This window comes from Aotus nancymaae, unplaced genomic scaffold (genome assembly GCF_030222135.1).
Source record: "Aotus nancymaae isolate 86718 unplaced genomic scaffold, 86718_ANA_hifiasm-v0.15.2.pri h1tg000067l, whole genome shotgun sequence".
NCBI classification, from domain to species: domain Eukaryota; kingdom Metazoa; phylum Chordata; class Mammalia; order Primates; family Aotidae; genus Aotus; species Aotus nancymaae.
In genome coordinates, this window is record NW_026988482.1 from 7,843,991 (window position 1) to 7,915,912 (window position 71,922).

A 71,922-nucleotide genomic window follows, 5' to 3' on the forward strand; every position below is an offset into this window, starting at 1 on the left:
TGAACACGGCATTTCCAAACAAGTTATTACTGCCCACAGACCAGAAGATTCCCGGGCTGAAAAGCGCCACTAGTTTTCAGCACGACTGTTTCAGCTGGTGCAGTGGGTCTCCGCACAAAAACTCACACAAATCTGGGCAGCCGTTTCAACTGGCACCTAGAACACCTGGGAGACAAAGTCACCTGTTAAACTGAAAAGGGACTGAAACAGGGATCCAGGCAATCTGGCTCGGTGAGTCCCACCCCCACAAAAACCAGCAATCTGAAATGCTCTGGATTGAGAATTTCACAGCAAGCGCAGCTGAACCTGGGATGATCCAGCTCTGTTGGGGTAAGGGCATCCACCATTACCGAGGCAGTCTGCCACTACCAAGGCAGTCTGCCATTGCAGAGGCAGTCCACCATTACTGAGGCAGACCTCCATTACCGAGGCAGTTCTAACTATACCTCTATAAACAAAACCGCAAGGAAGTTCACACAGCAGCTGGGCAGAGCCCATGACAGCTCAGCAACGCCTCTGCTGGCAGACTGTGACTAGGCTACCTCCTTGCTGGGCAGGGCAGCTCTGAAAAAAGGCAGCAGCACATCAGGAACTTATAAATAAAGCCTCACCTTTCCAGGACAGAGCACCTGGGAAAAAAGGCAGTTATGAGTTCCGCTGCAGCAGACTTAACCATATCTTCCCAGCAGCTCTGAACAGAACAGCTCAGCACTTGAGCTCCTATACGGGACAGACTGACTCCTCAAGCCGCTCCCTGACCCCTGTAGATCCAAAGAGTCATCTCATAAAGGAGAGTTCAAGCTGACTTCTGGTGGGTATCCTTCTAGGACAAAGACAATGGAAGAAGAAACGGGCAGCAACCTTTACTGTTCTGCAGCCAGCACAGGTGACTCCCAGGCAAGTAGGGTCTGGAGTGGACCTCCAGCAGTCCTACAGCAGAGGGGCTTGACTGTTGGAAAACTAAAAAACAGAAAAAAAAACTTCATCATCAACAAAAAGGACATCCACTCAGAGACCCCATCCAAAAGTCACCAACTACAAAGACCACAGGTAGATAAATCCACAAATATGGGAAGAAACCAGCACAATAAGGATGAAAACACCCAAAACCAGAATGTCTCTCCTCCTCCAAGGGATCACAACTCATCACCAGCAAAGGAACAAAGTTGGCTGGAGAATGAGTCTGATGAATTTACAGAAACAGGCTTCAGAAGGTGGGTAATAACAAACTTCTCTGAGCTAAAAGAACATATTCTAACTCAATGCAAAGAAAATAAGAACCTTGAAAAAAGGTTTGTTGAAATGCTAATGAGAATAAACAGCTTAGAGAATAATATAAATGACTAATGGAGCTGAAAAACAACATGAGAACTTCATGAAGCATACACAAGTTTCGATAGCCGAATCAACCAAGCAGAAGAAAGGATATCAGAGATTGAAGATCAACTCAATGAAATACAACAAGAAGGCAAGATTAGAGAAAAAATAGTGAAAAGGAATTAAAAAAGCCTCCAAGAAATATGAGATTATGTGAAAAGACCTAATCTACATTTGATAGGTGTACCTGAATGTGACAGAGAGAATGAATCCAAGCTGGAAAACACTCTTCAGGATATTATCCAGGAGAACTTCCCCAAACTAGCAAGGCAGGCCAATATTCAAGTCCAGGAAATACAGATAATGCCACAAAGATATTCCTCAAGAAGAGCAACCCCAAGGCACATAATCGTCAGATTCACCAGGGTTGAAATGAAGGAAAAAATGCTAAGGGCAGCCAGAGAGAAAGGCCAGGTTACCCACAAAGGGAAGCCCATCAGACTCACAGTGGATCTCTCAGCAGAAAGCCTACAATTCAGAAGAGAGTGGGGGCCAATATTCAACATCCTTAAAGAAAAGAACTTCCAACTCAGAATTTCATATCTGGCCAAACTAAGCTTCATAAGTGAAGGAGAAATAAAATCCTTTATGAACAAGCAATTGCTGAGAGATTTCATCACCACTAGGCCGCCTTACAAGAGCTCCTGAAAGAAGCACCAAACATGGAAAGGAACAACCAGTACCAGCCACTCCAAAAATGTACCAAATGATAAAAATGTTGACACAATGGAGAAACTGCGTCAACTAATGGGCAAAACAACCAGCTAGAATCAAAATGGCAGGATCAGATTCACACATAACAATATTAACCCTAAATATAAATGGGCTAAATGCCCCAATCAAAAGACACAGACTGGCAAATTGAACAAAAAGTCAAAACCCGTTGGTATGCTGTATCCAGGAAACCCATCTCACTTGCAGGGACACACATAGGCTCAAAATAAAGGGATGGAGGAAGATTTACCAAGCAAATGGAGAGCAAAAAAAAAAAAAAAGCCATTGCAATTACATAATGGTAAAAGAATCAATGCAACAAGAAGAGCGAATGATCCTAAATATATACACAACCAATACAGGAGCACCCAGATATATAGAGCAAGTTCTTAAAGACCTAGAAAGAGACATACTCCCACACAATAATAGTGGGAGACTTTAACACTCCACTGTCAATATTAGACTCATCAACAAGATAGAAAATTAACAAGGATATCCAGGACTTGAACTCAGATCTGGACCAAGCAAACCTAATAGACATATAGAGAACCCTCCACCCCAAATCCACAGAATATATATTCTTCTCAGCAGCATATCACATCTACTCTAAAATTGACCACGTAATTGGAAGTAAATCACTCCTCAGCAAATGCAAAAGAAAGGAAATCATAATAAACAGTCTCTCAAACCATAGTGCAATCAAATTAGGACTCAGGATTAAGAAACTAACTCAGAACCACACAACTTCATGGAAACTGAACAACTGGCTCTTGAATGTTGACTGGAAAACAATTAATGAAATGAAGGCAGAAATGGATGTTCTTCGAAACCAATGAGAATGAAGACACAACGTACCAGAATCTAAGGGACACATTTAAAGAAGTGTCTAGAGGAAAATTTATAGCAATAAATGCCCACATGAGAAACAAGGAAAGATCTAAAATCTACACCCTATCATCAAAATTGAAAGAGCTAGAGGAGCAAGATCAAAAAACTCAAAAACTAGCAGAAGACAAGAAATAACTAAGATCAGAGCAGAACTGAAGTAGATAGAGACACAAAAAAACCCTTCAAATTATCAATAAATCCAGGAGCTGGTTTTTTGAAAAGACCAACAATATAGACAGACCACTAGCCAGATTAATAAAAAAGAGAGAAGAATCAAATAGATGCAATAAAAAGGATAAAGAGGATATCACCACTGATTCCACAGAAATACAGACTACCATCAGAGATTACTAGAAACAACTCTAGGCACACAAACCAGTAAACCTGGAAGATTTGCTGGTTAAATTCCTGGACACTTGCACCCTCCCAAGCCTAAACCAGGAAGATTTACTGGATAAATTCCTGGACACTTGCACCCTCCCAGGCCTAAACCAGGAGGAAGTAGAAACCCTGAATAGACCAATAACAAGGGCTTAAGTTGAGGCAGCAATTAATAGCCTACCAACCAAAAAAAGCCCAGGTCCAGATGGGTTAACAGCCAAATTCTACCAGACATACAAAGAGGAGTTGTTACCACTCCTTCTGAAACTATTCCAAACAATCCAAAAAGAGGGAATCATTTCCAAATCATTTTATGAGACAAACATCATCCTGATACCAAAACCCAGCAGAGACTCAACTAAAAAAGAAAACTTCAGGCCAATATCCATGATGAACATCGATGCAAAAGTCTTCAATAAAATACTGGCAAACCGATTGCAACAGCACATCAAAAAGCTTATCCATCACGATCAAGTAGGCTTCATCCCGGGGATGCAAGGGCTGGTTCAACATTTGCAAGTCTATAAATATAATCCACCACATAAACAGAACCAAAGACAAAATCCACATGATCATCTCAATAGATGCAGAGAAGGCCTTCAACAAAATTAAACAGATCTTTATGCTAAAAACTCTCAATAAACTAGGTATGGATGGAATGTATCTCAAAATAATAAAAGCTATTTATGACAAACCCACAGCCAATATCATATTGAATGGGCAAAAACTGGAAGCATTCCCTTTGAAATCTGGCACTAGACAAGGATGCCCTCTCTCACCACTCCTATTCAATATAGTATTGGAAGTTCTAGCCAGAGCAATCAGGGAAGAAAAAGAAATAAAGGGTATTCAATTAGGAAAGGAGGAAGTCAAATTGTCTCTATTTGCAGATGACATGATTGCATATTTACAAGACCCCATCGTCTCAGCCCAAAATCTCCTGAAACTGATAAGGAAATTCAGCAAAGTCTCAGGATGCAAAATCCATGTTCAGAAATCAAAAGCATTCCTATACACCAATAACAGACTAAAAGAGAACCAAAACAAGAGTGAACTCCCATTCACAATTGCTACAAAGAGAATAAAATACCTAGGAATACAACCAACAAGGAATGTAAAGGACCTCTTCAAGGAGAACTACAAACCACTGCTCAAGGAAATAAGAGAGGACAGAAACAGATGGAAAAGCATTCCATGCTCACGGTTAGGAAGAATCAATATTGTGAAAATGGCCATACTGCCAAAAGTAATTTACAGATTCAGCGCTATCCCCGTCAAGCTACCTATGACCCTCTTCACAGAACTGGAAAAAAAAAAAAAACACCTTAAAGTTCATATGGAACCAAAAGAGAGCCCACACAGCCAAGACAATTCTAAGCAAAAAGAACAAAGCTGGAGGCATCACGCTACCTGACTTCAAACTATACTACAAGGCTACAGTAATCAAAACAGCTTGGTACTGGTACCAAAACAGAGATATAGACCAATGGAACATGACAGAGACCTCAGAGGCAACACCATACATCTACAACCATCTGATCTTTGACAAACTTGACAAAAAAAAGCAATGGGGAAAGGATTCCCTGTTTAATAAATGGTGTTGGGAAAACTGGCTAGCCATGTGTAGAAAGCAGAAACTGGACCCCTTTCTGACACCTTACACTAAAATTAACTCCAGATGGATTAAAGACTTAAACATAAGACCTAACACCATAAAAACCCTAGAAGAAAACGTAGGCAAAACCATTCAAGACATAGGAACAGGCAAGGACTTCATGACTAAAACACCAAAAGCATTGGCAACAAAAGTCAAAATAGACAAACAGCATCTAATTAAACTCCAGAGCTCTGTACAGCAAAAGAAACAATCATTAGAGTGAATCGGCAACCAACAGAATGGGAAAAAATTTTTGCAATCTACCCATCTGACAAAGGGCTAATATCTAGAATCTACAAAGAACTAAAACAGATTTACAAGAAAAAAGCAAACAAACCCATTCAAAAGTGGGTGAAAGACATGAACAGACACTTTTTGAAAGAAGACATTTATGAGGCCAACAAACATATGAAAAAATGCTTATCATCACTGGTCGCTAGAGAAATACAAATCAAAACCACATTGAGATATCATCTCATTCCAGTTAGAATGGCGATCATTAAAAATTCTGGAGACAACAGATGCTGCAGAGGATGTGGAGAAATAGGAACACTTTTACACTGTTGGTGGGAGTGTAAATTAGTTCAACCCTTGTGGAAGACAGTGTGGTGATTCCTCAAGGACCTGGAAATAGAAATTCCATTTGACCCAACAATCCCATTACTGGGTATATAACCAAAGGATTATAAATCTTTCTATTATAAAGACACATGCACACGTATGTTCATTGCAGCACAGTTTACAATAGCAAAGATCTGGAACCAACACAAATGCCCATCAATGATAGACTGGACAAGGAAAATGTGGCACATATACACCATGGAATACTATGCAGCCATAAAAAACAATGAATTCGTGTTCGTTGTAGGGACATGGATCAATCTGGAAACCGTCATTCTCAGCAAACTGACACAAGAACAGGAAAACAAACACTGCATGTTCTCACTCATAGGTGGCTGTTGAACGATGAGAACTCATGGACACAGGGAGGGAAGCCTCACACACCGGGGTCTGTTGCGGGGGAATGGGGATGGACAGTTGGGGGTAATGAGGTTGGGGAGGGATAACAGGGGGAGAAATGCCAGATATAGGTGACGGGGAGATGGAGGCAGCAAACCACATTGCCATGTATGTACCTATGCAACAATCCTGAATGTTTTGCACATCTACCCCAGAACCTAAAGTGCAATTTAAAAAAGCCACCACAGCCCACAATTAAAAAAAAAAAAAACTAGACACGTTGTAAAAAAAAAAAACCCCACAAAACGGATAATAGAAGTGCTTTAGTACTCAGAACCAATCCTAATATGGCAACCATGGTGGTAAAGAATTAGTGATCCTCATTATTTCACAGATTCCATACTTGCAAATTCACCCACTCCCTCCAATTTCATTATAATCTCAAAATCACTAATTGTGGTGCTCTTGCAGTCTTTTATGGTTATTAGCAGAGCAGGGAAAAATTTAAGTCATCCAATGAGCATTTTCCCAGCTAAAGTCGAACAAATGCTCCCTCTTCTTGTTTCAGCTCTCATACTGTAAACAAGTGTCCTTTCAGTCTATTCAGTGTCATACTTTCCTCATTGCTTTTGTTCTTTGTTGGCAATTTCACTGTTGAAAACATCCCCAAAATGTAGTGCTGATGGGCTGTCTAGTGTGCCTAAGCATGAGAAGACTGTGACATGCCTTACTGAGACACCTGGTAGATCATCTTTCTTCAGGCAGCAGTTACAGTGCTGCTGACCCTGAGTTCCATGTTAATGAATCAACAACATTATATTCAAGTCTTTAAACAGAAACACACATGAAAAAAAGTTTATGTATTGATCAGTTGACAAAAACGTGACCAGAGGCTTACAGAAACTTAACCTAGTATTTTATCTAGGAGAAATAGTTCAGTATTTGCAATTCAGTGTTGAGGTGTCTTTAAGGAGTATAACTACAGAAAATAATGAGAATTGACTGTATATGCTGTGTATTTTTCACGTTATCTCATTTTAATGCCCACAAATTACATGATATTAGTTTCACAGAAAAGAAAATTGAGGATATACATGCTAAATTATGTGACTTAGAGCTAACGTGGAAGTGGCAGAATTTGAATCCATTTCTGTCTAACTACCTAAAGAGGAAGAGAACTCTCTAGCCCTTCAACTGGAGAGTTGGTTCTTAGGGAAAGGTGGACAATCATCCATATCAGAGCTGAGAGAGGGCACAGGGAAAGCTGAGCTTAGTTAAGAACAGTATATATCAGAGAAAAGAGATGAAAGAACTGAGCATAATCCTCCAGCTGTAGTCTGCAATGGTCAGAGTACATACAGCTAAGACAGTGGGGAGAGAGAACTTACCATTAGCACAGAAGAGAGGCACCAAGACAGTAAGGAGTCTAAGAGCCCACACATCAAGAGAGAAAGAATGAGAGGAATAGGCATTGCTCCATGTAGAAATGCCAGCATGGAAGCAAACTGGAGTCCTCTTTAAATACTTCAAGAGCTGGCCAGGCATGGTGGCTCATGCTTGTAATCCCAGCACTTTGGGAAGCTGAGGCAGGCGAACCACAAGGTCAAGAGATCAAGACCATCCTGGCCAACATGGTGAAACTCCATCTCTACTAAAAATACAAAAATTAGCCGAACATGGTGGTGTGTGCCTGTAGTCCCAGTTACTTGGGAGGCTGAGGCAGGAGAATCGCTTGAACTGGGAGGTGGAGGTTGCAGTGGGCCGAGATCGTGCCATTGCACTCCAGCCTGGTGACAGAGCGAGACTCCATCGCAAGAAAAAAAAAAAAAAATCCTAAAGAGCTATCCTATCCTATGAATGAAAACTAGGATTGCAGGTTCAAAGCTTCAGGGATCAGATTTTGGCTCAATCTAAGAAACAATTTCTGATATTCAGAACTGTCCTACAAGCCAAGATTAGAAACTGGTGGTCCACAGCCACATTCGCATGCAGACATATTTTGTTGGTGTGCAGTGTGTGTGTGTTTCTTAATGTATTTAAATGACCTTCTATTGGGGAATGTGCCCTTTTTCACAGCTTGCACCATTCTCTGTGCTCTTAGCCCCATGTCACTCCTGTTTAACTTGCCTTGTCCTTGAAGTAGGGTTGTCAGATTTAGCAAATAAAAATACAGAATACAGTTAAATTTGAATTTTAGACAAATAACAATTTCTTAGTGTAAGTATGTCCCATGTAATACTTGGGACATACTTATACTATATTTATTTTTCTATCCCAATACTTGGAAGTTTTAGATGGAAGCCTTTGATGTTGCATTTTGAGACAGTGAGCTCCATATATGGGAATATTAAGAGACTTGTCTTAGAGAAATTCTTGAGATGGAAACAGGGCTAAAATGGTTTAAGGATGTCCTTGCTTTATTTTATTGAGATCCCTATTTCAGAGCAATACAACCATAAAAGGTAGCGGGGAGATAACTGAATTACCAGGCGCTGTTCTAGGTGTGAGTGACAGGTAAGACACCCGTTTCTTGTCCTAACAGCCGAATGTTCTATCAAAAGAGCTGGGACTGACAGATAAGGATAGAAAGTGTTTTTGATTTCTAATATCAACTTTTAGTAAAATTCCTTTTAGGCAGAAAGTTGATTGGTGTGCCTGCAGCTGGAGAAAATGATAGCAATCTCTTTCTGGACCAAGGCATGAACCAGGAGGCGTGCAACACTCCAAAATAATAATCCTGCTTTTATCTGTCAAAAGCCATCTCCTACTTCTCTGAAACTGTGGTTAGTCATCCTGACACTTCTTGTTTTCCTATCCTGCTGCCAGAACTGCTTTTCTAGTTGTTTTGAACAGACTGTGGCCAACTCACCAAAGAACACGACAGCAGTTGATATGAGAAGAGACTGATAGTTATCACAGCCTATTTCTTTGGCACAAAAAAAAAAACAAAAAACAAACAAAAAAGAACAGTGGCTCTCTGAGGTCACTTCCAGAAATTGTGCCTCTAAAACTAAGTGTCAGTCATCCTTGGTCATCAGCTAGTCTTTTAGTGTCCTCCTGCTGGCCTCTGGGGAATTAGGATGTTTGTGTTGGATGAGACTCCAGAGAGCAATTGGCTCAACTCCCTTGTTTTGGAGATAAGGACAGGTAGCTTTGTGGTATGGTGACAAGATCCAGAGCTGATGGCTGCAGTCGGCTCACAGGCCAGAGCTCTTTGCAGCTCAGCAAATGGCTTCTCATTCCTTCTCCATTTGTCGTGTTTCCCTCCCTTACTTACACCCACTTTTTTCAGGCTCTCACTTGAAACATACAAAATGACAAAAGGGAGGAAAAGATAAAACATGAAGAAACATATTTGGGGGCGAGTATGCACTATACACTATAGAGTATACACAGAGGGAATTTAGCAATTCTAATCTGTCCTTTTGGGGAAAGCTCCTAGATGACAGGGGCTTTGCCATCTCATTTGCAGACGGGTGCATTCTGCATATCCCCAGGTTCATTTGAATGCTCACTAGATACTCCTAGTCATACTGTTTCCTTTATCGTTGTCCTCTCAAAGATTAAATAAAATCTCAGGGGTTACTCAGAGTTAAGTAAAACTTGATAAAACTCCATTTCAACTATTATAATGTAGGGATATTTTTAATATGTCCTTTCTTTACACAAAAAATCTAAACTTAGGGTTGAGAAGTAACTAATACAGCAGTCTTTGGATCTTATCCCAAGGACTTCACGTGGCTTATGGCTCCACTATTTTCAAATAACGCTGCTTTCACTGGTTGTTCTTGATGGATACTCTGTCTGCTCAACTGGACCTTCAGAGGACCCTGTCCTTTCTACCTTTAAAATTTTTCAGGGGCTTCTACATACACTAGATGCACAGATCTCCAGCCAATGTGTTGAATGCATGTATTAGAAATAAAAACAATGACTTTGGGAGCAGAAGTAACCTGGAATGAGTCCTGGCTCCTCCATTCACTAACTGGTGAATTCAGCAAATCTTAAATTTCTCTCAGTTTCCTTATTTATAAAATACAGACGAACTACCTCTCACAGGGTTGTGAAGAGAAAATGAAATAATGTAGGCACACAATAAATGGTAGCAATTATTGCTGTGCCTGTCGAACTAATGCAAAACATAAGCAAAGGAACCACCACATGGCAGTATGATTTTCTAACCTTTTAATGCAATCTCATTTTGTTTGGCACAAAGATCTAGATTGGTAATCTGACAGATGTGTTGCTTTGTGTAACTGCCCAATGTGGCGAGCACTATAGTGCTGGTCCCTAGAAGCATTTAAGGAGAGGCGTTATAGTCAGCAGTGGGATGCATGCCAACTGTTTTATTGATGATGCCTATTTGGACCACAAGGCCAGCCAGCATTTGGGCCCCAGGAAGAATATGGCCCCATTCATGTCATTACTCCACAACGCGGCGGAAAGACTGGAGAGCTGGGGAAGCTGCTCCCCAATCGATGGGCTTCCGGTACTCCTTCTTGTCCAGGAGGTACTGCCTGCCACGGTAGTTGGGTAGCTCATAGAAAATCCAGACACCATCCAACACCTTACAGGAGTGGATCTCTCGCATGTGAAATTGCTCCATGATGGAAGGGCAATCCTCAGTGGTTTCATACATCTGACCATTAAAATCCCCTTTCTCAAAGATCTGAATCTTATACTGGCCTCCACTAGGCTGAAAAGACACAGGAGAAAATGAACAGAAACCATGATGGAAATCACCAGTAGGTCAAGAACTTAGAGAACAGTATTGCTCAGAATGTATCACCTTGAAAGCTAGATGATCTGAACTGCCATCCCACTGTGTACTGACTGAAATAGCTAACTTTCCATGAGAAAAAATTAATTCTTCAAAACACTCAAGAGGCAGAGAGAGGCCGGGCGTGGTGGCTTTGGCCTGTAATCCCAGCACTTTGGGAGGCCAAGGCGGGTGGATCACTAGTTGGGAGTTCGAGACCAGCCTGCATGGTGAAACCCCATCTCTACTAAAAATACAAAAATTAGCCAGGCATAGTGGCAGGCGCCTATAATCCCAGCTATTTGGGAAGTTGAGTCAGGGGTATTGCTTGAACCTGGGAGGCAGAGGTTGCAGTAAGCTGAGATCACGCCACTGCACTCCAGCCTGGACAACAGAGCGACATTTCATCTCAAAAAAAGAAAAGGAAAAAAAAAGAGGCAGAGAGAGCACCCTGGAAATTAGTGTAGTCGTTCTTGTAATGAACTAATCTAAGAGTTACTCAAGCTTCAGCAGCCAACAAGCAGCCACTCATTAAGAGGTAGAAAAAACTCGAGAAAATTTTCACCTAAAAGCAAAAGCAAAAGTGAACAGAGGGTGTGGGAAAGAGAGGGAGTGCACGAATCCCCAGACTCACCAGATGAACAGCTCTGCAGGAGCTGAGGCGGTCGTTCAGGCCCATCCAACGCTGGTATTCAGGGTACTCTCCCTGGGGTAAGATGTACATGTACCCAGCAAAGTTGGGCCTTTCATAAACAGCCCAGGTGCCTCCTTCCACTTTAATGGAGTTGCAGCGACTTAGGTATGTGTGGAAATCTGCACAGTCGCAATCACAGTCATAGCGACGGCCTTGAAAATTTTTGTCTTCATAGAAAGTAATCTGAAGTAGAGGGCAAACAGAGGAAGAGCTGAGAAGCTGGGTGGCTTTATTCACAGGTGAAAATTAAGAACATAATGCCTACTTTAGAAATTCCTTTCTCCTCAATTTTGAGGAAAAATATGTAGCTGCATGTTACCTTACAACATTGCTTTCTGACAGAAACTTCAGTTGTCAATGATAGAAATGAATACTTCCTGAAGGCTGAACATGAAGCAAAACAGAAGCGTGCTCTAATGGAAGCCAGCAGTCTCAGACTCAAGTTCATTTTCTCTTCCTTTATGTTCCCACAGCTCTCTGTACTTACCACATTATATTATAAGTTATCCATTTGTATGTCTGTCCCTCCCACCAGAATCCTAGTATACTTTTTCCAAGGGCAAATACCAAGCCTTATTTGAGCTATCAATCCTCTGTGCCCATTACTTGACAAGACTTCAATAATTGTTTCATGAAGATGAATGACTTCTAGGTGATATGAAGATATATAGGGAAAAATAAAGCATAAACCTTAGCTTTAGAGAGTTTATTTTAGATGGACTTAGAGCTTTCATATATGAAAATATATCATATTATGTTCTTTATTATTAGTTTATTGCCAACAGAGTAGTTGCAAAGTAACAAAATGATAAGGCAAGAATGCGCTTTGCCTCAAACTCTTAACAAGTTTCTACCACAATGCCTAGGGTAAGTCTCGGATAGCACTGAGAAATACACAGCCCTGTGAAAGCAGAAATAGTAAGTCTGGCCAGCAGAGCTACATCTCCACAATTAGCCTTACTATCTTCATCGAGCCACCTCTCTGAGTTTCAGCTTCCTGTTTGAAGACTACAGCAGCCTGGAAGTCCTGGCTTTAAAACTCTCCAGAGTTTTTCTGGTTGAAACAGGAGGCAGAGTTCCTAAGAACTCCCAAGGATTCACCAAGCAGTTCCTGAAAACCACTATGAAAACTACAAATGGACTACAGAGCTTGTCCCTTGTTATTCAATAAGTCCACAATCTTTTTTTCAAGATGGAGTTTCAGATGGATGCTAGGTTATAAGTTAAACTGAAACCACAGGTGTCATGCTGTGAACAGTTAATTACCTGGCATTATGCCGCCACCCTGTGGCTGATTTACTTTATGGACTTAAGAGGAGAAAACTACGTGAGCCATTTCAGATGAAAGCAGCAGAGCCAGGTACTGTCTTGAGAGGCTCTTTGAGCTGAGGGTTGAAGGATAAGTAGGTGGTTTCCAGAGGCAAATGAAAAGGAATAAGCATGTTCAAAAGAATAAAGAAGTGAAAGAACATGGTCCATTACAGGGATAATAAGTAGTTCATTAAGCCCAGTATATATTGAATATGTGGTGAAGTATTAGAACATAAGGCCAGAAAAACGACACAAGAACCATGCTGGAATCCCTCTGGTGATTATGTGTGAGCTGTACTTAGCAGTCTGTGCTTAGAAACAGATGGCTGCTGTGGGCCAGGCGAGAGATGATGAGGGATAATCAAAAGGCAACTGCAATGTGAATAATAGTGAGAAAACAGTAAAGAACTTTAGGGTTTGATGACTAATTAGATGGATGGAATGAGGAGAGGAAGAAACCAAGAATGACTCACAAAAAGGCATAAAACTGCATTCTCCTCTATGCTGGGTAGTTCTTTCTAGATACTAATATACCAATAATTATTTCCCTCCACCTTAATCTTTCCCTTCCCTTCACGTTTATCTCAATTCCTCTCTTTCCTGTTCCCTAAAAGTGTCCTTTATCCTTCTCATCCCTAAATCATCTACTTCATCTCCTTTTTCCCCTGCCCAAATTTATGTGCCCAAATTTCAGCAACCTTCCCATGTTAGCTCAGTACAGATTGAAATACATGGTACTTCAGCTTATGGAGGAAGAAAAAAAATCCCACTACTACTACTGTTTTCTTGCTCTGTGACCTTGGACAGGGCAATGAACTTTTCTCTACAGTTCTTCATTTGCAGATGGGTATGTTCTGAGGGTCCAAGGGGATGTTGATAAAGTACTTAGTTTAGCCGGGTGTGGTGGCTTATGCCTGTAATCCCAGCACTTTGGAAGGCTGAGGTGGGTGGATCACGAGGTTGGGAGATCGAGACCATTCTGGCTAACACAGCGAAACCCCGTCTCTACTAAAAATATAAAAAATTAGCTGAGCATGGTGGCACACACCTGTAGTCACAGCTACTCGGGAGGCTGAGGTGGGCATCGCTTGAACCCAGGAGGCAGAGGTTGCAGTGAGCCAAGATCGCGCCACTGCACTCCAGCCTGGGTGACAGAGCGACACTCCATCTCAAAATAAATAAATAAAATATATAAATACTTAGTTTAATATCTGACTCACAATTGCCAATAAGCTTTTCCTACCATTTTCACAGGTAAAGAAGTTAAGTGATGGGCCTAATGTCAGTACCTAGTTACAAGTTAACAGGCAAGCTGGTGCGCTGCAGTGCCAAACTCCTAGTGAGTAATCTGTTGTCACTGGATTTTCCTTTGCTGTCTTTCCACCTGCGCAGTTAGCTCTGTTTAACATGGCAGCATTTACTCTCTTGAACAATAAACAAGGCTGAGCCTGAGCCTGAGGTCTCTTCCTCGTGATCTGTGGAGCGATCTTTAGGAAAGTCAAATAACTTCTCTAAGAATGGATAGATTCTAAACTTAATTCATGTGTTCTATTTGCCTTTGGGTCTTGACCAAATATTCACCAGAAAGAGCCTTTGCAAAAGATATCCTATGGGAAAGGAAGTTAATAATACCATCTATTTCACTTCATAGTTTCTCACATTTACTGCCTTCTGCACATTTGCGTGACTCATTATCAATATCTGCTAAGTAAAAATATACATGATACCTGATAAGGTCACCTGATGTCCACCCTCCCAGGAGACCAGCCAACCGTCCAAATGTTGAAACAAAGCACTCATCTTGTTGCCATGGAATCATTACTGAGCTCCAAGACTAAGCTCTCTTTTCAGTGGGAGACTTTCTAAATCTCAGAGCCAGAGAATGTTGCACCTAGCCGTGCTCCATTTCTATGTGCAGAATAACCATGAAATTCATGCTATTGTCAGCTGAGAGGTTTTGACCCTTGGGCAAAACATTTTGTAGAGAAGGCTAAGAAATGTGCATAAGTTTTCCTAAAAACTATTACAAAATTCCTATCATTTTCAGGTTTATTTTTGGAAAAATGGCCTACTAATCCAATGCAGCAGAAAGAAAAATGTCTTGAGTATCCCAGGGGTAACAAAAACATACTTAATAAAATCTATTCCTTTTGACAAGCCTATAACTCCTCTGATTAAACTGCTAGCAAGATAGTGGGAAAGGAAGAAGCAATGAAAAAGAGTAGGAAATCATTTACACTCTCCTTTGACCTACCAAGCAAACGTTACTTAACTAAATGGACAACTCAGCTATAAATAAAAAAGAATACACTATTACTGCTCTGGAAATTTTTTAAAGCAGATGTTTTCATCTAAAATGGTTGCTTTCCCTCAAGACACATGGATATTCCTCCCCTAAGGACTTTAAATTCTTTTTTAGTAGGATTTGCATGGTGTATTTTCAAGTACCTCAGAGCACTAAAGACACATTTTTCTCCCTAAACCTTCTGAATGACAAGCATGATTATTAGTTCTATTTTCCAACGGAAAAAAATCAAGCACTAATAAATTATGGAATAAGTTAACAGGTACCTTCCGAGATGATGCAACAGAAGGTACACAACATTGCCTGTGTAGCTTTCTTTCCAAAGATATTTATTCTGAATCTAAACATGAGGAAACAATTAGACATCTAGATTGTAAGATTTTCTAGAAGATATTTGGTCCAAGCTTTGAAAAATGTCAATGTCTCAAGAACAACAGAAAGGGTAGGGGGACTTTTTTAGAGAGGCTAAAAAAAAAAAAAATTAAAGAGAATAAAGAGACATGACAATCAAATGTAATACATCGTTTTTGACTGGATCCTACATAGGGGAAAAGTCCACCATGAAGCACATTTCTGGGGACAGTCAGGGGAGATGGTCTTAATATTAGCTATTAGATTTATGATAAATCTTGGGGACATGATAATGATATAGTGCTTGTACAGAGAAATGCGCTTGTTTTTAGGAGATACATGCCTAAATACTTAAGGCAAAAGTATAATAAAGTCTGCTACTAATTTTCAAATGGTTTAGTAAGGAGAAAGAGATGGAGATAGGAGAGAGCACATATGGCAAAATGTCAACACTTGGAGAATGTAAGTGAAAGATATACAAATATTCAACATTTATTTCCCATTCTTTGAGGATTCAATGGGTTTTGAAAATTTTCAAATAGCTGGGGGTAAAAATCAGGCATCAGTTTTGTCTCATCAGTGGGAGACCTAAAAAGAAAATGAAGACATATTCCCTCATTCCCAAAGCCCTACCTGAGAGATTAATTTCCAATCCAGCAACTGTGAGTCAAATATTTTAGAGGCAATTTTCTGACTGTAAAGGAGCACTTTATTTGGGGAACGAGTAAAAATAATTGCTTGAATGAAGGAGATAAGTAGGACTTTATTCACCTGATTGGCCCATCCACTTTGGCCTTTCAGAACATTAATGGTTGAGGCTAAATTTCAGAAAACAAAATTGACTATTAAAAGTTTTCTGCTCCATATAATCCCTATTAGCGTGTCTTATTCCTATGGAGAATATTAGTTGCTAGAAGGCAGAAATAATATTTTACACATTATTTACCTGTACAGTATTCAACATAGCACCATACATAAAGATAAACCCTTAATAAAATGTTTGGTAATTCTGTTAAGAGTAGAAAATATGATAAGCATTTCTTAATCTTCTGTCTCAATCCCAGTGCTCTAACCACTATCATACTCACCTCTAGGCAAAGAAGCAAAAGCTTTTCTGTGTGTTCCTTTCAACGCATCATTAAGTGAAAAGTGGGTAGGCTAAAAATCAGTATGACCATTTACTTACCTTGGTTCCAGTTTTAGACATTTTTGGTGCATAGATTGGTTTTCCCAGCACTGAAAGAAATTCAGGAATGGCTACAGAGAGTTAGAGGCACAGTGACATTTATATGGGCTGGTTTCAAGTCAAACATTTGCTTAGTCATGAGAATAGGATCCAAAAATTGAGTCAGTCATTTAGAGGCTATTGATGGTTTCTAGAAAAAACAATTGGGATTATAAAATAAAGGAAAGCTTCAGTACTGCCTTTAATGCTTACCAAGCCCTGCTGCATTATAGACTTTGCTGAGTCAAGAAACCAAAACCCAGACAAAGTTTTAAAAATTAAAAACAAAAGAATCCCTTTTTGCTTTTTTTTTTTTTTAAATAGCAAGCAGCCTCTTTGAAATTCCTAATGTCCTTTTTCTTCAACAAAGCTTGTGGGAGGTAAGAGTCAGAAGACTACCTCTATTTCTGGACAGAAGTGACATGTTCTAAAAGCAACAAAACTTACATGACAACTAAATGCAATGCATGATCTTGTGTTTTGGGGGAAAAGTCACTATAAAGAACACTGCTGGGACAATCAGAAAACATTTAAATATGGACTGTAAATTAGATAATGCTATTGTACCAAAATTCAACTTCTTGAATTTGATCATTGTACCACGACTAGGTAAGAGAATGTCTGTTTCTAGGACACACATGCTATAACGTATAAAAGAAAGGTTCAAGATGCCTGCAACCTACTCTCAAATTGTTGAGCAAAAATAATACTGTTATGTAGTGGTAAAGAGAATGTAGCAAAATGTTAACACGTGATGAATCGAATCTAGATAAAGGGTACGTTAAAGTTCACTGACTTATTCTTGCAACTATTACTTAATTTTCGAAAAACACAGTTTTTTTTTAAAAAAAGAGCTCTAATCCACAAAAAGGGTGCCACCGTATGTAGAAAAGTGACTGTGGGACTCCTGAATTTGCCAAAGATTAGCTAACTAAACACAAATTGCTACCTGGTAGGTGGTCTTCTTTGCCCACAATACAGCATTGGAACCTGTCTGGAGAACATTTTTTTGGTCCCAATACACCTCTGATTTTAGAAATGAGATTGCATCTTATGTAAACTTGAAAAAAAAAAAAAACCAACAAATTAACTTTTCTCCATTTTTAACTTTAACTGATTAAGTATATTCTCAAAAGTCCAACTTCCTCATCTTTCTATTAACAAAACTATCCAACAAATATTTCAATAAATGGGATGTATTATGGTCTATTCACAAAATGCCAATTGTGCCCTGATATAAAGATTACTGAGAAAATATTAAGCCATATTCTTAGTTTTCTGAATTTTATAAACTTAAAAAAAAGTATCTATCATTTATTTCATTAACAAATAGCAATATCTAAAATACATTTCTATTACTCCAGTGTTTATTTGGTAATGCTCTGCTTCTTGAATTTCATCTTAAAATAAAAACTAAGTAAACTTCAATTAGAATTAAACATTCTGAGGGTTAATTTTTACTTTAGAAATACAGAAGACTTTTTGATAGAATTACTAATTAAATGGCCAGAGAGCATATGAACCAATGTTTATTAGTGATCTGATTCATTTCATTCATTTGATAATTTGGTAATTTCACTCACTTATCTTAAAGAAGTGTTTCCTAATCAAATGTAAACTTTACTTGATATGCTGAGGAATGACACTGGAAGCCTTTTCTAAAATTAAAAGTAAAGCTTTATCATTTTACAAAAAAAAAGGAGGGAGGGAACTATTCTTTAGAGTTTGTTTATTGAAAATTTGAAGCAGGAAATAAAAAATAAAGATTTTTTTTTTACACAATTTCATTAAGTTCCATACTTTAAGGACTAAAATATAGTATAAAACTATTTCTGCTATATCTATATGCCAACAAATTACACTTTTCTTTCAATTTTTTTTAAAAGGAGTAGCAATTTCCTTTTAAATAGTTACAAAGAACTATAAAACTCTTATTTAACTCTAGAAAGAATAAAATTCTTTTATCACACAAATGAAGATAAACAGTATTGTTGCAAATCTACACTCAGTTGCTTTAATATTAACATGTACACAATGTTCCTTCATCAACTTTTTCATTTGGGCATCACAAAGATGAGTCTTCTGATGTTCTATAAACAATACGTTTATATGAAAGTCAGAAGTTTAGCTAAAATTCAGCCTACACAGTAATAAATGAATACGGAATGGAAATCAGAATTCTTAAATAGGATAGAAAAGTCCCATTGTCTCTTAAGCAGCAAGAGCACCTTCCCAGTTTAGTTTCAAGATGAGCACCATCCTCCATTTATCCTTGTATTTCCAGGGCCCTGAAGAGCATAGAAAAAATAATATTAATAACTTAATTTTCTATCACTTTCATGTAAATAATTTTAAAATGCTTACGTTTATAAAATCACATAAATTATCAAAGTCAGATGATAGATTAGAGTGATAAAATACATAAAGTTTAAAGTTAGTAATATTCCTTTTTGCTAGGTGTCTTGTTAGATCATAAGAGAAATTCATACATGAATATAAAAAATTGTCAAGCAGTGAGGATTAAACAAATATTTTTACCTGCTTATAGTTCACATTTCCTTTGCATAATCTCCATCAGATTTCTAATTTTTTTTTTCTTAAGAGACAGGGTCTCGTTCTGTTGCCCAGGTTGGAATACAGTGGTGTAATCATAGCTCACTGCAGCCTTAAACTTCTGGGCTCAAGGGATCCTCCAATCTGTGTCCTAAGTAGTGGGGATTAGAGGTATGTGCCACCATGCTCAGATAATTTTTAAATTTTTTGTAGAGACACGGTTTCATTATATTGCCCAGGCTGGTCTTGAACTCCTGGCCTCAAGTGATCCTTTCACCTCGGCCTCCCAAAGCGCTGGGATTACAAGTATGATCCACTGCGCTCAGCCAAATTGCTAATTCATAATCTCAGCATTTCTTAATAAATATTGTTAAATTCTTTTTTAAAAAATATACCCTTAAGAAATGTAAACATATAAAGTAAACAATAAAAAATATATTTTTACAGCTTTGGAAAACTGCAGTTTCTTAAAAAGTTAAACATACGCCCTCACAATTCCACTTCTAGGTACATACCCATAAGAAATAAAAACAAATGTCTACACAAAAACTTGTACATAAATGTACACAGCAACATTACTCACAACAGCTGAAAAGTAGAAACAAGACTGATGAATGGATAAACAAAATGGTAAATCCACACAATGAAATATTTTCTGGCCATGAAAAAGAATGCAGTACTGATACATGGCTACATGGAGGAACCTTGAAAATACTATGCTAAATGAAAGAAGCCAGACACAAGAAGCCACATGTTATACGATTTCATTTATATAAAATGTCCAGAATAGACAAAGTAGACTAGTGGTTGCCAGGGACTAAGGGAAAGAGGAAATATAGGGGGTTGGAGGAATGAGGAGTGACTTACAATGTGTACAGGCTTTATTTTGAGGGTAATGAAAATGTTCTGGATTTTTTAGTGGTGAGAGTTGCAGAAACTTGTGAATATACTTAAAAGCCACTGAATTCTTACCTTTTAAAAGATGAATTTTACTTCCCATAATGTTATGTGGTAATATTTTATCTCAATAAAAATTTTAAAAAGTTTTCTCCCACCCTAGACACCCAATCTCATTCCTCAAAGATAAACACTGTTCATAATTTCTTTATATTCTTTCAAAGATTGTTAGGCATATAATTACCATATAAATACATTGCATTTGGGGTGTTTCTAGTCTACAGTTTTTTTCAAACAATGCCACGTCAAATATCTTAGGTTACAAAATTTGAGTTAGATAGGAGGAATACATTGAAGAGATCTAATGTACAACATGGTGACTGTCATTAATAACAATACTGTGTGATCTTAAAAAAAAAACTAAGAGAGCAGATTTGAAGTGTACTCATTACAAAAATGACAACTGATGTTAACCGGCTTGATTTAGCCATTCCACATGTGCATATATTTAAAAACATCATGCTATAAATGATATACAATTTATCTGTCAATTTAAAAAATTAAATAAATAGGCCAGATGTGGTGGCTCATGCCTGTAATCCCAGCAGTTTGGGAGGCTGAGGCGGGTGGATCACCTGAGGTCAGGAGTTCAAGACCAGCCTGGCCAACATGGTGAAACCTTGTCTCTACTAAAACTACAAAAAGTAGCCGGGTGTGGTGGCAGGTGCCTGTAATCCCAGCTACTCAGGAGGCTGAGGCAGGAGCATCACTTGAACTTGGGAGGTGGAGGTTGCACTCCAGTCTGGGGGACAGGGCGAGACTCCGTCTCAAAAAAATAAACAAACAAATAATTAAATAGATCTCTACATACATGAGTTTATTTGTAAGATAAATTCTATTAATAATAAGTGAAACTCCTAACTCAGGGCAGGTGCAGTAGCTCACACCTGTAATCCCAGCACTGTGGGAGGCTGAGTCAGGAGGACTGCTTTCAGCCAGGAGTTCAAGACCAGCCTGGACAACAAAGTGAGACCCTCTCCCTACAAAAAAATTAAAGGATCAGCTAGGTGTGGTGACATGCACCTGTAGTCCCAGCTGAGGCAGGAGGATTGCTTGAGCCCAGGAGTTTGAGGCTGCAGTGAGCTATGATCATGCCACTGTACTTGAGTCTGTAAGAGAGTTAGACCCCCATCTCTAAAAAAGAAAAAAGAAATTGCTGAGTCAGAATATTTGTATTTTTAGTTTTAATTTTGTCAAACTGGCCCCCCAAGAGGTTGCATACATTTACACTTTCCTCAGTGGTAAATGAAATGTTTTGCCTTATTGTGTTCTATCAGCTTTTGCTCTTTGCTAATCTAATAAAAAAAAAGTATTATACATTTCTTTAATTTTTAAGTAAGCATCTTTATGTCTCTAAGTATTTTTCTGTGGACTACCTATTATTATCCTTTGTCTGTTTTTCTATTGTTAGTGTTTAAAATACTTTAGGCCAAGTGCGGTGGCTCACGCCTGTAATCCCAGCACTTTGGGAGGGCGAGGCGGAAGGATTACTTGAAGTCAGGAGTTCAAGACCAGCCATGCCAACATGATGAAACTCCGTCTCTACTAAAAATACAAAAATTAGCCAGGCATGGTGGTGCGTGCCTGTAATCCCAGCTACTTGGGAGGCTGAGGTGGAAGAATTGCTTGAACCTGTGGGGCAGAGCTTGCAGTGAGCTGAGATTGTGCCACTGCACTCCAGCATACAAAAAAAACACACAAAACTTTAAAGTAACACAGTACACTAATTTCTATTAAAAAAGAATACCATATGTTTAGAGCCAGACTTAGTGGCTCATGCTTGTAATTCCATCACTTTGGGAGGCCAAGACAAGTGGATCACTTGGGGTTAGGAGTTCAAGACCACCTGGCCAAGATGGCGAAACCCAGTCTCTACTAAAAATACAAAAATTAGCCAGTCATGGTGGTGCACGCCTGTTATCCCAGCTACTCTGGAGGCTGAGGTGTGAGAATCACTTGAACCAGGAAGGCAGAAGCTGCAGTGAGCTGAGATGGCACCACTGCACTCCAGCCTGGGAAACAGAGAGAGACTGACTCTCAAAAAAAAAGAATACCATATATCTGAATTAAATAAATTCCAGTAAATTTGTTTGTATGCATATTCTCTTCTATTTAATCAATGACCTTCTAGTGTTCAGTAATCAAATCTTCAGTGGATTAATTCTGGTAATTTAATGCTGTTCATATGTGTAATTAGCAAAGATCAGCTAGTTTATAAACTGGTTTATATGAGGGGAATGGAAAAAAGGAAAGGTGTTAGAATAAAACTTAAAACTATGTATGGGGGAATGTGGTGTCTTTGGAGCACAACTTGTGCCAGGCAAAAAGCAAAAAAAGGCAAAATTTGGCCATTATATTGGCCCCAAATTCTACAGGCTCCATCTGAATATTTTGATCTTCTCATTATAATATGGTAAATATGGGTACATAAAGGTCTGTGCATGCTGGTAGGAGCGGTAGAAAAAATTTGGCAGTGTTTAATACATAATATTTTGCTTTTTTTTAATGCTTGAAATATTTCCCCAAAATAATCTGTTTTAAACGGTATAAATGCCTACCAACGTTTGCATGTAAGATCCTTATCCAGCTGCTTGTTTGGAGCCTGCTGCAGGGCGTACAAGGCTGTCCAGCTGTTGGCGATGTCCTGTATTAATCAACCATTCATAAAACTTGTTCTCTACCAGTACCTGGAACTGCTTCCTTTGATCCCTAAAATTGCAATTGAGAGTAAAAAGAATATAAGAACACAAATTCATATAAATTTTATTCTAAGCAATTATACAACAGTTTAATGAGATAATGTTAAATGATTAATTATTTCTTGTTATCCTTTTGTTCTTACTATTCAGAGTACACTGGACACCCTGCCCCCCAAAGGATTGATCAGATACAATGTCCTCTTTCTAAATACTTATTCATTGTCAGATATTTACCAAGGACCAAGTGAATACTGGGTAGTGTTCTGACTGATGGGGATAAATGTATAAAGAGAAGAGACAAGGCCCCTGTTGAAGCAGGATGATACTTCACAACTCCAGAGGGCACCATTCACACTGTGATCTATGTAATACATGCTCCTGTGGACTACATATTCTAGTAGGGAAGACAGGTAAAAATAAAATAAATAGGCCAGGCATGGTAACTCATGCCTGTAATCCCCGCAGTTTGGGAGGCTTAGGTGGGCGGATTGCTTGAGGCCAGGAGTTCGAGACCAGTCTGGCCAACATTGTGAAACCCTGTCTCTACAAAAATTAGCCAGGCATAGTAGCACATGTCTGTAAGTCCCAGCCATTTGAGAGGCTGAGGCAGGAGAACTGTTTGAACTCAGGAGGTGGAGGATGCAGTAAGCTAAGATCACGCTACTGCACTCCATCCTGGGCAACAGAGAGAGATGCTGTCTCAAAAAATAAAATAAATAAAATAAAATACAATAAAAATATAAAGTTAAGTAGTTTTAGGTGCCATGGAGAAAAATAGAGCAGGGTGAAGGAATAGCAAGTAGTGGAAATGTTATTTTAGAGAGAGAATGGACAGAGATGGCCTCCGTAAGATAACATTTGAGCTTAGGTCTAAATGAAATGATGAAGTAAGCAGAATGAGTATTTGGAGAGGAACATACCAGGCAGAAGAGACCAGAAAAAGTACAAAGGTTCTAAAGCGAGAGCATATTTCCATGTTCGTGATAAGAAAGAGAAGAGTAGCTCCTGATAGACAAGAGCCAGCTTAGCACTATCAGCTAGGCCTTGGTGGAAGATCTGGCCTTGCTTTTGTATTCTTTTGTTGAACATAAACAATACCTCAAACCATCAACATTAGCCAAAGCCACTGCAGGATGATAAACCAAAGCAAGAACAAGACCACTCCATAATCATATCTCAGTTCAGAACCCCCACCTCAACCTCCAAAAAAATGTTGTGACCCAAACCATAAAATCACCAAACATTCCTTTCTTGGAGGAGTAGCTGCTACTTCTTTACAATCATAGTTTTAGCTCTACTTCCCTCCTCCTGCCTTAGATATAAAAATTATTAAACTGCCAAATCACAGATCACTCTCACTTCTAGACAGTCCTGCTTCCTAAAACTCTCCCCCAAATCACCTAACACAAGCCAAAATCCAACAATAAGTTCTTTTTAACACCTGCTGACTGAGTTGAAACAGTTTTCCATGTTCCCCAACCTTTTACTGTGATGAAGCACACTTCTCTCCCTCCTTGCTATAAGTCAACACAATCCACCTTTATTCTCTAGATGTGTTCCTGGGGGTCTTTGGTCAGAGGGCAGTGATTAAATAATAGAAAGAAGACTGGAGTAATGAGAAGGAATGAGTAAATGAGGAAGAACTGCAGAAACTGAGGGAGAGAGAGCCTCGTAAGTATAGTAAAGGCTTTGGATTTTATTCTAAGTATGATGGGAGGCGATCAGAGGGGTCAAAGCAGGGAAATGACATGATCGAATCATTGTTAAAAGGATCACATTGTCAATTTGTTTCAAACTGATTTCTGTCTTCCTATATTCCCAAAGTTAAACTACTTTCATTGTTGCTGGTATCACTGTGGATCTCACCACCTGAAAACACTATGTTTCAGAGTCAACATCTATAAAGCACTTACATGTCACACTGCACATGTGTATGTATAAACTTTTCACATGTAAGAGAATATAGCATTTAATCGTTTCTTGGCCTTTTGGCTGAGATCAAGTGTAGAGAATCTAACCATTTAAATACTAGAAGCAATAATTGCTTTAAAGGAATGTTTTTTCATGACCATACATTTTTACAACACATTATTATAATGTTATTGTTCTACAGTATGATATGGCACGACAATATTTGAAAGAAAACAATGAAGACACTAGAGGCATTTAAGAACCTCTGGTTACACTAGAGAAGCCAGTATAAAGAAAAAAAAGAACCTCTGGAACCAGGCTGACTAGATGTGAATCCTGGCTCCTGTGTGACTTTGGGTAAAGTAATTAATTTCTCAGTTCTTCAGTTTCCTCACCTGTAATAAGGTATTATTGTGAAGAATAAATGAGTTAGTACATAGAAGGTACCTAGAATGGTAGTGGATTATGTGGCATATTCTATGTATGATTTTTTAAAATTCATGTGAGTCTTATATTTGCCAACTAAACTTTAGCTTCTTAAGAAAAGGGAGTCTAATACTGGAGTATTTACTCACTCCCATCCCCCAACCTAACAGCGTTTGAAATACTGATTTGAAATCCAAACCTTAATTTAAACACATACCACAATTTTTTTTTTTTTTTTTTTTTTTTGTCTGAGATGAAGTTTCACTCTTGTTGCCCAGGCTGGAGTATAATGGTGCAATCTCGGCTCACTGCAACCTCCGCCTCCTGGATTCAAGCAATTCTCCTGCCTCAGCCTCCCAAGTAGCTGGGATTACAGGCACCTGCCACAATGCCTGGCTAATTTTTGTATTTTTAGTAGAGACAGGGTTTCACCACGTTGGCTAGGTTGGTCTTGAACTCCTGACCTCAGGTAATCCACCTGCCTCGGCTTCCCAAAGTGCCGAGATTACAGGCGTGAGCCACTGTGCCCAGCCTTACGTTTTTTATTACTTCAGCACAGCTGTAAAAATGTGCAGACTAATTTGCTTCTCCATGAAGTTTCACAAAAAACACAAACTGTTACTTCTAAAAAATACTCACTTTGTCAAATGAGCCTCCTTCACAGTTTTCTGCCAGATCTGTATCTTCTGTTCTCTTTGACCCAGTGCTTTCTGATATGCAGATGGAAGACCCCCAGGTATCTCTGTTGTGTCCCCTTCCATTTCAAAGGGAATAATAAATACATAGAATTCACAAGGTGGTAAAAGCCGGAAGACACTTGTGTCACTGTTCTCTCTGCACACAACCATTGGATTATCCCAATAGTTAGGCACTGTAGCAAGGCCAGTCCTGGCCATATGGTCCTCTAGCATTGGGTAATGGGTATGAAAAGGGGCAAAAGTTACTGTCTGGTTCCCAGAGAGAATAAGTGGGCGCGTAGGCGTCAGAATGTGAAAGATGCAACCTGTTGTAGAAGAGATGGATAAACGATGGCAAACAGCAATGACTTTAACATTGTCACAACTATGGAGGTGAAGCGTAGTCGCTACAGGGCCCAAGACAAAGATGCTACTCCTACACTTCTCAATTGTCACAGATCTGAAAAAAAAAAGGGAAAAATGAGGTAAATTCCTCTAAAACGAAATAAGATTTCAAAAATTTGACTAAAGTATTATTCTTTGATGGCAAAAAAATAATCAGTCACAGTCCAAAGAAAATGTCAGAACATCAGAACACCATGAAGACTGTGCTTACCGTAAGGGAGAGAGCAGATATATAAAAGATTCGTTGCAACGATGAATCTTTACATGTGCCCCCACCAGAGTATCTGAGCTCTTAGCCAACGTCTGCTTGTAAACCTGGCTCATCACCACCATGCGGTGCATCCTAGGGGCCACGTGAGTATTACAAGCAATCTTAGCTCTTTTGGTCGTTCCTTCAACTATTTAAGAAAACATATAAATAGATAAGACAGTTTCAAATCGAAGCAAAACAAACAACCATATGAGGTTATACATGTCTACATGGATACATGTCTAAAATTAGACACCACATGTAGGGACAAAAATGTTAGATCTGGGTTTTGGATAAAGAGGTATTTGCTATACTATTCTCTATTTCTTTCTGTATGTTTGAAATATTTCATAATTTTTGTTTTAAAAAAAATTTAACCTATAATGCATTTAAGATTGCCTATAGATCTAAGATTTTTTCGTGTCTACCCTTCAAGTTAAGTAATGTTCCTAAGGTCATATGGCTAGTAAGCGGTAAAGCTGTCCTAACTCAAATATCTTCTCCTCCAAGATGCTTTACTTTATCATCTCAAACATGATTCACCTCTCTAAATTACCATAATATTAATTCTGTACCCTTCCCAACTTACCACATTATCCCATAAATCCTATTGGAGTTCATGTCTTTTTTTATTTTTATTTTTTCTGTCACCCAGGCTGGAGTGCAGTGGTATAATCTCTGCACACTGCAACCTCCGCCTCCCAGGTTCAAGTGATTCTCCTGCCTCAGCCTCCAGAGAAGCTGAGATTACAGGTGCACATCACCATGCCTGGCTAATTTTCGTATTTTTAGAGGAGATGGGGTTTCACCATGTTGGCCAGGCTGGTCTCAATCTCCTGACCTCAGGTGATCTGCCACCTTGGCCTCCCAAATTGCTGGGATTACAGGCGTGAGCCACCGGGCCCAGCCTGAATTCATGTCTTTACTCCTAAGATCATTACTACCTGAGAGCACATCTTCCTTCACACACACAGTGTCTTGCACAAACTGACACTCAAAAAAATATGTGTAGGTTCCCCTCCTAACACAGTCACACCATTACGTGACTTCCTTCTCAGACTGTACTTCCCTGCAAACCACTGGGACACCCTTGTGAACAATACTGGTGAAATGTAGAGAGATCATATGAGTATGCTATTATTCTTCTTTTAAAATATTTCTTGTTGCAATAAAAAAATAAATAAATAAATAAATAATATTTCTTGTTTATTTTTATTACATAAGTTTACTTTTATTACATATGTACCACCAGGTATGTTATATACAGTTATTTAGAAAAATAACAATAAAAGAAGATAAAAATAATCTGTAATCCAACTATCACTCTTAATATATTAGTATAATCCTTGCGAGAAAAAGTCATAAACAAGAGACAGATGTTCCTTTTTCTCTTTTATAGGGGTAGTATGTTTTAGGTCTTCTACAGAAGACGTGATCACTAATACATTAGAAAACACTAGATTCTTTGTCATTCAATGTAATGTAGATTAAAATATTCAAAAATACCTTGATGAGCCCAAGCCAATTTCTTTCCAGACTTGAGGCAAGCTGATGTACCAAATGGATTCCCAGTCAAACAGGACCTCAACCAGGTTTCCAGCTTGTAGAAAGAGAAAGTCTTAGAGCTCTTTGAGAAGCCACTATCTGCATGCAGTGGCTGCCACAGTGCAAGTTCATGAAGTGGATAGGTTTTTGTGGCTCTACTTATTGTACCTTCAATGAGGAAGCTGAGCGCCACAACAGCTTCTCGAGACACTAGACTACTGTGGGTTGAATGAAATGATGCAGTGAGTTGTTCTGGATCTAAAAGCAGCTCGAGGAGATCAGACAGATGATCACAGACAAAAGCTTGGTGACTGTAATCATTCCAATTCTAAAAAAAGTTAAAAGAAAGCACTCTTAAAGAATAAAGAAATTCTACATATCTACGATTTCTATATTTTAATTATTTTGTATTTATACTCTGACTCATCCCCCAAAAGGAATTAGGTAGCTATATAAACCTCATAGTTTTTTTGTATATGTGATAGGTATAAATAGATTCTCTCTCCACCTTAACTAACTCAAAAATAATACTAATAAATAACCCTTTATGTGTGCCAGGCATCAAGTGTTAAACATATTTTAACATATTTAAACCTAACAATAACCCTAAAATAGATGCCATTACGATGCCCATTTTACAGATGAGGAAATGAATTTACAAAGAAGAAACCTGCCCAAGATCACAGAGCTAGTAAATACTCCAAAAGTTTTAGATCAAACATAAAAATAACTATCATGGAAATTCATTCAGTGAAGCACTGGGTTTCTTAATTTGCCTTCTCCGATTACGGAAGGAATTTCAAATTCTACTGGATGAAATGAGGCAACCAATCTTACTATGAGTAGATTTAAGTGAAATTATAACTTTGGGAATAAGCTTTGACTTTGCAGATGTCCCAGTGATTTGAACCATTCATTTACAGATACTTTTTTGAGCCCCTCTTACTTGGCATGAACAATGTTAAGTGATGAATATGCAACTTAAATAAGACGTAGTTTTTCAGTCTTCAAGGAACTTAAGAGTCTAGGTAGTAAGAAGATAATATAAATAAATTACCATAACAGTGAGATAAGACCTACAGCAGAGACCTGTAAAGATGTTCTATAAGCATGAAAGGAACAACTAACTCCATCTGGGGAAAAATAAATCATATCTGAGTGCTGTTTGAATAGATGCCTGATTGATGTTGGTAGTTAGGCAAACAGACATGATAAAAAGCATGCTAGGCATAGAAAACTTAATCAAGGGCCCACAGGAGTAAAAGTACCTTCTGTGTTAAGAGAGCTAGCTGCAAGTTCTGGGTGGGGTACAGGAAGCATGCTGGGAAGTGACAGCTGAAGTTAAAATGGTAGGCAGGGACCAATCATGAAAGGCCTTTTATGAAATGCTAAAACATCTGGACTTTATTGGGTATGCCAGAGACTTTCAAGCTATTTTCTAAATAGCTGTATTTTTTTTCTTTTCAATAAATTTTCCTCTGGATGCCAAAGAAAACAGATAAAAGCAGAGTTATTCTCAGTCTCAACCTGTTCTTCCTCCCTTTCACCCCAACCAACCCCCTCCCTCAAAGTAGACCCTGAGGTGGTTCCATGGAGTACAATATAAAACAACATTAACAATGAGGATAAGTTGATAGAGTTTAGACAGGAGATAGATATACTCCATCTGCATTTTGGAAAGTCCAGTGTGGTAGGTGGACTGCTGACTAAAGCAAGGTGACCAGCTTGGACCTAATTCTAGAAATCAAGGAAAGAAATAGTCATTTGATAAAAAAGCTAGATAAGAGGAAGAAAAGCAACAGAGTTAAATGGTTATTCTGAGGCAGAATCAGGAAGGCTTGACAATGAGATATGAGTGGTGAGAGAGAACATGGGAGAGTTTTACTCACATAAGAAGTACAAGTTAACTCAAGTAAAGGGAGATTTTACTGTATGGACCCTCAGCTGTCTCCCAAACTGAAGTAGAGGCAAGCCTCATTAGAACTGGAACTGGAAAGCCATCGAGAACCTGCATGTCTGTTCCAATCCCTTCTTTTTCTCTGATTATAAGCAACCTGTGCTTCTCTGATTACCTCAGAATTTCTAATCCCTTATAACTCCAGGTCATTCATGAACATGATGGCTATTCTAGTCCCAATGTCAAATGGGTTTTCAGTTCAAACACCTATCACCAATGCATAATTTCTTCCTGGGGGAATGGACTGGCCCAGATCATCACTTTAAATCTGACCAATTTCAAATACATAGCAATAAATGGGCTACTCAAGTGTCCATCCCTGATCCAATTAGTTATTGGGAGAAGTCATGCTGTAGTATAGAACAAAGTCACATTTACTATGCAACAAGTCTCATGCTAATAGATTACTGAAGTCTCATAGCCATTCAGAAATATGCATTATTATCTCCATTTAGAGAAGAGAATCCAAGGCCTAGAGAAGTTAACTGACTTGCCTAAACTCATATGACTAAATGATATTAAATAATAGAGGCAGATCTGAATGTAGGCTACTTTGGCTCAAAACACCATTTCCTACCAGTGCCCATTCTGCAGGAACTACATGTGGCGAGAGAGGTAGTGATTGGTATCTCTAATACATCTGGACTTGAACATTCTGAATTTAAGGGATAGCTAAGACATCTATATGAAGTGGTAAGTATAAAGCAAGAGCTCTGTAATGGAGACAAACTTGGGAGTCACTTAGACTCTGCAAGCACTACATCTTGATGATCCTTTAGTCAAATAAGTTGATTCACATTCATTAACATTTTTTAAATGGGAATGCTAATTGAATATAGTAAATGATTTGCCCAAAAATCAGGCAAGTGATTTTTCTATCAGTGAAAGAACTGAAACAATTTCTCTATTTTGATTAAGATTGTACACATTGATTTTGTTTTATAATTTTTTAAAAAGTGAAAAATAAAACAAGCCATCAAATCACTGGCTTACGTAAGAAATCCCATCATAATTTTTGCAAGTGAACCATCTCCCTCACAAATTGTCCCTTTTAGAGAATGAGATCAAGGTATAAAGAGTACCTTATTAAGACAATTAGATTTTTCAGTGAGGTCAGGAGACTGAGATCTGTTTTTTGGACTGGGCCACTCTTCTCCAATCAAAGACGTCCTTAGGGAGACCTTGTTCAACTGTTGAATGTATAAGAAGAGCAGAAACTGTAGGGTGTCCACTGAAAGCTGTCCAAGAAGAAAACAGAGGAGGAACACAACATTTTAAAACATCAACCACTAGTCTACAACTAAGTAGACATAGTAAATTCACAAGTTGGCTGATCCTAAAAAAACAAACTTAGAAACATTGCTAGTTTTGTTATGTATGTCTCTGTTAACCAGATGTAAGAGTTTCTAAAACTAATTAAAGTAGAATAATTTACCTTCACAGGAAGCTGTACAGCATCTATGGCTACAGAAATTATCTCCCAAAACTGATGAAAGGATAATTATTTCAGAAGTTTAAACTTACAGTTAAAAAAAAACCTTAGTAATTTGAATAAATGAGTAAATGGAAGAAAGGAGAAAATTGAGTCAAGACATAGAGGTTTAATTTAAGACTCATAAACTTATCAAGAAAGTTCAGGATATTAGTGCAATACCTGAAGTTGTATGTAATTTTTTGGCACGTGCATTTTTTAAAGGGAGCAGGCCTCAGGTTTTCACCAAATTCTTAAAGGGGTGTTTGACTTAAAGACAAAAACACTATCGGTCTGATAGATGTACAGTCATTTCTTATTCAAGGAAGGGCGTGGTTGACATGATTTGAAGCTCATGATTACCCTCATCTACCCAACCCCATACAAAAGAGGCAAAAAAGTAAAGTAGTACATCTCGGTCTTTAGCTATATGTACCCTGATTCCCATTCTGGCTCAAAACCACTATCATCTAAGAAACTTAAAAGTATAGATTCTCAGGATCACCCAGACCTATTCAATCAACTGTCAACGTGAGCCTGATGAATTTGTATATTTTATAAATTTTTACTTCCTTAAACTCTTGAGATAATTGTAGATTCAGATATAGTTGTGAGAACTCAGACAGAAAGATCTCATGTAGTCTTTAACCATCTTGCCAAACTATAGGACAATATCACAATTAGGATATTGACACCAATATAGTCAAGATACAAGAATATTTCATCAATATAAGAATCTCTCATGTTGCCCGTCTACAGCCATACCTACTTCTCCGTCTCCATCACCCATTCCTTAGGCCCTTAGCTTCTACTTACTTGTTCTCCATCTCTATAATTCTGTCATTTCAAGAATGTTAGGTAAATAGAATATAGTATGTAACCTTTTGGGATTGGCTTTTTTCACTAAGCATAATTCCTGATTTTATATATACTTTCATTTTAAACAATTATTTGTTACATTATCATTATTTCTTCATGAAGACTACAGGATCCTTGCCTTTTCCATTTTTATACCCCTAGGAACTAGCAAAGCATCTAGTACATAAAAAGCACTCAAAAAATCTAGAACTTCCTTAAGATTTTATTCATCTCTACATGCACAGCATCCAGTACTATACCAAGCACATAGTAAACAATAAATACTTGATTAATGAATAAATGTACGCCCTTCCCCTCTTCATTGCTTGACAAACTTCTTTTCAATTTCTAAAACGTTGTTTAGATATTACCCTACATGGCAGAGACTGCTAGATGCTTACTAAATAATTTTTTCTTCTTCCTAGGTATGGAATTAAATGGCATTGCCCATCTTCCCTTGCAGTTAGATATGGCATAAATGAATGACGGTAACTGAATGTGGGTGAATTTATCTTTATCACTCTCAAGCCTAATCCATAAAACTCCCAAAAGAAATAGAAGCAAAAGGACTCTGAGGCCCTAAGGGGCATGGCTGTGGCAAATTGTATTATTATTTGCTATTGTTCACTTTAAAATTCTCTAAGAGGCTTATACAGTCCTATCCATGGCCATGGGATTTTTCTTATCTCCTGAAAGGTGGTTTACCTTCCCAACTTCATGGGAATAATGCCTCAGCCAATGGAATGTAAGTAGTCTTAGTTTACGTCACATACGAGCAAAAGTTTTAATAGGCATCATAAGCCCAGAAACAAACTCACACATATATGGTCAACTAATTTTCCACAAGGATGTCTAGAATACAAAATGCAGAATAGTCTTTTCAATAAGTAGTGCTGAGAAAACTGGATATACGCATGCAAAAGAATGAAATTGGGCCCCTAGCTTGTATCACACACAATCAACTCAAAATGGATGAAAGACTTAAATGTAAGAGCTGAAACGGTAAAACTCCTAGAGAAAAATAGGGAAAAAGCTCCTTGACATTGGTCTTGGTAATTATTTTTTGGATATGACACCAAAAGCACAGGCAACCAATGTAAAAATAAACAAGTCGAATTACGTCAAACTAAAAAGCTTCTGCACAACGAAGGAAACAATCAAAAAAATGAAAAGGTAAACCATGTATCTGGTAAGGGGTTAATATCTAAAATACATAACGAGCTCCTACAACTCAATAGCAAGAAAAACTAACCTAATTAAAAAATGGACTATGGGACTGAATAGACATTTCTCCAATGAAGACATACAAATGGCCAGTAGGTATATTGAAACGGTGCTCAGCATAACTAATCATTAGGGAAATGTAAATCAAAACCACAATGAGAGATCACCTCACGCTTGTTAACAAAAGATTAACAAGTATTGGTAAAGATGCAAAGAAAACTGTCAATGAGAATGTAAACTGGTACAGCCATTATAAAAAATAGCATGGAAGTTTCTCAAAAAATTAAAAACAGAACTACCACATGATCTCACAATCCCACTTCTGGGTATTTATCCAAAAGAATTGAAATCAGGATCCTGGAAATAATATCTGCACCCCCATGTTCACTGCAGCATTATTGATAATAGCCAAGATACAGAAGCAGCCTAAATGTCCACAGATGGATGACTAGATAAAGAAAACTTGGTATGTAGATATAATGGAATATCATTTGGCCTTAAAAAAGAAAGAAATCATGTTGGGTACAGTGACTCATGCCTGTAATTCCAAAACTTTGAGAGACTGAGGTGCGAGGATCACTTGAAGCCAGGAGTTCAAGACTAGCCTGGGCAACATAGTGAGATCTCAACCTCTATAAAAAAATACAAAAATTAGCCGGCCATGATGGCACACACCTGTAGTCCTAACTACTCAGGAGGCTGAGGTGGGAGGATTGCTTGTGCCCAAAAATTCCAGGCTACAGTGAGCTATGATTATATCCCTATACTCCAGCTTGGGCAACAGCGTGAGACCCTGTCTCTTAAAAAAGAAAGAAAGAAATCTTGCCACTTTCAACAACATGGATGGACCTGGAGGACATTATGCCAAGTAAAATAAGCCAGACACAGAAAGACAAAGCTATATGATCTCACTTATATGTGGAATCTAAAATAGTCAAACTCTAAAACAGAGAGAAGAGTGACTGATACGTGCCAGGAGGAGGGGTAATTGGGGAGGTGATGGTCGAAAGCTACTAAGTTTCCATTATGCAAGAAAATTAAGTTCTGAAGATCTATTATACAGCATGCTGCCTAGAGATAATAATTATATGTTGTATACTTAAAATTCTCTAGGATAGTAGATCTTAAGTGTTCTTAACACATACACACACAAAATAACAATCATAAAAGAGGAGGGAAAACTACGGGAGGTGACGGCTATGTCTGTGGCCTTGATGGTCACGATGGTTTCACAGCATATACGTATCCCCAAACGTATTGAGCTGTATACATAAAATAAGAATTTAAAAAGTGACTGAGTTTCCCTCCATTCTGTTGTTGTTCTTCCCTTCTGTTGTAAGAATGGGAATGATCTACACAGAAGCTACTTCTTTAGCCTGTGTCCCCAAATGAGAAAACACAGAGCCAAGCCACAGCTTTGACAAGAGCCATAGCAAAAATAACGGCTACATGTAAAATGGGCAAGAAATAAACCTTTTTCTTCTGTAAGCCACCGGAATTTCATTTGTTTCTTCTTAACAAATGAAATCAGCTTTTAACAAAGCTGAGTAATAGTGACTCCAAGTGACGGAAGCATGGATCCCCGGGTCATTGCTTGGATGACAGCAGCCCAGAGATAATCCAACCAGGTGTACCTGTGTTGGATTGCTGCCTGATTGAGAAATAAACAGTTACTGTTCTAAGTCACTGAAATACTGGGTTATCTGTTACCATAATTAGTCTACTTGATTAATATACTTTCTCTGTGAAGTCTTTCCTGATCACTGAAATAAATCATTCTTTATTCAATTTCCGTACTTTGTGTATTCTTTTTATTATACATATCACACTATTAAATAGCATCTTGTTTTTTTTTTATATTGGCTTTCTCTGCTAGTCTATAAGCTCCATAAGGGCTGAGATGCTATCCTAATCATCTTTGAATCCCAGCATGTAGCAGATGTCCATTTTAAAACAGTCAGCTCTGACTGTAACGTATCAGTTGTCCATAACAGTAATTCACCCCAAAATCTTTTTAAAGTCAGTAAAATATTTCCTTTTTCAATAATGGGATTCCTGTAACATTACTCTTTTGGGAGTAGGTGAGTAAGGTCTGGTACGTAAGGACTAATTCATTGAGCACATTAAATACTGCCAAACTGGAACTACTAAAACTCAAATGATAACTTGAGATTACAATGGCCATTAGCCAAAACCTAAAATTTTACAGCTAAAATAAAAATTAAAAATGGTTTATTGGGCCATATGGTGGCTTATGCCTGTAGTCCCAACAATTCAGGAGGCCAAGGCAAGAAAACTGCTTGAAACCAGGAGTTCAAGACCAGCCTGGGCAACAAAGTGAGACTCTGTCTCTATTTAAAAATTTTAAAATTATCATAATAAATAAACACAAAATTTTAAAAAGAATGGCTTATTTCCAAAAGTAATAGCACACACACACACACACACACACACACACACACACACATCAATCCATACCTGATTTCTCTGCTTTTCAACTTCTTCCTCAGATGTGCAGTTGGACAGAACCTCAGACCATTCCAGGCGCTCCTCAGGTGTCTTCGCTGAAAGACTATCAAAGATTTCGAAGTAAAGCCACGCCAGGTCCTTGGCCAACTGCAGCTTCCCACAAGCGATATGCCTCCATGTAGACCAGTAGAGGCGCGGGTAAGCTCTTTCTGTGGCCCGGATTTGCACATAGGTGGAAATCTTCCTGAGATAGTGAAGACTAAACTTGGATGGAGGGGGGACCTGCAAGGCACCCACTATGAAGGGTTCTGCTTTCACCCAGAGGAGAACTCTGGACTCATCCATATTATCTCTAAGAACATCTGGGTGAAAAGGCTTCTTTGCATACCTAGGAAGCAAAGTTTCTTCATAAACTGATTTGAAACAAGTCTCATTTATACATTTTTTCTTGGAAGGCGACCCCTCTCTCTCAACTGTGTCACATGTACTACATCCTCAGCGTAAAAGGCAGCTCTAGTTCATCAACCAAGAGCTGAACAGTTTGTTTTTATCAGATCTCATTATAATCTGAGAAAAAAAATGTGATAAAACAAAATGATCTTACTCCAATTGTTAGAAATCCATGTTTTAGGAAGTGTGTGTAAATGCATGAAGACTGAGATCCCAGGAGGAAAAGGAATGAGGGGAAAAAAGTCATCCTATCACAGGTTTGAAACCTGTTTCTACTCTAAGGGAGAACACTGGTCAAAATAAGGGGAATACATTTCACAGAGTTAAATCACTTACACATAGAAGACAGTTGGTTAAAGATCTGGACATGTTATTTGACCATAGAAACTCAATATGAAGTACTAATATGAGGTGTAGTAGACAAGAATGCTAATGTAAACATAGACTGCAAGAATAGATCGGGGAAGTTACAGCGTCTTTATTCTCTGTAACAGTGAACCCACTCTGGCATATTCTATCCTGCTCAGTTCAGGTGTGATAGTTTGATTTTTTTTTTTGTAACAATGTAACAAAAATCATATAACATGATTTTTATGGAATGTTTATAAACTTCAAAAACAGGAAATCATCCACAATCCCACCAGTAAAGGGCAACTAATTAATATTTTATTCTATTTCCTTGTTGTCTTTATTTATTTATTTATTTATTTTGAGATGGAGTTTCCCTCTGTTGCCCAGGCTGGAGTGCAGTGGTGCGATCTTGGCTCATAGCAACCTCCACCTCCCAGGTCCAAGCGATTCTTGTGCCTCAGCCTCCTGAGTAGCTGAGATTACAGGTGCCCACCACCACACCTGGCTAATTTTTGTATTTTTAGTAGAGAAATGGTTTAACTATATGCTGGCCAGACTGGTTTCAAACTTCTGATCTCAAGTGATCCACCTGCCTCAGCCTCCCAAAGTGTTGGGATTATAGGCGTGAGCCACCGGGCCCAGCCTCTTGTCTTTTTTCTACACATAAATTAGATGTTAGTTTTTGAATTTTTACAGTTGTGATGTTACATACACAATTCTGTATTATTTTAAAAGCTCTATAGTATTCTAAATAAATGTATCCCATTTTATTCAACTATTCTCCCATTTTTAGACACCTTACTAGGTTTCAGATTTTTAACAAAAACAACATAGGCAAAATACTGATCATTATTTAAGTGGGATGATGGACACGTGGTGGGGGCTCATTGATTCTACTTTTGTGTATGTAAAAAAAAACATTTCGTTACAAAAGTTCAAATGTTACCAGTATAAACAATGCTATGACTACCATCTTTCTTCGAATTTTCTGCATTACGAATTATTTCCTTGTGAAAATTTTCAGATGTACTTTTGTGAAATGAAGTAACTGACATTTCTAAAGCTTGTGAAATATATTCTTGTTGCTTCAAATGATTTTATCAAATCGTACCATCCTTTGACTATGGTACCCACTTCACTGTGCACCCCTCAACATTAGCAACATCACTTTTGTTTTTTTTTTTTTGAGACGGAGTTTCACTATTGTTGCCCAGGCTGGAGCGCAATGGCACCATCTCGGCTCACCGCAACATCCACCTCTCAGGTAAAAGCGATTTCTTTGGTAGCTGGGATTACAGGCATGCGACACCACGCCCAGCTAATTTTGTACTTTTAGTAGAGATGGTGTTTCTCCATGTTAATCAAGCTAGTCTCGAATTCCTGACCTCAGGTGATCCGCCCCCTCGGCCTCCCAAAGTGCTGGCATTACAGGCGTGAGCCGCCATGCCTGGTCTAGCAACATCATTTTTAAAAAAATCTAAAAAGTTTAAAAGTCATGTGACTGATGAAAAATGTTTTATTGCTATTATGTTTTGCATTTGATTCTAAGAAAACTGCTTTTTTGTTTTTCTTTTTTTTTTTTTGAGACAGTTTCGCTCTGTTGCTCAGGCTGGAGTGCAGTAGCACAATCTCGGCTCACTGCAACCTCTGCCTTCCAGGTTCACCTGCCTCAGTCTCCTGAGTAGCTGGGGTTACTCCTGGCACCCACCACCAAGCCCAGCTAATTTTTGTATTTTTATTTATTTATTTATTTATGAGACAGAGTCTCCCTCTGTCACCCAGGCTGGAGTGCAGTGGCGCGATCTTGGCTCACTGCAATCTCCGCCTGCAGGGTTCAAGCAATTCTCCTGCCTGAGCCTCCAGAGTAGGTGGAATTACAGGTGCTCACCACCATGCCCGGCTAATTTTTTGTATTTTTAGTAGAGACAGGGTTTCACCATGTTTCCACTGCGCCTGGCCAACTGTGCCTCTCTCCAGAATGATCTGTTCGGAAAAATAACTGACGTCAATCGAGTGCTTACTATGTAGCAGGTAGCACGCTAATGATTTTGCATACTTCACCTCCTTTCGTCCTCACAACCACCTGGAGATACATTACTTATGACTACACATTTCCGATTAAAACAACGAGGCTTAGCGAAGTTAAGAGATTTCCCTAAGGACACATACTCAGACAGCATAGCCCTAGATTAGGATTCAGCTCTGGCTTGAGAACTACATGGCTATAAACGTATTCTGGGAATCCAGTTTTGGAAGAATCTATTAAAAATGGGAGTGAAACCTGGGCACGGTGGCTCACGCCTGTAATCCCAGCACTTTGGGAGGCCGAGGCTGGCGGATCACCTGAGGTCAGGAGTTCGAGACCAGCCTGACCAACACGGAGAAACCCTGTCTCTACTAAAAATACAAAATTAGCTAGGCGTGGTGGCGCATGCCTGTAATCCCTGCTACTGGGAAGGCTGAGGCAGGAGAATCGCTTGAACCCGGGAGTCAGAGGTTGCAGTAAACCGAGATTGCACCATTGCACTCCGGCCTGGGCAACAAGAGTGAAACATGTTGGTCAGGCTGTTTAAAAAAAAAAAGGGGGGGGGGGGGGAAAGAATGGACCCAGAAGAGAATTTCCAAAATTAACAGCCTTAGACAGGAAGCCACTGAAGGGTCAGGTGAAAGAACCAGGGAGCGTAAACTCAAAAGAAGGGTGTGGAAGGGCAAAAGGCAGCTGTCTTCGAATGTGGAGAGACTGGCGTCGTTCTGAATAAAACCAGACGATGAACGTTAGGCGAGGAAGACCTCAGTTCTCTCCAAAATGTAAAGAGGCTTCTCTGTGAGGTACTGAGCCTGTCAAAGGCAAGATCCCAGGGATGAGCCCTTCATTCTATCTCGGAGAGACGAGAGGGCTCAATCCGTAAACAAACTGGGGCTCTGACCCTGGCGGTGTGCTGGGGTTAAGGTTTTCCCGGTCCGGTGATCTGCGTGGCTCCAAGGCGCTGGTCCTGGGGCTTCACCGCCACCTTGGACGCGATCCCCAGTGGGATCCTGCGTGGGCCGCCCCAACGCCGCGACCAGACTTCAGGAACACAGACACTCTGGCTGACAGGGACGATAGTCCACTTGAGACGCGGCAAGCGCGAAGGCAGCCTTCCTGGCCCAAGCCTGAAGCCTGACTGACCCACGCCGCCCTCCCCGGTGCCAGCCCGGGCGCAGTTACCTGCTAAGGCAGGCGCCACTCCGCCACAATTCTCCGCGCGGCGCCGCGCCCCGCGTCCCCTCGCTGGTCCCGCCCCTCGCCCTCCGCCGCGCGCCGCCACCGGGCCCACTGCGCAAGCGCGAGGCCCTGCATCACCGAGACCCGGCGGACCCCGTTGCTAGAGCGGCAGATTGCGACTTAAGCCTCTGAGAAAATCTTGGCCGGGACTGAGAGTCTTCGACGGTAGCACCTGGAGCCGGACCCACCACTTTCTGGTGTCGCGCCTTTGAACCCGGGGGAGCAGAAAGCTTTCTGTTGCTCCACATAACTGTGGCCAGCCAATAGCTGCTGGCAAGGTCAGCACACTTTCATCAGTAATACTACTACTACTGATGGCAGTTTGCATTTATAGAGCGCTTACTATGGTCTCAGCACTGTGTAAAGCAACTTTAGGTGTATTTCCTCAGTCTTCTCAAGAGCCCTTTAAGTACATTTGATTTACTGATGAAGAAACTAGGGCATACAAAGGTGAAAGTAACACACCCCTAAGGTCACATTGCAAGAGATGGAGCCAAGATTCAAACCCAGGCGGTCTGAAGCAAGACTGGCACTCCCTGCAGCCCCTCAGTGTTGGCTTCTGAACTCGTTAGTTTTCCCGACGTGTTTCCACTTTCACGAAGCTTTTTCAGATTACCCAGCAGAAGCTATCACTACTTCCTTTAAAATTCCATTTCAGGATGTCTGGACATTTCCTGCTTTTTTTTTTAGTTCGTTTATGGCCTCTCTAGGTGTGGAAGATACAAAGGTAAATTAGACCCTAAAATGCAATTTAGTTCCTCTTTTGTGTGGCTTCTGTCCCTACTGGGTATCTTCCTGAAAGCAGGGGCTTCAAATTTCCACAGACCTGGGTTAGGATCCAGGCTGCACCACTTACTAGCTCAGTGGCCTTGCTGTTACTTGTTATCACTGTGTATCTGGCACAGTGGTAGACACTAGAATTACAGGAGCAAATAAAACAGACAAGGTCCTTGCTTTCTTGGGAATGTATAACAGAGAGAATAGACAATATATATTAAGGAATAAAATAGAATAATTTCAGATAGCGATAAATGCTATGAAAATTGGGGCAGGGGGTCAGGGAGGGCCACTTTGTAGTGCCAAATTTGAGCTGAGGCCTGAAGAATAAGCAGCCAGCCATACAGTGATCACCATCCACGTAAATTTTACTCAAAAATGAGACGTCAACCACCACCTGTGGAGGTCTGTTCTGCAGACCTTGACTCAATGATGGATGAATAAATGCACTCACATCTAGTTCAGTGATTCAAGTGGGCTAGGGATGGTTATCGGCTGCTTTCAGAGGGCAACCCCCTCTCCATCCTCACATTTATTCAGTATGAATTTCATAACAGAGTTTCTAAGTTAACATGCTTGTGGATAATTAACATGGTTAAAAGAGTGGTTTTATCAATGATAAAAGCTTTTGGTTCCATGCCCAGAGTAAACACTATTAATGGGTAATTCCCTTTTGATCTGCCCCTGAGAGGACCATCCAGCACAAAGTTTACATGAGTAAACAGAATAGAGACAAAGGGATGTGGGGTAAACAGACTTAACTGGGAAAGCTTCTTATTGTCTCTATCTTTTCCCTAATCTAATGTAAATGAACTGGCTGCCTTCAGCCTGTCCCAATAAAACCTTTCAGCCTTCCAAAAGGTTTGAGACAATAATCTCTATAACTTTCCCTAATATTTCCCTAATTATTTTGCCAGCCACCCCAAGTGAATCTCCCACAAAAATCCTTCCACACCTACTCCATGCCAGGCAGTGTTCTAAGGTGCTGTTTCATACAGCTGTGAAGAGAACAATATAGATTCATGCTGTCATGAAACTGGCATTTCAGTGTGTAAGTCTAGGGTCCAGGGATTAAAAAAATAAAATAAAATCGGAGGCTGGGCATAGTGACTTATGCCTGTAATCCCAGCAATTTGGGAAGCAAGGCAGGTGGATCACTTGAGGTCAGGAGTTCGAGACCAACCTGGCCAAGATGGTGAAACCCTGTCTCTACTAAAAATACAAAATTAGACATGTGTAGTAGCATGTGCCTGTAGGCCCCGCTACTCGGGAGGCTGAGGCAGGAGAATCACTTGAACCTGGGAGGTGGAGGTTGCAGTGAACCGAGATTGTGACACTGTACCCCAGCCTGGTCGAAAGAGTGAGACTCTGTCTCAGGAAAAAAAAAGAAAAAAAAGAAAAGAAAACAGGATAGTGTAAGAGTAAGGAACTCAGTAGGGGCTAATTCTGATTGATTGGTCAGGGAAGTCTTCCCTGAGGTGGTGACCTTTAAGCTGATATATGAGTTGAAGAAGGAATCACCCATGTCAGGACATGAGGGAGAGTACAGTGTTTCAGGCAAAGGGAATAGCTAGCACAAAGGCCCTCGGCAGGTGTATGCAAAAAAGAAAGGAAGCAAGTTTTGCTGGACTATGGTTAGGAGTGTAAGAGGTGAGAGTACAAAGCATAAACAGCTTTGTAAAGTAGCATTAAGTTGGGATTTTACTCTAAGTGCAAAGCAAGAGTCATTCCAGGCTTTTAAGCAGGGGAGTGACATGATTCGACTTTTTATTTTTATTTATCTTTATTTATTTTTTTTGAAATGGAGTCTCACTGTCGCCCAGACTGGAGTGCAGTGGTGCGATCTCCACTCACTGCAACCTCGACCTCCCAAATTCAAGGGATTCTCCTGCCTCAGTCTCCCGAGTAGCTGGGATTACAGGCGCCCACCACCACACTCAGCTAATTTTTGTATTTTTAGTGAGACAGGGCTTCACCATTTTGGCCAGGCTGGTCTTGAGCTCCTGACCTCAGGTGATTCCCCCACCTCGGTCTCCCAGTGTGCTGAGATTACCGGTCTTTTTTTTTTAATTATGGAGTGGGGGACAGGATGAGCAACATATATTAAGGTATTAAGGAAGATATTAAAGAGTAGGGGCAGGCAGACCAGTTAGGAGGCCCTGGCCAGGTGAGAGATACTCTGTGATCCAGAGACCCAGTAATGGAGATATAGTGGACAGATTCAAGTATAGTTCAAGGGTAAAGATTTGGATAGCTTATACATGAAAGGAATAAAAACACCTAGAGTTTTGTCCTGATCAACTAGGTGTTGTGTAACTGTGATGAGTAAAATCCGGGGAAGAGGGGGAATCAACTGCTTAAACTGTAATAATGGTTTTTATTCGTTGCCTGCTTACTATGTGCCCAACGATTTACAGATATTTTTTCCCTGTAAAAATTCACAGCACTGCCAATAAGTACTTTGCCTTAGTTTTGCTGATAAAGAAACTTAGGCTCAGACTAGGGAGGAGAGGAGGGATAGAGGAGTCTCACCTCTAAGTGGTGGAAGCTGAATCCTAACTTAAGTCAGTCTATCGTCACGGTCGCCTTTCCGAGACGGTTGCCTTATCGAGTTGCTTGGAGAACGTAAAATAAGAGTCCTAAGCAATGCGTCCGAAGCAATGCGTCCGATGTACAGCAGTCGTGGAATAACTGTCCCGGCCCATTCTGCCGCTGTACTTCTGCTCCCTCTTTCGGCGCGAAGCTGGATATGAATGAAATTCCAGACTTGTAACAGAGAGAAAACTTTGCTCCCGCAATTGGTCAGTGTTGGGGAGGAGCCTCCCGATTGGTGGAAAGTCCGAGGAAGTAGGCGAGCTGGAGGGAATTTCTTGTACCTCAGGTGCCCTCGCTCGGCCCCGCCCCCTACCTTACGTAATTTTCTACGACTCGCGGTAGCTCGGGCAGAGCGGGTTCCTGCAGCGGCGCAATCCTCTGACGTCTCTTCTTCTAATTGGTCGGGAGCTGCGATTGCAATTCTGAAGCCTAACTGGCTGCCCTTGCCGCCTCGGAGGTGAAGTGTACTGCGCTCATTGGCTTCCAGGCGCCGGCCGCGTGTGATGTCCCGGGCAACGATTGGCTCTCGCCTGCCGGGGACTTCTCTCACCGGGACTCGGGACTCCCGGGAAGTGGACTAGCGGAGGACGGGGCTAGCTGTCTCTTCGGACCAAGGAGGAGACCCCCCCCGCCCTCCGGTGTGAGGCGGCCTCCCAGGGCCGAGTGGGCTGGCGAGCCGACGCGGCGGCGGCGGCGGCGGCGGAGTGTGTGGGACAGGACCCGGGACAGAGGAACCATGGCTCCGCAGAACCTGAGCACCTTTTGCCTGTTGCTGCTGTACTTCATCGGGGCCGTTATTGCCGGGTGAGGAGCAGACACGGGGCCCGTGGGTCAGCCTTTGCTGGGGGTGGGAGGGAGTAGGGGATGTGGCATTGCCAGACTGAGGGAGTGGAGAGGGGCATCGCTGTGGGGTGATGGGATGGCGGAGGAAAGGGTAGTATGGGCCTGGCTAGTGGGGTGAGAGGAGAACCGTGGACGACACCAGTGAGAGGGCTTTAGGTCCAGAGAGGGACTTAGGTAGAGCTAGATTTGCCCAGAGGAGTGGGAGTTGGATGCATTGCCAAATGGCATTTGGGGGATGAGAGAGTTTGAGGGAAAGAAGGTGGTTGTGAGCTGGGGAAGAAAGAGGGGTGACTGTATGGCAAGGTAATGACAGTGCCAGGCTGAGGTTGGGGGGATGGACGTTTGTTTAATCGAAGAGGTGGGTTGCTGTGCCCCGCTGAGCTGGAGAAGCGGATGATACTCTATGCCAAGCCTGCAACGAGTCATTGGGGGGCCAACATTAAAGTGGGTGGATGATACCAGATCGAGTTGGGACTGAACGAAATCGGATGGGGGAGGGGAGCAAGAAGACCCTTGGAGAGCCCTTGTACTTCCCAGCTTCTTGAGCTATGTATTATCTTTAGTTGTTTCATCTTTAACGTTCTGGCAGTGCTACTGTTAGAACATTTAAGTGGCATAATCTTTTTAAATAAGGAAAGTCATCCTTTGAGAATGTTATTTGACTTTTAGAAAAGTCAAAAGTCATTTGGAGCCAGTATAGGGAAAGGGAGGAAGAGTTCATTTGACTATATGATTGTTGCCTAAAAATAACATGAGACCATAAAATAAGGAAGCGGTTTTCTTGACTGAAGGTGACTCTAAAAAAAGAGTTCCACAGATGTTTTGAATAATCTAAAAAGAAGTACGTAGACTCTTACTGTGATTATATCAATATATAATATTCATTACAAATTCTGGTGTTGTCTTTTTAGTCATTCTTTGTGTGTGTATGTGTCGCATAAACCATTTTTGTATTTCTTTGCTCAGATACAAACCTAAACGTAGAGGGAAAAAAAATTTTTTGCTTTTAAAAATGTAACATATAACTCTTTAATGAAGTATTCTCTCCCTCTACTTCCCAGGCGAGATTTCTATAAGATCTTGGGGGTGCCTCGAAGTGCCTCTATAAAGGACATTAAAAAGGCCTATAGGAAACTAGCCCTGCAGCTTCATCCTGACCGGAACCCTGATGATCCACAAGCCCAGGAGAAATTCCAGGATCTGGGTGCTGCTTATGAGGTGAGTCCTAAAAAATGATAAATATGCATAAAATCTGTAGGTGTAGAAAAAACACTTATTACAGAGAAACACTCCTTTCAGTTCACTTTTATTTATTATTATTATTATTGTTATTATTATTTTTGGGGGTGACTAAGTCTTGCTCTATTGCCCAGGCTGGAGTGTAGTGGCACGTCTCCACTCGCTGAAACCCCCGCCTCCTGGGTTCAAGCAATTCTCCTGCCGAGGCCTCCTGAGTAGCTGGGATTACAGGTGCCCACCACCACACCCAGCTAATTTTTCTATTTTGAGTAGAGACAGGGTTTCACCATGTTGGCCAGGCTGATCTCAAACTCCTGAGCTCAAGTGATCCACCCACCTTAGCCTCCCAAAGTGCTGAGATTACAGGCATGAGCCACTGCACCCGGCCAAGGTCACTTTTATTTAAAAACTAAACAGTAGATAAAAGTAAAAGTAGTACTTAATGCTGTATTGTAATAGATATTACATTCACATTAGTAGATGCCATTTTCTTCCTTTTTATATTAATGTTTATTTAAGAATAATGTTGAAAAAGAATAAATGAAAGATTGATAGATTATTAAGTAGATCAACTGATTGGTCTATCAGTCAATCAGTTTGGGAGCTAGAGCCAAAAATAAAAAGAAAACCTTCATGAGAGTTGCAAACCTTACATGACCATATGAACTATGACCATATGACAAATGACATGCAAGGCAGGTATAAGTTAAAACATGGCAGCAGATATTCTGCCTCTGTATTGGGAAGCAATAAGGATTGTTGAGGACTTTGACAAACTGAAGGCTCCTTGCCCTATTTCAAGGGAGCAGCTGTTACTCAACCCCAACCAATTTTTGACATATAAATGCAAATAGTATTTTCCCAGATGATTTAATTTTTCAAGAAAAGTTGAAAATCTAGATTTTTATATAAGTTCTGCTTGTAAAAATGTTGGTAACTAATTCAGTTAAATTTCTTTTTTATATAGATCAAACAAAGCACAGTTTTAATTTGATTTTGCAACCTCTAATCTGGGGGTCAAAACACTTTCATGTGTATCATCTCATTTAATCTTTCCTAGGACACCAGGAAATATAGTAGAGCTAGGCATATTTTCTCATTTTCTAAATGGACACAGAAGAAAATTAATTGAACTAAAAGTCACAGAGCTAAAACTCCCAAATTTAAGTTAAAATTCTTGTATATTGAGAAGGCTAGAAACAAATTGAAAAATATTTTAGGAAGACACAAAGCTCAAAAGAAAGGAATCCCAAGACCTCTTAGATTAAAGAAGCAATGGAACTGAGACAGTGACTTATACAAGAGCTCTTGGGGTCCTTCTTCATTCAACACCTTCAGGGATCCTATGGGACAGAAGTTCTTAACCTGAGGCACGTGAATAAACTTGAAAAGGTTGATGGCCCATCTTAAATTATATGTAACATTTTGTTTCTTGTTGATAATATGGATTCCATATTTTGCACTGAATGTTCCATGAATAGTCCCTTGTTTGCCAGGAGCCCAATAGTCAAAAACATTTTCTAGGGAAGCTGAATTTACCATGCTGTCTAAAAAATCTACATGTTCTTTATCTGTGACATAGGCAAGCTATACAAAGGTCAGTCATGAAATTGCAGTTTATTTAACTATTAACAACCTTGAAATTTCTTTTTTCTTTTTATCATTGAAGCTTGATTGCCGTTAGTCTTAGGTAAATTAGTGTTCACAAATTAGAATCCGAGTACAGTTATGAAGATTCTTTTATGAATACAAATTTGTTTTCTCTACAGAGCTAGGATTACTGCTGGCATTTTAAGTACTTAGGAATCTGTGTATTGGTTGCCAATCAACTAAAACCCTTTTTTCTTTTAAAATAGTTTCCAAGACCATGGAGTAAAATTACATTCCTTGATGAAAGAAAAGTGAGGAGGAAGTGAATGATAATAAATGACTTCAAGAGTAGTTTTTAGGAGATTATTACAGAAGCCTCTGATGTCTAAAAAGAGACTGAGTCTTTGGTGGTTTTAAAATGGTGTTTTTTATAGTCTCATATGCAGGGTTCATTTCTTTGCCAAGATAATCAGGGAAAACACTGATTTTCACTAAAAGTGAAAACACTGGAGATCCAGATAATAAGAGGTTTTCTTAATTTTTTTTTTAAGTTAACTATGCCCATTTCTCCTTCCCCCAAGTACCTATTTTCTAAAGATATTTGTGAAAACATTCTTTTCTCTCCCTTTTTCTATCATATGGCTTTAATCAAGTACTGTGGTCACTTCTGGAATAACCCATTTGCCTTTGCTTTTAAGACTCTTCACTCTCTTGTATACTCAATTTTTGTTTATCCTTTCAAGGATATCTTAAATGTTAATACATTTTTGCCATGACTCCTTACACCTCATTTGGGCCCTAAGCCAAGAGTGTGTCCTGTTTGAATATGCCTTTCTTTTAAGTCAACAAGCCCCATCTACTTTGAACCTCTCTTTTTCTGGGCCACCATGAATATGGTTTTGAAATAACTTTCTCCTTCAGCCTCTTGTCTAAGTAAAAGTTTTTAAATATCAAAGGAAGATTTTTAAGCCATTTAATTTTCAAAAGTATATATGTGCACATACATCAGATTGCTCTAAATAAAAGAGAAACTTTTTTTGCATGTTGAAGGCAAATTTTGAAGACAATAGAAGCTTATTTTGTTTTTACATTCTTTAGTATTATACAGCAAGAAAGCATATATCATGATTGTGTATGTAGCTCTCTGAAACTGTTAAAACTTCAAGAATTATTTCAAGCAGTGAAATTGACCTTGAATAACCTTTATGGAGTATTGTCACCTATTACTCTCTCTGCATTTCAAACTCAGGACATTACAGACTTAAACGTACATATATAAAAGGCAGGCAGCATTCTTCCACAAATGGATTTCTACATATACCAAAAAATGAAAAGATAGCTGCGTAGGCCTCTCTGGGGGGCCTGCCACTTGATTTCCTCGTGTGTGTGTGTGTGTGTGTGTGTGTGTGTGTGTGTTGGGTAGGGGGTGTTGTAGACCTGTGGGGCCACGTTGTTTTGAAGGTAGTATAGTGGTTAACAGCATAAGCACCAGAGTCAAACTGCATGGGAAGTAAACCTGAGGAATCCATCTTACCTGTTTCCTGTTACCTCCCTGACCTTCACAGCTACATTGCTAATCTCAGATACTATTTTTTAGTGACTAGGTGAGTTTTGATAACTTTAAATTAAAAGCATGAATTGAGCAATGCGGAATGAACAATGCATCCAAAAATTTAGTCTTAGAGAAAATAACTTTGTAAACATGGCTGAATACAGTACATAATGGAAACTACATTCTATTAAAATTTTAGACCCAGTGTCAAAGTAAAAACAAACATAAGTATGACTGTGCCTTAACTGAATATTACCAACTCATGATCTTATCCTCCACTGGCTTTTATCCCCAGGTTCTGTCAGATAGTGAGAAACGGAAGCAGTATGATACTTATGGTGAAGAAGGATTAAAAGATGGTCATCAGAGCTCCCATGGAGACATTTTTTCACAGTGAGTAATTTACCCATCTGCAAAGTATTAGTGTCTGAGAATGGGTTACTTAGCGATGAAAGAATTATTCTCATTCCCTAGTTCAGAAGCTTTTGATGATAGTACAATTCAGCTGATCCAAAGATCAATTATTGTCCTCCCTGTGGGAAGGTAGTCTTCTATTTTCACAAAGCTTTAGGAAAGAGGGGTGGCACTAAAAGGACATTCCATCTACCCAACCATATCGGTGAAATAATGCTGACAATTCTCGGTGGGGGGAGGACATGTGTTGGAAACCAGTTCGTCCTTGCCTACTTGCTATCATGGAATCTGCAAACTACTTAATGAGCAAAATTATTGTAAGCAAAGATAGAAAAAGTCCTACTCCCATACCCAGAGCTGCCTCTCTCTCATCCTATCAACAAGTGAGGGTGATGATAATAACCAGCATTAGGAGAAGGAATCAGGGTGGCGGACTTTTGTCTCTTGCTTTCTGGGAGTGCTGGGTGGTTGGAATAATAAACACCTTTCCTCCTCACTCTTCGAACCCCTCTTTATTGAGCATTTGAATTTCCACATTCCTTGATGATTACATATACTGAGAGACCCTAATCTGGGGTTTCAGGTCTGTGATTGTAAACAAAAAGATGTTTGAATCTGCATTTTTGGGGGAGAGATCATTGTTTTCTTCAGATTCCCAAAGGGTTCTTTGAACCCTTCCCCAAAAGAAGTAAGAGTCACTGTTGCATACAGTAGTTACCACCATTTAGTGCTTGGTTGGATGGCCTGGGGTGAGGGAGTAGATTTTTAGGGCCTGTAAAGACGTGTGAGTAACATGATTAGGACATCTCCCCGCCACCTCCACCTCCCCTTCCCTCAACAGGATCAATTTGGCTGTCCAAAGTGATCCCTAGGGATGCCAGAAAGAGAAAAAGCTTCCCCAGTCCCCATCCTGTTCTCTCTCCTTGCCTTTATTTAAGATTCAGGAAATTCATTTACCTGAGTTGGTTGGTGGGAGTGGGAGTTATATAGTTATCATCATCACTGTGGTAATAGCTGAGGCTTCTTAATAACACCAAAAATTAACATTAGATTAAACCACCTGCAGGATTGAAGGGTACCTTTTTTGTTAATCTCGAGTTATTCTTTTGTTACTTACAAAAATCAGTTTGGGTCTTATAGAGGCCAGAACTTCCTTCTCCTTAAACACTAGGGTTTTACTAAGGCTGATGCTTATTTAATTACATACTCAAGATTTTTGTGCAGAGCAGTAGCTTCTTTCAATGTTAGCTTCTAAAAAGCATGTAAAGGGAACACTACATGTGTCAAAATTACCCATAAAAATTCCTTAAATTAACCATTAGATTTAGCATTACACAGTTTATGTATACTATACTCTTTCTCATTAAGTCCACCATATTCAGATTTTTCCCAATATTGAAAGATTCTTATTTCATTGGTTGGGTCCAACATTGAATTCATTGGCATACTGTGTATGTATGTACTGTACTCTATGTATAGGCCATGTGTATTAAAGAGTGAATTTTTTTTTTTTTTTTTTTTGAGACGGAGTTTTGCTCTTGTTACCCAGGCTGGACTGCAATGGCACGATCTCGGCTCACCGCAACCTCCACTTCCTGGGTTCAGGCAATTCTCCTGCCTCAGCCTCCTGAGTAGCTGGGATTACAGGCCTGCACCACCATGCCCAGATAATTTTTTGTATTTTTAGTAGAGACAGAGTTTCACCATGTTGACCAGGATGGTCTCGATCTCTTGACCTCGTGATCCACCCACCTCGGCCTCCCAAAGTGCTGGGATTACAGGAAGAGTGAATTTTTTTATAGTGAGGGACAATATAGTTACAATGTGGTTGATAGTGTATAAATTTAAAGTCGTGTATGATGTATGACTCCACTGTATTAAAAAATATCTTGCAGTTTTGCACAATGCATTGGTATGTAAAGAAAGTGAATTAATTGTGAAACATGAAGTCTTGATGTCTTTTTCTGATGACTTTACACTTCTCTACAGCTTCTTTGGGGATTTTGGGTTCATGTTTGGAGGAACCCCTCGTCAGCAAGACAGAAATATTCCAAGAGGCAGTGACATCATTGTAGATCTGGAAGTCACTTTGGAAGAAGTATATGCAGGAAATTTTGTTGAAGTAAGTTCAAACAATACAGCTGTTCATATTGACTCTCAAAACTTATACTTTTGACTAAAAATAAGAGGTTTCTATGTACCTTCTCTGTCTTTTCGAGGGTAAGAGAGAGTGATTAAATGCACAAAACTGAATTAATTATAATTTTTGGTTCATGATACACTTGTCATTGTCTTATCACCCAGCTTGAGAACTAAGTAAAACATTACCGTGACTTAATCTACCTACATGCTACTTCCCTGTTCCATTACCCTGCCTCCCTTCAGAGGTAACTACTATATTGAATTATGTCTTCATTGTTCTTTTGCCATTCCTATTTTATCATGTATATATGAATACCTGAATAATGTCTTGTTTATTGTATCATTTTTGACTTTGTAGAAACAGTATCTCATTCATTATTTTCTGAGACTGGTCCTTTTCACTCACCGTTATGTTACTAGGATTCACCCTTGTTGCTTATAGCTATAACTCTGCTGGATAAAATTATATTGTGACCATAATTTATTAATAGGCATTTTTGTTTTTTCCAGTTTTATTCAATTCCAAAGAATGCTTTTATGAACATTTTAATCCATATATCTAGGTTCAAATGAAGAAGAATATCTCTTGGGTGGATATACTTGAGAGTAGAATTGCTGAGTAATATGAAAGTGTTCATTTTTGTAAGATAATACTGTATTGTTTTTGAAATTGATTGTACTGACACTTCTACATGCAATTTATGAGATCCTATAGATTCACTACCTCACCAATACTTGGAATTATTAGACTTCCTAATTTTTGCCCATCAAATGGGTATAAAATATTATCTCATTATGGTCTTATTTTACATTTTTTAAAATTACCAGTTAGGATTAGCATCTCTTTCTGTGTTTATTGGCCATATTTGTTTCCTCTCTTGTGAAATGCCTGTTCATTCTTTTGCCTCTTTCTTATTGATTTCTAAGAATACTTCACTCTTGCTGCTAACTTTGTTGGCTGTATGTAATGTAAATGTAGCCTACCCGTTTGTAACTTGTCTTTTCATTGTGTTTAAGATTTATTTTGGCTGGGCACAGTGGCTCACACTTGTAATCCCAGCACTTTGGGAGGCCAAGGTGGGAAGATTATGAGGTCAGGAGTTTGAGACCAACTTGTCCAATATGGTGAAACCCTGTTTCTACTAAAAAATACAAAAATTAGTCAGGCATGGTGGCACACACCTGTAGTCTCAGCTACTCGGGAGGTTGAGAGGCAGGAGAATTGCTTGAACCCAGGAGGTGGAGGTTATGGTAAGCAGAGATGTTGCCACTGCACTCCAGCCTGGGTGACAGAGTGACTCTGTCTTAAAAAAAAAAAAACGGATTTATTTTTCAGCAAACAGAACTAATTAATTTTAATGTAATCAAGTCTATCAGTCTTTAGTGGTTAGTTTTTGTGTCCTTGTAAAGAAATTCTTTTTTCGTTCTGAAATAAGAAAGCAGCTGTGTGCAGTGGAGCACACTTTAATCTCAGCTACTCAGGAGGCTGAGGTGGGAGGATTGCTTGAGTCCAGGAGTTTGAGGCTATTGTGTCCTATTCTTTCATCTGTGAATAGCCACTGCACTCCAGCCTGGACAACATGACTGAAACCTATCGCTGAAAAAAATTTTTTAATAAACTAAGAAAGCTGTTCATCTGTATTTTCTGCTAAAACTCTTAGATCTTTTAATATGAGGTTATTCTTTTTTTTTAATTCTGGAAATATATCTCTCATTATTTCTTATAATATTTAATTCTTTTATCACTTCTTCTGTCTGCTCTTAACTTTCTTTTAAATACGAAAAATAAATGTTATTTCTTTATACTTCACTGCCTCCTCCTGGGAGGTACCTCATTTTGATCTCCCAGCTTACTTAAGAACTAAGTCTTCATCTATATCCATATCTAATAACCCATCTGCTGTATTTTAATTTCAACTCATATTTTTATGCATAATATTTCTACTTGATTCTTGCATTATTTCTTACTCTAAATTATTTGCTAATGCCTTACCTCCTTAATATTATCAAGCTTGTTTTATGTTCCTGGTCTGTCTAATCTTTTTTTAAGCAAAGTACAATGGCTTAAAATATATATGTTATCCAACTAGTTGTCTTTTGCAGAGCAGATAATTGAACTTCTCAGGTATCTAGCTGTCTTGGTCTTTGAGATGATATTCCCTTGCAGGTACCAGCAACTACCTTTCCCTGTAGAGCATCGTGGGCTGAACCCTGGCCCACTGGTTTTAACTGTGTTTTGCTTGGTTTCTTGGGGTGTTTTTTGTTTTGTTTGCTGACTGGAGTCTTGTTTTCTGCAGTCAGGGGAAATAGTTCAAAACAGCCCTCTATCTGTGGGATTTTCTTGTATATTCTGTGTTGTGGTTACTATTTCCTGGAATCCATGTTTTCTTATAGTTTTTCCAGGATATTGGAGTAGACAGCCAGTTGCCTGTGCGTATGTGCCATCTTGACAAGAAACGTATTCTTCTTAATTATAGCTTCTTCTCTGAATAATTCAAAGAAGAGATATAGACAATCACAGAAGATGCAACTGGCTTGTAATACTGTTCAGGCTGCAGGATAGGAGAAAAGGGCATTAACAATATTCATAAATGGGTAAGGTTGTTTAGATGGGAGGAAAGCGGTGAGCCTAATTAGCACCTATGTTCCTTTCCAAGGCTGTTCTGCAGTTGTCACTAATACACAGTAGACATTGCTGTTTGCTGTTAGTGTGTTCCTGAACAAACTCTTTTTTAATCCAATTCTTGTAAAGGCTGTAAATGGCTTTGCTATTTCAGTAACCCCATGGTAAATTCTTTATTCCTTTTTTTCACTCGTGCTCCTTCTGTATGTAAATTCTTTTTAAAGAAAAAAGTACCTTGAGAAGTAAGATAGTAAGATGGTTAAGCATTTGGACTTTGCAGCTAGACTACCTAGTTTAGAATCCTGGCTCTCCCATGTATTAGTCATGTGGCCTTGGTCATGCTACTTAACCTTTCTATACTTTTGTTACCTCATCTGTAAAATGTGGATAATAACAGTGCCTACCTCAAACAGTTGTTGTGAGAATTAAATGAATTTGTAGAAGTGTTTGGCACATTGCTTGGCATGTATTAATTTAGTGCTGTAAAATGTTTGCTCTAATGACTGTTATTGTTGCTATAATTTCTTCTGTTGACCTGGGCCTTTTATATGTTGTTAGGCTTTAAGGGATATTTCTCCAAGCATTTGTCATTCTGCTGCATGAGCACATACCTTGTGATTAGATGTTTGGCTAATTAAACAGGTAACACTAGGAATACATTTCTGTATCAATGTTACATTCTTAGAGGGATCAGAATGTTTGATTGCAATCAACTACAAAGAGATGGTCATTGTTTCTCTTCCTACCTGTTAAAGTATCTGAATGGAGATAGCTCCAGAAAATAGCCCTGGATTGAGTTTCCTGAAATAAGGAGGCATTTTCATTAGATTAATCATAGAATTGGATGGTAGCCACATACCAGGTTTTGAAGCTGGCGATTGTTCCTCAAGGGTTATGCTTTACACAGCTCAGATTTCTTAAAAGATAATAATTACATGAACTACTTTAACTTAGTAGCATTTAGTTGTGGCTTAGAAATGCTGATATTATACACTTCATTTTTCGGTTCACTTGTTTCTTACTCCTGTCTCTACTTCTCCAGCTTTAGAAATTGAGTCATTTAAGTATGTGTTTGCTTCATTCCTGTTTGGGGGCTGATTTGTACTCTTCAAAGAGTTTTGTCAGCTCTAGATCTCTGAGGGATAGATTGCCAGCGAAGGGGACGCTTCAGTCCAGGCACATGTACAGAGCCTTGATCAGCTGAGGAAATGAAAAGCAGGGAGAAGCTGATGTTGTTTATTCACTTCCTAGGTAGTCAGAAACAAACCTGTGGCGAGGCAGGCTCCTGGCAAACGGAAATGCAACTGTCGGCAAGAGATGCGGACCACCCAGCTGGGCCCTGGACGCTTCCAAATGACCCAGGAGGTGGTCTGTGATGAATGCCCAAATGTCAAGTAAGTGAAAGCAACTTCTTTCTTCTACCAAGAAATACTTGTTAATCTCATTTATCTAGTCAAATGCTAATGGTCCATACTAAGTCTTTCTCTGTCTCCTCCCCACTGCCATGTTCTGCAAAAGGATAGGGCAAAACAATGTACATTTTTTTCTGCAGTATTTCTTCTAAATATCTCCTTTTATGTTTTTGAACTAACAAGCAGTGCGCTTTATTTCTGATATATTCAAAATGCTTCATTTTCTTCCATCTTGTACTATTAGAGCAGCCTTATATGTTTATACAATGTATGGTAGCTTTGCCCTGGATTTTAGCATATAGAAGATGTAAATGATTATTAGATAGTTTGGTCAAGTAGAGGCACACTATAGTCTTCCAAGAAAAAGCGCTGATAAAATAAATAAAACTTTATCTGTATCTGATGTTCTGTTTATATTTTCATTATTTTTCTTCTCTTTTAATTCTCTTTATCTCAGACTAGTGAATGAAGAGCGAACGCTGGAAGTAGAAATAGAACCTGGGGTGAGAGACGGCATGGAATACCCCTTCATTGGAGAAGGTGAAATACTGACAGTGGATTTTTATTGTCATAACTTTCTGTTCTCTGCTTGCTTGTGAATACCTCTCACCTCTGCCTTCTTCATCGTACTGTTCACATAGTAAATGTATATGTAATTTCCAACACTCTCCAGCCAGTTTTAGGGTATGCAAAGCCTTTTGTTCACCTGGAGCAATAGCATTGCCGTTTATCCTTTGAATGTCATGGCCAAAAGTTATTATGACGTAGCCTAAGTTTTATCAAAATTTAGGGTGTTTAGACCTTAATGAATTTTCACTCAGCAATGAAAGAAGATTATATAACTCTAGTTGACATTAATAAGATGCTCTCAGGATCTCACCTTTAGACTTAAGTTTAAAACTCTACAAATAAAAAAAGCTGTAAGACTTAGGTTTAGGAGATCAGTGAATCATTCTTTGTTTAGGAACTAGGTCAAGTTATGTACTGCTATATCTAAGGCAAAGGTGATGATTTCTAATAATCTGAAACTTGATATAACCAGGCGGAGATGCTGACCTCACAGATAGATCTGACAGGGTCAATGCCCAAAGTAGTGGATTTAAAAAATTTCTCAGTTGCCAGATAGACTTCTGGTATTCAACGTGTATGATTTACAATACGCTGTAATCTGCTCTGACTAGGTGAGCCTCACGTGGATGGGGAGCCTGGAGATTTACGGTTCCGAATCAAAGTTGTCAAGTAAGTAATCTAATTTTAGAGGTCTTCTCAGATGAGTCAGATTATAGAGATGTGGGTGGCCTCCAGAGCAGTTACAGACTTTTTTTCTCTGTTTCATTTCCGTATTACCCTAAATGATGATTTGTAACGCCTCTACAAGGTTGAAAGCTTGGGGTTGGGCCCTAGGATTGAGCCTCAGTTATTTATTTACTTAGGACTTACAAATGCAAAAGATGTTGAAAGGCAAGAATTGATAAGTAAGGAGTAATAAAAGAGAAGCAACAAGATAGGGAGTCAAAGCTGAGATTTTAGCTGAAGAACTATGGCACCATACAAGCAAAGGAAACATTTCTATAGAAAGAACCTTCTACATCATATGCAGCTTCTGTGAAGAGAGAGCTTTTCTTTTGTGAGCGTCTCTTTAGCATGAAGTACTGCTTAGATGATAATTTTGCCTGGGACTCCAGCTTTCTTGATTACTATTTCTCTCTTGTTACCACTTTGGAAACCAGTAATATCTCTGTCTCTATAAGGAGTCATCAAAACAGGGTTCCCACCAGAATATGGAGAAATGGCCCCCCATTGTCTGGGACTTTTCCTTCATGCACTCTTTAATCCCAGTGTTGTTTTCCCCGGCTTCTTTATCTACCTTGTCTTTATCATCACTTCTTAGAGAAACTGGAGTGTGTGTTGTTTCCTGAATAAACCTGACACCTTCCTAGTCCTTGCCAGAATTCTTTCTCACTCTATTTCCCCTGCCCTGCACCCATTTTATCTGCATTTCTGCAGCCAATTTAGTCCTGTGAGCCCAGCTAAGGAAACTTCTATAGACCCATTTCTGAAGATGATCTCCCTAGAAGTTGTCTTTCTCCCTTTTCCATAATCTAATGATTATATTTTTACATATACTCTGCCTTTTGCTGATTATGTGTTCCTTAAGAGTAGCATTTAATAATAACAAATAACTTTATTTTTTTATTTTATTTTTTTTTTATTTTTTATTTTATTTTTTTTAAGATGGGGTTTCACCATGATGGCCAGGCTGGTCTTGAACTCCTGACCTCAGGTGATCCACCCACCTCGGCCTCCCAAAGGGCTAGGATTATAGGCGTAAGCCACCGCGCCCGGCCTACAAATAACTTTAATAATAACTTAAACAACTTTATATTCTCAATTAATACTATACACAAAGGTATGTCTATGAAATGTTTATTGTTTGAAAGAGTGGTATTCGCCTTTTTCCAAGATTTTTCTAACAACTCTTTGAACTTAAAGAAAGTCAGAAATTAATGATTTTTACCTTGTTCTGTTTTTAGGCACCCAATATTTGAAAGGAGAGGAGATGATTTGTACACAAATGTGACAATCTCATTAGTTGAGTCGCTGGTTGGCTTTGAAATGGCTATTACTCATTTGGATGGTCACAAGGTAAACCAACCAATTTACTTGTTCTCCATCCTTTTAAAGCCTTTATGTGGGTAGTTTTGAGATTGATCACCTGTTTCAGTCATTGAGAACCAGAGGGACTCCTTTCTCAGTTGTATTCTGCCTTCTCTGCTTACTTTGCTGCTGAGCATCCAGCAATAACAGCGCCAGACCTTTCAGCTACTCAGAATGGATTGCACAGCCTTTGACAGTCTTGTCTTTATAATTTCTATTGATGAAAACCTTTCTTTTTTTTTTTTACTTGTTTTTGTGTTTCATTTTTCTTTTTAAAAACCTTGTTTCTTTGACTCATATTGTCCTAATGGCGTTTCCTTTGCTCCTTCATCGTTTCTTTTTGCTGAGCTGTGACGTTAGCTTTGTGTACCAGTGCTCACTAGAAGCTGCATGATGCGCAGATGTACCACTCCCGCTGCAGTACATTCCCTTTTGTTTTCTAGGTACATATTTCCCGGGATAAGATCACCAGGCCAGGAGCGAAGCTATGGAAGAAAGGGGAAGGGCTCCCCAACTTTGACAACAACAATATCAAGGGCTCTTTGATAATCACTTTTGATGTGGATTTTCCAAAAGAACAGTTAACAGAGGAAGCAAGAGAAGGTATGAGATATGGGATGTGTGTGTGTGAGTGAAACAGAATCACTTAAAACAAATGAGCTGGAACACTGTAAAAGGGAAGATGGGGTAGACAGTAGAAAGATTAGAAGCTTAGGGGTGCATGTCTAGAATGACTGGTTGAGAAGAGGGCCCTGCTGGGGGTCCTAAATAGTAAGAGAAAGGAGAGCAATGAAGGAGGTAAAAACTGAAAAGAGGATACAGTAGAAGGAATGGAAAACAGCTGAAGAGTTTTCTTTCCCTTTTGATTGCCTCTTCTCATTCCTCATTTTATAGGGCTTTGTGGGATGTGTATGTGGTATGGGGGCCTAAAAGAAAGAGATTAGGGATCATCCTGAACACACATATGCACGTGTGGGGTTACCTCCATGCAATTACATTGGAGATTGGTAGTTATTTAATTCGCGTCCATGTTTGTCATAAGGCCTTTTATGAGCCTTTTCTTGAAGTATGTTCTTTAAACTCTAGGAAAGTAACATTCTTTGTTAATGGAGTCATTGTTCATTCTTTCTTCAGGTATCAAACAGCTCCTGAAACAAGGGTCAGTGCAGAAGGTATATAATGGACTGCAAGGATATTAAGAGTGAATAAAATTGGACTTTGTTTAAAATAAGTGAATCAGCGATATTTATTATCTGCAGGGTTTTTTGTGTGTGTTTTTGTTTTTATTTTCAATATGCAAGTTTGGCTTAATTTTTTTTTTGTCTAATGATCATCATGAAATGAATAAGAGGGCTTAAGAATTTGTCCATTTGCATTCAGAAAAGAATGACCAGCAAAAGATTTACTAATACCTCTCCCTTTGGGGATTTAATGTCTGGTGCTGCTGCCTGAGTTTCAAGAATTAAAGCTGCAAGAGGACTCCAGGAGCAAAAGAAACACAACACAGAGGGTTGGAGTTGTTAGAAATTTCATTCAAAATGCCAACTGGAGAAGTCTGTTTTTAAATACATTTTGTTGTTATTTTTTTCATGACTCCTGTTTCTTCTGTGAGCTATTTGGGTTGGGTTGTCCTCCCATCAAGGAAGATAGATGCACAAGCATGCAAAACAGTGATAGAGATCCAGTCCCCATGCCCAATTAAACACACATGTCTGCTAGAAAGGAGCTTGGAAGAAACTGAATGGTTGATTGGGGTCCATAAATGAAGGTTACACAAAGATCTAATTGTCCTTGAAGAAGTATATTTTCTCTAATTATTTGGGAATAATAATCTGATATGGACACTTTACTGTTTAGATAGCTCCTTTCATGTATATCATTACAGTTGAACTCATGATTGGAAAGCCTTTAGTTTGTTTAGGAACAAGGACTGCCACTGATTCTAGAAAAGGAATTTAGAGTTGCAAATTACGTTTGCTCTTCTCATGGCACCCAATTCAAATGGGATGTGATGAGTACATCTGACTTTTGAATCGCCTTCATTTTCTTATATACAGTTACATCATGCTCTACTTTGCTTGTACTTTGGACTTCTTTTTGTCTCTGCTAGTTAGTATTTCAATTCTGTTTAACAACTGCTGTTGCATTGTGTATGGAGCTGCCTTCCAGCCATCAGCATAGTTCCAGCAGCATCCCTGCCTTGGCTATACATATCTTAGAAATGGCTGGGCACGGTGGCTCACACCCATAATCCCAGCACTTTGGGAAGCCGAGGCAGGCTGATCACTTGAGGTCAGGAGTTCGAGACCAGCCTGGCCAACATGGTGGAACCCCATCTCTACTAAAAATACAAAAATTAGCTGAGGGCAGTGGTGGGCGCCCATAATCCCGGCTACTTGGGAGGCTGAAGTAGGAGAATCACTTGAACCTGGGAGGTGGAGGTTGCAGTGAGCTGAGATGGTACCACTGCACTCTAGCCTGAGCAACAGAGCAAGACTTCAACTCCAAAAAATTAAGTGAAACCACGTAAATACGTGTCTAAGTTTAGTGGACTTTTTGTACCTGTAAGATTCATTATGTACTAAATTACCTCTAGTTGAGCATTTCTTAAGAATGGTCATCATTTCCTTTCTTTATTTTAGCCCAGGAGAAGTCTTGATCGTAATTTGCACTGACTAATCCCCATTTTTCCAAGATGTGTGCAAGGGTCAGTCACGATACTAACAGCTAGAGCTACTAGTTTTGGTGAGAAAGACCCCATAGAGATCATGTGTTTCCTACAAAGAAGAATGCTAATGGGGCTCTGTCACTCTTTTTATCCATTGTCTAGATTGCCATGATTTAATGAGTTAAGAGAGAATATTATTTCATCATTGGACTCTGTGAGGTGAGCGTCAGGTAGCTTTAAGTGCTTTATCTGATGCACATTGTAATTTGGAAAGATTTATACTGAAGTTCCACAGATTTTCTTAAGAAGGGAAAATAAACACTGTAGAGGGAAGATGCTAGGTAATTCATGTGGAAGAACAGATAATAATGTCTTCAGTTCTGCACGGAAAAAAAAGCCATTCCAGGGAGCTATGTAATGAGGCTGAAAAGATGCTCGGCCTGGAATCAGACTTAATTGCTATGACACTGAGGAAGCCAGTTAACCTCAGTTTTCTCATCTGCAAAATGGAGACGATGAAGGGTGATATTTTTGTGTGGTCTTTTATGCACCTTGAACATCTTTTTGGCTATTTGGACACTTACTTATGTATACTTCTGCCCCTTAGCTGCATTCTCTATTGGTTAGGTGCTCGATTGCTGAATCCTAGACGGATATTGTGCTCAGAAATCACTGAAAAGGGAACAGGATATGGAAACTTCAAACTTATTTGAAAAGTTCCATTGGGTGTTACTAGAAATGGGAATGGAAAGATAATTTTATTCTATTCCTTGAAAAAAACGGCTACTAACTCTAGTAGCAACCTTTACCATGAACAAAAGATATCCAAGGACTATGAAAGATAAGCAAGAGAAGAAGAGGTCCTTTGGTAAGTGTTCACTTTTAAAAATTCTAGTATTTTGGTCACTGAAATTGCCCCAAGACTCATGGTGAAGTGTTGGACACAGGTCACAGGCAGTGGGCACCAGTACAGCATCCATCAGGATTTTAGATGTCAAAGAGCCCAGACCCTTTCTTACACCATTATGAGAAAGAAAATATTTCTGAGTTGTATAACTTTAAGCACAGTTCCTCTAATAATGCAGCCAGCCTGAGAATGTCACAGTTGAGGGGCAGTCTCATCACACTGAGTGTCAGCGAAAACCCACTAGAGCTGCATAGTCCAATCTGGTAGCCACATGTGGCGATTGAGCACTTGAAATATGGCTCATCCAAACAGGTGCTATGAAGTGTAAAATACACACTGGATTTTGAAGATTTAGTATAAAAAAAGAATGTAAAGTATCTCAACTTTATATTGCTTACATGTTTAAATGACAGTATTTTGAATATAATTGGTGAAATAAAAATGATTAAAAACAAAATATATTACTAAAATTCACTTGAATTTTTTTTTTCACTTTTCAGAATTTGGCTAGTAGGAAATTTTAATTACATATGTCGTTCACATTGTATTTCTGTTGATTGCACTGCTCTAAAAAGTCTCGCCTAGGCTGCACCAGGTCACTCAACAGAAGGTGACTTGTACTTGGGATAAAGGGCCTCATGTTCACTCCTATTCAGTTACCTCCCTCTCATTCAATCAGTCCAGTGGTCCAGTCTGTTACCATGTTTTGGGATCCTCCAATTCAGTCATTCGGTATTTTGTCTGTGCCTCTCCACCTGATGTTATCTGCACACTATATTGACTGAGACGTAAGATTTTCATCTAAACAGTGAATAGAAGAGCTAGCCACAGGATTGAAGCCAACTCTCAGATTTTGCCACTGAAAGCCTGTTCCAGATTGACAGTCATCAGAACATCAGGGTAAAGTCATATCAACCTCCATGAAAATAACTGATTTTGCATCTAGCCACATTTCTTTATCTTATCCACACAAGTAGGCTGAGAGACCTTGTTGAAATCCAGTTAGACAACAGCCTGTTAGAAAATGAGGTGTGTCTGATTATGACTTACTCTTTGTGAACCCATGCTGGGGCCTAGGGATCTTCACTCTCACTATTCTGGGATTGTGTCCAGATCAGAAGACAGGATTTCTTCAAAGAAAGTATCTCTTATAATCAATCACCTCTTCCTTCTTGGTCTTCCATTTCCTCTTACTAATCTTCACTCTACCCTTTTATATTGCAAGCATCATTTTTTGACAGAATATAGAAACAAAACAGGAGGTTTTATATGCCATAGTGGTTACCATGTGCATGCTCTAGAATCACACTGGTCAGATTCAAATTCCAGTTCTACTGCTTACTAGCTGTGCCTTAATTTCTCCCTCTGTAAAATGGTGATAATAATAGTACGGATTTTGTGGAGTTGTTCGTTGATTGGACATTTACAACCGGAATGCCTCTCTTGGGACAGACAAGCATAAAAGAACAAGTTAGTAACATATGTTGCACCACTGAGGCTTGGGAGGTTTATGATTTTTAAAAATTTTTCCTTCCCTCTGCAATGCATGATGTTTGTCTGCAGGTGTCACTAATACAATGCTGTGAGAGCTGTAAAATCAGCTCTGGAGCTCCAGACCTTTTTTTTTTTTTTTCCGAAAGCCACTTTCTGGTTATTGCCACTACAAATCAGAATATTAAGTAAAACAACAAAAATGATAATTTTCAATGCAACCTCAAATAATAATGCATCTTAACTACCCTCCTCTCTTAGCCTCCCTTAATCCTAGACAAGGCAGATTCCACAAAGGCTGGATTTTGATTTGGAGCTTGATTCTGCCAAATCCTGAGAATTAACAGTTATGGAAACCACTGCAAGGGGCCAAACTAGGTGTTAAGAACAAGGCTGAGTGTGATGGCTCACACCTGTGATCCCAGCACTTTGGGAGGCCGAGGTGGGAGAATCATCTGAGGCCAGGAGATCAAGACCAGCCTGGCCAACATGGTGAAACCCTGTCTCTACTAAAAATACAAAAATTAGCTAGGCATGATGGTGAGTGCCTCTAATCCCAGCTACTCAGGAGGCTGAGACAGGAGAATCACTTGAACCCGGGAGGCAGAGGTTTTAGTGAGCTGAGATCGTGCCACTGCACTTCAGCCTGTGTAACAGACTAAGACTCCATCTCAAAAAAAAAAAAAAAAAAAAAAAAGAACAATCATGTAATTAAGTCTTCTGTGTTTTCTACCAGTTGGATAACATTAAAGTAGAACAGGAAATGTGATAATGTTTTTAGCAAGGTGTTTGATGATTCGTCTTATGATATCCCCTGGGGATAAGATAGAGGCACACAGTTGAATTCATAACTCACTAATTACTTTTGAACATACTGTTGATTAATGGATCGATGTCAACCTGGAGGGGAGAGAAGACAGTCTTTGCTGGCACAAAATAAAACTATGTTTTCAGTCCTGATGTGTTCAATACTTTTATTGTCAGTGAGCATTTCAGAAAGACAGCTTAAAATGCCAAGGCCTGCTGTGTGTAAATCACGGAGTTCTCACAGCTCTTATATGTTTGTCATTGCAGTAAGTCCTAGGAGGCGGCAGGACACATTTAAACTGACCAGATAAGCTTTCGGCTCTTGTACAATATTGCAAGTGGGGAAAACAACTTAACCTCTAGGAACGGGGTTGAGGTGCACCGGCTTCATCAACAGCATTGAGAAGGACGCATAATTTGACATAATGCTGGCAAGATGTCATTTGAATTGACATCTCCCAACACAATCACAAGGGGTCTTGCACTCAATTTTGTGGGCAGAGTAACTGTAACAAAATAAAGTCAGTTGAATAAAAAGTGTAACCACCAGGGCCATTATAAGAAGCTTTAAGACTTGGGAGGCTGAGGAGGGCGGATCACTCGAGGTCAGGAGTTCAAGACCAGCCTGGTCAATATGGTGAAACCCGGTCTCTTCTAAAAAATACAAAAATTAGCCAGGCATGGTGGTGCATGCCTGCAGTCCTAGCTACTTGGGAACCTGAGGCAGGAGAATTGCTGTAACTCAGGAGGCAGAGGTTGCAGTGAACTGAGATCACGCCACTGCACTGCTGCCTATGGCAGCATGGAGCGAGACTCCATGTCCAAAAAATAAATAAATAAATAGGAAGCTATAAGCCTTCAAATTATGAGTTAAATCCGCTGTGTTTTCTGGTAAAGAAATGTTGATATTGGTGGGAGCAAGGATCTTCCTCTAATTCTTCTCAGCAACTACTATAGAAGAAAAGCAAGGGTCTTACAAGAAGCAAAGGTCGCACAAGTAGCAAGGTGAGAGCCTAATGATAATGTCAGGGTGATGTCCTGGCTACTCTTGCCTAATGATAATATCAGGGTGATGTCCTGGCTACTCTTGCCAGGACATCACCCTGATATTATCATTAGGCTCTCACCTTGCAAGAGTAGCCAGGACATCACCCTGATATTATCATTAGGCTCTCACCTTGCTTGTAACAAATTATCTTAGCATTTACTGGCTTAATGCAGCAACATTTGTTTTTTTCTCACAAATCTGCACTATGAGCTAGACTGTTGGAGACAACTCCTTTGCTCTTCTTGGTGTCAGCTGGGACAACAGCTTGAAGGCTGGGTCTGGAATCATTTCTACTCATATATCTGGCAGTTAATTCTGGGAGGTGGGGGGACTCAACAGCTGGGGACTGGAAATGGTGGGGCTCATCATGCATCTTTGTCTCTGTGTGGTTTCTGCAGCATGATGGCTATACATAGCTGGACTTCTTAACATATTGGCTCAGGGCTCCCAATACACATTTCCCAAAAGGAAGCAGAAACGGGTAGAAGCTTTAGTTCTTCTTATGAGTTAGACTCGTAAGTCGTGCAGTGTCGTTCCCATTGCATTCTCATTCATGGAGGCAGTCACAAAGGGTCACCCCTCTTTCAGGGGAGGGGAATTAGACTAGACCTTTCAACAAAAGAATCTCTAAGGTTCTGAAGGCAGATGTAGATCTGTAACTATTGCTGTGGCCATTTTTGGAAAATACAGTTTGCCCCAGGTGAGCAAATGAGACAGCCGTAAAATTAGCAACTGAGACTGTGGAACATCAGAACAGCAATGGAGGGCTGCATAATGCTCACAAAAGGCAAGTGAATTCAGAAAGAATGAGGTGACCGTCTGCAAGTCCATGAGTGCCAACCCCTATCCTTGACATCAAGGAAGGAAAGCATTCTGGCAGCTGGAGTTTCAGGGATGAGATCTGAGCAAATGTCACACCATTCTGGCCCCTAGGATTATCCCTTTCTCTGCTGGGGGGCCTGAGAAATGTGGATGACACATGAGTGATATTAATGAGAGCATGAGAGATGCTGGTCAAAGCTATGGACACTCAAAACTGAGAGGACTGTCCAATGACAGATCTGGTTTCTCACTATAGCTGCCAACACCTCTCAGATCCCAGTTCCAGAAAAAGAGGACAACTATCTGTTTTTTTAAACCTAATAGTAAGAGAAAAAAGTCAATTGTATCTTCTACTACTCTACAGGTCTCAACATAATCGTCACTGAATTTATTTCTACTGATTGCCAGGCACTGCGCTAGGTGCTGGGATATATCAGAGAACTTTTTAACATAAAACACACTCACCTAATTAGCCGGCACACAAGACTAACAAAGGCTTAATCACTGGCCCATAAGGAATGTTAAGTGTGTTCGTTAAATATGGAAAGCTGAGTTCGTTTACCACAGAAGGAGCATCTACAATTAAATGATGACAGTAACACGTGTTTCAACAGTCTAAGAGACAAAGGTCACACTCTGCCTTGCCTCCATCACCCATCATGGGATTTGTGCCCTGCCTGGGCCTCTCAAGCCCAGTCTGTTGATGAGTGAGTGGTTAAAGCTATGTCCCCTCCATGTGTGGCCACTGCCCTTGTTGGGGGCATTTTGAAGACATTGAAGAAGAATGTAAAAGTTTCCTTGATTTTTGATGCACTTGGACGGTAAAACTTTAGGTAATAAAAGAGATTTTAGCACTCAGATCAAGACGGTTGAGAATTAAATTCTCTGAGAAACCCACAAGAATAACATAAAAATAGGCTTTTCTACTTGCTATAGTTTGAATATTAGCCCCCTCCAAAACTCATATTGAAAATCCCTGATGTGGCAGTATTGAGAGGGGCAGCTTTTAAGAGGTGATTGGGTCATGAGGGTTCTGCCTTCAAGAAAGGATTAATCTACTCGTGGACTAGTGGATTGATGGGGTTGTTGGCTTTCACGAACAGGAAGAAAGAGAGGCCTGAACTAGTATGCTCAACCTCCCCACCATGCAATGACCTGCACCATCTTGGGAGTCTGCAGAGTCCTCACCAACATGAAGGCCCTCACCAGATTTGGCCTCTTGACCTTGAACTTCTCAGCCTCCACTGCCGTAAGAAATGTTGTTTTTTAATTTACAAATTATTCAGTTCCAGATATTCTGTTATAAGCAAGAGAAAACAGACCAAGACACTATTTATTTATTTATTTATTTGAGACAGTGTCTTGCTTTGTCACCTAGGCTGAAGTGCAGTGGCATGATCTCAGCTCATTGCAACTTCTGTCTCCTAAGTTCAAGGGATTCTCCTGCCTCAGGCTCCTGAGTAGCTGAGATTACAGGTGCCCGCCTCAGGCCCAGCTAATTTTTGTATTTTTAGTAGAAACGGGTTTCACCATGTTGGCCAGGCTGGTCTTGAACTCCTGACCTCAGGTGATCTGCCCGCCTTGGACTCCCAAAGTGCTGGGATTACAAGCGTGAGCCACCTTGCCCAGCCCCAAGACACTATTGATGTGATATTTGAATACACTGAACCTGAAACTCTAGGGAAGAACTCAAAACCCAGCTCATCTGAGCATGTGTGTGCATACAGAGAATCTGATCAAGGAAGGGGATACAAAACTGAGCTGTCACAAAGTATCACAGTATGCAGTTTTTAAAAGTTATTTCTATGGTGGCCTTTGAAGCACAAACCTTAGGAATTTTCAAGCCCAGACTTTTATCAACATGGCTCACTTTTGAGAGGAACTGGCTGAGCTGAGAAGTAGCCATTGGCTACCAGCCTTGAGTGTGGTGTTTCTGGAATCCTGGTGATATGAATCTCACGTGAATATGAATCCCAGAATGATAATAAAATTTTAGACACCCTGGCCAAACTGTGGGTGATTCCTGGATCCACTTAGTGCATAGATATCATGTTGTCTTTTATTTAACTCGCTGTAGAAACTGAGAACCCTCTCACTTACATAGACCCAGGTTCAGGAAGGAGACACAGCTAACTGATACACCCCACAGTTGTCCAGACAGCAACATGTGAAACTGCAGTGTTTCTCATCGGTTTGTTCAAACATGACTGTGGTTAGCACTAAGTTTACAGTTCTAAGTTCAAGTGCTGACTCTGCAGTAAGACTGAATTTAAAGCCCTTCTCTGCCAATTATTAGCTTCATGACCTTGAACAAGTATTATAACCTCTCTGAGTCTGTCTCCTCACCTACCTCACATTGTGAAGATTAAACAATATGGTATATTTAAAGTAGCTAGCACAGTACCTGGTATATAACAAGTACTCATTAAACATTAGGTATATTATTACTGTTATGTAATAAATGTGACTAAACTTTATGAACCAATTTGCATCTCCTCTGTTAAGACATATTGTTGAAACACTAACAGATTTCCCCAATGAAACAGTGCAAAACATTCATTGACCTGCACAGGTGTGGATTCCTGACCCCGTGACACTCCTTCCTTGGGAAAAAAAAAGAATGTTTCTACTGAAGAATATCTGCAGAGAATAGATGGAAACCAACGCTATATTCTCAGGCTGCTCCAGAACCAGAAAAACAGAAACTGCTATGAGGGCTATGTACTAAACACTGAAAGAGGGAAAGATAAACCAGCCCCAGAGCCTCAGAAGAAATGAGAGCAATTGTCTCAGGAGCTGGCCTGAGGAGCTGCCATCTGGCAGAGAGTTTGTATAGCAGGAAAACTCAGACCTCTGACTTTCACTGCTAGAGATCTGGCAGTCCACAGTTACAGCATTTGGTGCGACCCGCTGCCTTTCCCCACCAGCACTAGGGTAACTAGCTTCTCTCTGTTTGCCTGGGACCTTCCCTGTTTTAGCACTGAAAGTCCCATATCCCAGAAACTTCTCAGTCCCAGGCAAACTGGACAGTTGATCCTTCTAAGCCCCAGCATGAAAGGTGCTGCTTGCACGGAAAGCCCTGCAGTTCATGCCACTCATAACTGTGGTGAGCAAGTGCAGAGTGATGGCTGAAGGCACAGGAGGGGCTCGAGCCAGGCTGAGTTCTGAGATTGGCCCATGAAGGAGGATGGCTGAAGGCACAGGAGGGGCTCGAGCCAGGCTGAGTTCTGAGATTGGCCCATGAAGGAGGAATTCATGAGAGCTGTGCGTGGAGTTGAGGCGGGCAGCGCCACAGCACAGGGTGAACATGTGCCAGGGGAGGGCCAGACCAAGGCAGAGCCTTCCCAAGCTGGTTCACAGATTGGCACATACTGAAAACAACATTCTCCATATTCTACATTGCACATTTATGCAGGGGACAGGGAGAAAAGAATTTTCTTTGGTGCAAGTTGTATATGTACCCTCCTCTTTTATATTAAAGACAACTTTTTTTTTGATATGGAGTTTCGCTCTTGTTGCCCAGGCTAGAGTGCAATGACACAATCTTGGTTCACCGCAACCTCTGCTCCCGGGTTCAAGCGATTCTCCTGCCTCAGCCTCCCTAGTAGTTGGAATTACAGACATGCGCCACCATGCCCGGTTAATTTTTGTATTTTTAGTAGAGATGGGGTTTCTACATGTTGGTCAGGCTGGTCTCGAACTCCAGACCTCAAGTGATCCACCCACTTCAGCCTTCCAAAGTGCTGGGATTACGGGTGTGAGCCACCACGCCCAGCCTATTAAAGATAAATTATTGCATGTACTGACTATATGATAAAAGCATAAGTATAATTAGAATTGGCTTTCGTTTCAGTTTTTCGTTTATTTTAATGAATAATGTTAAACACTTATACATACTAAGAAGATAGGTTACTTAAATGGTTATGGTCTTAGAGGCCTCTGAGGGGGAATATATATATGTATATATATGCATATATGTATATATGTATATACGTGTGTGTGTGTGTGTGTGTATATATATATATATTTTTTTTTTTTGAGACAGGGTCTCACTGTGTCACCCAGGCTGGACTGCAGTGGCACAGTCATGGCTCACTGCAGCCTTGACCTCCCGAGCTCAAGCCATCCTCCCATCTCAGCCTCCCAAGTAGCTGGGACCACAGGTGCATGCCACTATGCCTGACTAATTTTTGCATTTTTTGTAGACATGAGGTTGAAAATATCTTAAAATTTTTTTTTCTAATCATATGTTGGCAAAATTCCCCCACTTTTGTTTGCTGAATTCCTTTAAAACTTTATTATTATTTTGAGATGCTCTGTATTAATTTTTTTATAGAGAGATGGGAGTCTCACTATGTTGCCCAGGCAGGTCTTGAACTCCTCGGCTGAGGCGATCCTCCCGCCTTGGCCTCCTAAAGTGCTGGGATCACAGGCAGGAGCCTCCATGCTTGGCCTGTTTGCTCTATTCTTTTTAAAAATTTTGTCTGTCTCTTTTTGTTTGTTGTGTAGTTACTCATTTTATGAATCTCCTTATGATAAATATTAAGGGATTTTTACAATTTAGATAATAAAATATATTCAATGTTTGCTGTAAACAGTGATACTTCCAATTTTTGGCTGACTTGGACTCCTGACTGCTGGCAACAGCCCACTGGCTGGTCTCAGAGTCCCTGTCAGTCTGAGCTTGAAGGTATAGCCTACAAAAACCCTCAAGACAGAAAGCCCAGAACCAGCAGAGAACATTTTTTAAAATGTTCCTCTGTTTCCATGAGAGTGCACTGTCTGCTGTGGAAAGGATCAAGCTGGTGCACATTCTTTTTCTTTTCTTTTTCTGTTCTTTGGGATGGAGTTTCACTCTTGTTGCCCAGGCTGGAGTACAATGGTGCAATCTTGGCTCATCACAACCTCTGCCTCCTGGGTTCAAGCAATTCTCATGCCTCAGCCTCCCGAGTAGCTGGGATTACAGGCATGCGCCATCATGCCCAACTAATTTTGTATTTTTAGTAGAGACAGGGTTTCTCCATGTTAATCAGGCTGGTCTCAAACTCCCGACCTCAGGTGATCCGCCTGCCTCAGCCTCCCAAAGTGCTGGGATTACAGGTGTGAGCCACCACGGCCGGCCACATTCTATCAGCTATGCAGAGTCATGCAGGGAAACTGATTGGTTGCTCTCCGGCTTCCAGGTTATTCTGGCGTCATACTAACTCTCCTTTCCAAGTGGTGCCCAGACCTATTCACGCTCATCCCTCCCTATATGACCCAGGCAGGGGCTCTCTGTACTCTTGTCAGCCAGAGAAAAGCCCATGTCTCTGGTGTGGAGATGAAGTAGGCACAATTACATCAAAAGGAGAGAGGGAGAGCTCACTTGTGAAAGCTTTGATTTGGTATAAGGAAACAATCAGGAGCAATTGTAGATTTTTTTCAATGAGAAAAATAAGATTAAAACAATATACTCGATTGTTTAATTAAACATTTATTAAACAGCCACTATGTGCATGAACTTTAGGAGGCACCGGGTAACCAAGGATGCCCAGAGCCCAGCCCCTACACAGAGGATTCCAGCCAGTGCAGGGTGGGAGTGCACGCTGTGCTCCAGTCCACCCTCTGCAGCTGTCCCTGAGCTCAGACTCCTCCCGACACACAGCTTAAGAAGTGCCTTCCAATCTATCAGGCATCCTGATCTAGTGTTTGCTGAAGGTGGATCTGTTTCCTTCCTTCCTTTCTTTCTCTCTCTTTCTCTCTCTCTCTCCTTCCCTTCTTTTTTCTTTCTTTCCCTTCCTGCCTTCCTTCTCTCTCTCTCTTCTTTCTCTTTCTTTCTTTCTCCTTCCTTCCTTCCTTCTCTCTCTCTTTCTCTTCTCTCTCTTTCTTTCTTTCTTTCTCCTTCCTTCCTTCCTTCTCTCTCTCTCTCTCTTTCTTTCGAGTTTTGATCTTGTTTTCTAGGCTGGAGTGCAGTGGCACAATCTCGGCTCACTGCAACCTCCGCCTCCTGGGTTCAGACAATTCTCTTGCCTCACCCTCCCAAGTAGCTGGGATTACAGGTGTGTGCCACCACACCAAGCTAATTTTTGTCTTTTCAGTAGAGACATGGCTTCACCATGTTGGCCTGGCTGGTCTCAAAACTCCTGACCTCAGGTGATCCAACTGCCTCAGCCTCCCAAATTGCTGGGATTACAGGCATGAGCCATTGTGCCCGGCCTGGTTTTCTTTCTCTTTTTTTTTTTTGAACCACAGTTTTCTCTGTATC

The 71,922-nt window shown here is 39.9% G+C and overlaps 3 protein-coding genes across 5 annotated transcripts; 1 reads left to right on the forward strand and 2 right to left on the reverse strand.

Moving 5' to 3' along the window:
* Positions 1–10,147: 10,147 nt before the first annotated feature.
* CRYGS (crystallin gamma S) lies at positions 10,148–18,245 on the reverse strand. Its single transcript, XM_012470828.2, has 2 exons — positions 11,371–18,245; positions 10,148–10,673 (listed from the first exon to the last, which is right to left on the reverse strand). The coding sequence occupies exons 1-2, from the start codon at positions 11,458–11,460 to the stop codon at positions 10,401–10,403; spliced, it is 363 nt and encodes a 120-aa protein (XP_012326251.1). The 5' UTR covers positions 11,461–18,245; the 3' UTR covers positions 10,148–10,400.
* An 89-nt stretch (positions 18,246–18,334) lies between these two features.
* On the reverse strand, positions 18,335–43,753 carry TBCCD1 (TBCC domain containing 1). 3 transcript variants are annotated; one of them, XM_012470826.2, is made up of 8 exons: positions 43,400–43,753; positions 36,034–36,412; positions 31,085–31,240; positions 28,007–28,373; positions 26,462–26,648; positions 25,808–26,305; positions 22,691–22,841; positions 18,335–18,910 (listed from the first exon to the last, which is right to left on the reverse strand). In XM_012470826.2, exons 2-7 carry the CDS (start codon positions 36,367–36,369, stop codon positions 22,712–22,714), a joined length of 1,674 nt encoding a protein of 557 aa, XP_012326249.2. In that variant the 5' UTR covers positions 36,370–36,412; positions 43,400–43,753; the 3' UTR covers positions 18,335–18,910; positions 22,691–22,711. The 3 variants fall into 3 exon arrangements, with proteins under 3 accessions (XP_012326249.2, XP_012326250.2, XP_012326248.2); XM_012470827.2 differs by lacking the exon at positions 43,400–43,753 and adding an exon at positions 40,034–40,097 and having other exon boundaries at positions 22,695–22,841; XM_012470825.2 differs by lacking the exon at positions 43,400–43,753 and adding an exon at positions 40,034–40,097.
* Positions 43,754–44,023: 270 nt separating this feature from the next.
* Positions 44,024–59,528, forward strand: DNAJB11 (DnaJ heat shock protein family (Hsp40) member B11). The gene is made up of 10 exons (XM_012470829.2): positions 44,024–44,266; positions 45,367–45,523; positions 48,982–49,079; positions 51,090–51,222; positions 55,117–55,259; positions 55,735–55,817; positions 56,459–56,516; positions 57,812–57,923; positions 58,379–58,538; positions 59,070–59,528. Exons 1-10 carry the CDS (start codon positions 44,199–44,201, stop codon positions 59,132–59,134), a joined length of 1,077 nt encoding a protein of 358 aa, XP_012326252.1. The 5' UTR covers positions 44,024–44,198; the 3' UTR covers positions 59,135–59,528.
* Positions 59,529–71,922: the final 12,394 nt, after the last annotated feature.

Bases quoted from the DNA above. Each gene is read 5' to 3' on its own strand.
- TBCCD1 (XM_012470826.2), bottom strand. From the start codon at position 36,369: ATGGATGAGTCCAGAGTTCTCCTCTGGGTGAAAGCAGAACCCTTCATA. The intron at 31,241-36,033 runs GTATGGATTGAT...CTTCTTGGACAG, and splicing joins TTGAAAAGCAGAGAAATCAG to CTTTCAGTGGACACCCTACA. The intron at 22,842-25,807 runs GTGAGTATTTTT...TTGCAATTTTAG, and splicing joins AAGGAGGCTCATTTGACAAA to GGATCAAAGGAAGCAGTTCC.
- DNAJB11 (XM_012470829.2), top strand. From the start codon at position 44,199: ATGGCTCCGCAGAACCTGAGCACCTTTTGCCTGTTGCTGCTGTACTTC. The intron at 51,223-55,116 runs GTAAGTTCAAAC...TTCACTTCCTAG, and splicing joins ATGCAGGAAATTTTGTTGAA to GTAGTCAGAAACAAACCTGT. The intron at 58,539-59,069 runs GTATGAGATATG...TTCTTTCTTCAG, and splicing joins AACAGAGGAAGCAAGAGAAG to GTATCAAACAGCTCCTGAAA.
- CRYGS (XM_012470828.2), bottom strand. From the start codon at position 11,460: ATGTACATCTTACCCCAGGGAGAGTACCCTGAATACCAGCGTTGGATG. The intron at 10,674-11,370 runs GTGAGTCTGGGG...GTGTCTTTTCAG, and splicing joins CCTGCAGAGCTGTTCATCTG to CCTAGTGGAGGCCAGTATAA.